The sequence below is a fragment of the Vigna angularis genome, chromosome 3 (genome assembly GCF_016808095.1).
Source record: "Vigna angularis cultivar LongXiaoDou No.4 chromosome 3, ASM1680809v1, whole genome shotgun sequence".
Classification (NCBI taxonomy): Eukaryota; Viridiplantae; Streptophyta; class Magnoliopsida; order Fabales; family Fabaceae; genus Vigna; species Vigna angularis.
The window spans coordinates 9,724,514-9,796,602 of NC_068972.1; the positions used below are offsets into that span (position 1 = coordinate 9,724,514).

At 29.7% G+C, this 72,089-nt stretch overlaps 5 protein-coding genes and 1 pseudogene across 7 annotated transcripts in view; 1 reads left to right on the forward strand and 5 right to left on the reverse strand.

Annotated features, from left to right (window-relative positions):
* The window catches only part of LOC108325999 (phosphoenolpyruvate carboxylase 4), an 8,101-nt gene extending 2,348 nt beyond the window's left edge, over positions 1 to 5,753 (reverse strand). The window contains exons 1-16 of the mRNA XM_017559195.2: positions 5,426 to 5,753; positions 4,838 to 5,001; positions 4,549 to 4,663; positions 4,152 to 4,229; positions 3,969 to 4,037; positions 3,742 to 3,820; positions 3,580 to 3,656; positions 3,408 to 3,503; positions 2,688 to 2,823; positions 2,119 to 2,223; positions 1,879 to 1,946; positions 1,557 to 1,802; positions 1,291 to 1,416; positions 1,118 to 1,219; positions 901 to 1,047; positions 1 to 97 (exon numbers count right to left, since the gene is read on the reverse strand). The exon at positions 1 to 97 is cut by the window's left edge and continues 2 nt beyond it. Of these exons, the coding sequence (XP_017414684.1) occupies positions 1 to 97; positions 901 to 1,047; positions 1,118 to 1,219; positions 1,291 to 1,416; positions 1,557 to 1,802; positions 1,879 to 1,946; positions 2,119 to 2,223; positions 2,688 to 2,823; positions 3,408 to 3,503; positions 3,580 to 3,656; positions 3,742 to 3,820; positions 3,969 to 4,037; positions 4,152 to 4,229; positions 4,549 to 4,663; positions 4,838 to 5,001; positions 5,426 to 5,581 (1,861 nt within the window). The 5' untranslated portion in view covers positions 5,582 to 5,753. The remainder of the gene's footprint in view (positions 98 to 900; positions 1,048 to 1,117; positions 1,220 to 1,290; positions 1,417 to 1,556; positions 1,803 to 1,878; positions 1,947 to 2,118; positions 2,224 to 2,687; positions 2,824 to 3,407; positions 3,504 to 3,579; positions 3,657 to 3,741; positions 3,821 to 3,968; positions 4,038 to 4,151; positions 4,230 to 4,548; positions 4,664 to 4,837; positions 5,002 to 5,425) is intronic.
* A 7,866-nt stretch (positions 5,754 to 13,619) lies between these two features.
* On the reverse strand, positions 13,620 to 14,345 carry LOC128195929 (protein IDA). Its single transcript, XM_052874984.1, has one exon. The coding sequence runs from the start codon at positions 14,160 to 14,162 to the stop codon at positions 13,881 to 13,883; it is 282 nt and encodes a 93-aa protein (XP_052730944.1). The 5' UTR covers positions 14,163 to 14,345; the 3' UTR covers positions 13,620 to 13,880.
* A 6,442-nt stretch (positions 14,346 to 20,787) lies between these two features.
* On the reverse strand, positions 20,788 to 21,429 carry LOC108324713 (uncharacterized). The gene has a single exon (XM_052874159.1). The coding sequence runs from the start codon at positions 21,358 to 21,360 to the stop codon at positions 20,788 to 20,790; it is 573 nt and encodes a 190-aa protein (XP_052730119.1). The 5' UTR covers positions 21,361 to 21,429.
* Positions 21,430 to 27,760: 6,331 nt separating this feature from the next.
* Positions 27,761 to 30,448, reverse strand: LOC108325023 (piriformospora indica-insensitive protein 2). The gene is made up of 2 exons (XM_017557999.2): positions 29,708 to 30,448; positions 27,761 to 29,134 (listed from the first exon to the last, which is right to left on the reverse strand). Exons 1-2 carry the CDS (start codon positions 29,915 to 29,917, stop codon positions 27,911 to 27,913), a joined length of 1,434 nt encoding a protein of 477 aa, XP_017413488.1. The 5' UTR covers positions 29,918 to 30,448; the 3' UTR covers positions 27,761 to 27,910.
* A 12,866-nt stretch (positions 30,449 to 43,314) lies between these two features.
* Positions 43,315 to 51,193, forward strand: LOC108326382 (protein CHUP1, chloroplastic). Of its 3 annotated transcripts, none has more exons than XM_017559864.2 (9): positions 43,315 to 43,949; positions 44,087 to 44,178; positions 44,325 to 45,053; positions 45,544 to 46,902; positions 47,003 to 47,134; positions 47,325 to 47,506; positions 47,828 to 47,939; positions 48,807 to 48,950; positions 50,983 to 51,193. In XM_017559864.2, exons 1-9 carry the CDS (start codon positions 43,865 to 43,867, stop codon positions 51,085 to 51,087), a joined length of 2,940 nt encoding a protein of 979 aa, XP_017415353.1. In that variant the 5' UTR covers positions 43,315 to 43,864; the 3' UTR covers positions 51,088 to 51,193. The 3 variants fall into 3 exon arrangements, with proteins under 3 accessions (XP_017415353.1, XP_017415356.1, XP_017415354.1); XM_017559867.2 differs by having other exon boundaries at positions 50,990 to 51,193; XM_017559865.2 differs by having other exon boundaries at positions 44,087 to 44,175.
* Positions 51,194 to 69,770: 18,577 nt separating this feature from the next.
* The window catches only part of LOC108324712 (uncharacterized), a 4,415-nt pseudogene continuing 2,096 nt past the window's right edge, over positions 69,771 to 72,089 (reverse strand).

A 72,089-nucleotide genomic window follows, 5' to 3' on the forward strand; every position in this document is an offset into this window, starting at 1 on the left:
TTGAGGCCATAGAGATCACATAAGCTCCTAGTGAATCACTTCCTAGTTCAGCAGCAATTCGGAATGTATCCAAGACTTCTTTAACATCAGAAGGAACCTAAAAGAAGAAATCAAGATACCAATCAGAAATAACTATGAACATGGAACAGTAAGGACTAAATTATTAATGCAGTTCAATTCTTTGTCACTTTAGATGAATAAGAATAGTTAACTTTAAATTATATTTGGAACTGCTTCGTGCTCAAATATTCTTTTGTATCTTGGTTGCATTTTCAGAAATAACATTATGTTTTGTTTTTGAATTATAAATGTGACACGGAACTTACATGTTATGCTATATAATTAGAATATGGTAAATGCGACCTGAGGGGATTAGCATGTAGCAGATCAAGGTATTTTATTTTCTATTCTGAGTGAAAATTTTAGTCCTCCAAAGATACAGTGTCTTCAGTTTGGTTCTTCGATAGTAAACATTCAAATGGCCTTCCAATATCCCATCCAATAGGTTTGATGTCAAAATTCGACATTGGTGAACTATTTTTATGTGTTTATCATTGAAGGACAAAATTGAAGACACTTATATTTCACTTCTTTTTTTCAACTGTCATAAGAAATTCAATAATGAACTTCTCTGTGTCAGTAACTATAGTTGGTTCAAGAAACTAAGGCTATTATTCCAATTTTCAGCTACGAAAGATCACAAAGAGGGTTTTGGAACTAATCGACATTCAGTTAATCATAAAGAAAAGTGAGGAGAGAATAGCTTCAATTTTTTCACCCTTCAACAATGAAATTAACTTTCTTTTCTTTTCTAAAGTACAAAACGAAGCTTTCCTGTCCCACAAGAGAGCTTGCCAAATAGGTGCTTAGTATACTGAAAACTCTAACCATCTCACTCACCTCTATACTAAGAGGAACTAGAGGCCTCTTCCCTTTCAGTTCTTTTGTTAAAAAGTCCAACTTCTTTTCTTCATCCCATTCACTGTAAGTACCCATATCTAAATACTCTGTTATTGCATCAAGTGCTTCTGCGTGCCTCCCAGATTCCTGTCATAATTAAATTCTCGAGTCATAACTGACTATCTAAGCAATATTAAAATTACAATTTAAGTCAGACCTGACGCAAGTCAAGCTTCATCAACACCATTCCAAAGGTAGCAACTCTACGAATCAAATCAGCAAGTCGACCATCAGCTAGCACCCCAGATCCACATGATTGCTGAAGAAATGGAGAGTTACATACTAATTGTGGACAACCCTTCAGGAAAAAGAAAGAAAGAGAAAGAGTACCAGAGACTCGTAACAGAGAAGCAGAGGTTCCAAAAGCTGATCAGATGTTTCATAGTACTCCGAAGGTTCATAGTCACAAGCAACATCCTCAAGAAGTAGTTCTAATCGTCTACGACTTCTCTCAAGCTGAACAAGAAATTGCAAAGATGTTTGCGTTCATTAAATGACAACTTAAAATTACTTAAAAAAATCACTGGAATTCCAACTTCTGGCATTGATAAAGTCATCTTTCAAGTACCAATACTGGAATAGAATTGAAGTCATACCTTATCCTTAACATTCCCCAGGACAATTCTATACGGAGCAATTCCAGGAAGTTGAGGCAGCATTGGCTCTAAAAGCTTCTGAAAAGTGGACTTTCCTGTCTGGGGTTCTGCATACAATTTCTTTTGAACAAAAGAAGATGAAGTTGTAGCTGAAGAAGCACTGGAATTTGCTGAACTTGTTCCTTGAGATTGAATATTGGAATTGGCATTTTTCGATGTAGTTGAACTTAAGGCAGCTCCACCATCCTACCGATTAGAAAATATATATTATCTAATATGCTATGGCAGCATCAGAAATATCAGAAACACAAAATTGAATTACCTTGTGATTAGATTGCATGTGATCAGGTCCTGGAATGTCTAGTCTAGGATGCCGAGATTCACCATTTTCTACACAAAAGAATATGTTCCAACAGGATATGAATTAGAATGTCAAATATGCCCCATTTCTCATGTATGACAGAATTGGAGTCCAAGGAAACAAAAATGTGGACATCAGTGATATATAACATATGATATGCTCAAAGAACCAGCTAGAAAATATTAATTCCATTATGTGTACCAGCAATGGAAGGTAAATGAGCTCTAGCTGGAAGTTGTGTTGGGAGTGCGGGACTTCTATTCACGGATTGGTTCCAATTCTCACGGGGATTATCACGTTTAGCTTCTGCAGAGGAAGAGGTGACCATGAACTCTTGGATACAGATTACAATAGTATCAAACTAGCAGTTAATTTGATGCTAATCTTATTATATTATTAAAGCTAAGAAGCAGAAAAATCAGAAAACACTTCCAGGAAATCACACACAAAGCTCTCAAGCATCACCATTCACCACACACCCAATCAGTTAGAGTCAATTTTAAATACATGAGACTTAACTATGGATTTTATGCAAACATGACCCTTCCAATCTTAAGTCCAAAGTTGTGTTAATATATTAGAAGACATGAGTTAAAAAGTTAGGCTTAATAAAAAGGGGGAAAAAAATTGAATTGGAATGATTTTAAAGCACTCAAATCTGATGTGCGTAAGTTATTTATGTTACTTTCGACAATCAGTGCTTAGTGGTCTTATATTCCATTGGCATTTTGAGGATGTCGCCCAAACACAAAACTCAACAGGCAAATCACCTAGAATGTCGTGTGCCAGTCTTGACAGCCTATCACTGCACTGGTTCATGGATAGCTCAAATCTGAGGCTGTCCACTTCCCTTATATAGAGATCAATTGCCATCCATCTAGATAGAAGTGAAACATCTTTTGTGACCTGAGTAACAAAAAGAAAAACACTTAGAGAGAAGCTATTAAATCTGTCAAGATTTACAGGGTTCAAGCAAAATTGGTAAGACAAATGTTCTCTGCACTGAAAATCCAACCCAAGATTGAACAATACATTCTGGTGAGTTGATGATATTGTGTATATTACACACAGAAGATGTCAATCATTGAACCAGTAAAGAACATCCAGCCACCACTCCAGGAAAATTATAAAAAGAAATACTTCAGGAAGTATTTAACATAATAATAGGTAGCTAACTTTTCTTACCCTCGACAGATCTCCACGTTCAACAAGCATTAAAATTTTCCTCAACAAAAGTACAATGACATCTTTAAACTTTAAAATAATAAAATTTTGTCACAAATGTTCAGAAAGCATTCAAATTTTCCTTTACATAAGCACACAAGAAATGTTTAAATTCTAAATTAATGAAATTTATCACAAAAATATGATTATTGCATTACTGGAAAAGTTCACACTCGTTGAAAAGACTCTTCCACTTGTTCAAAAAAGTGAAATCACTTTGTAAAGTATAGGCAGCATGAACTTTAATGGATGTTAAAAATGTTCACCTTTGCTGTCACATTTGGGTTCCCATCTCTATCACCTCCCATCCAAGATCCAAACTTTATGGGAGTGCAGGTCAAGGGAAGTGGCTTTCCTGTATGCTGCGAGGGAGAATAGATTGTATTGAAAATCTTGAAGAGAATTTAAAGCCAAGACCATGAAGTAAAGATGATAAACCTTCTTTAGAGCATTGCTAACACGTCGTAAGTAATGAGGGACAGCTTTCCATAGTGACTGGTCCACAATGTTGAAACCTGGAGGAATTTATTGAACAACAAACAGTGCTTATGTGAACCAAATCATGCAAGTGCTGACATATAAAATAATGAAGCAGCTTACCAGCTCTAGCTTCGTCTACTGGTGTGGGCTTTTGGCGCCTCAGTTCATCTGTCTGCCATATTGAAGTTATCTCTCTCACCTACCAAACCATTTGTGATCTATGAGAATAGTAAAAGTATTTCCAGAAACAAAAAGTTCTCACCCATTTCATAAGTAAAGGAGACTATCTTCCATTTAAACACAGTCAAACAGCTTTCTAGAGTGAAAATATAGTTCAGAAAAATTACCAGATCTTCAATCACCATTTCTCGATCTTCAGTGCTAAGATCGGGTCGATCATTATAATCCAAAAGATGCTACATGGAAGAGGGGAAAGTAGTTAAAGACTGATGCTTATGTGACAATATAGATTGAAATTTTCAAGCTTGTGGAAATATTTTCTATGGCCCAACAAGGCCAAAGAAACTCACAGCGATTCTAACGTGCTTGAATTGTAAGGTCCGACGGTTAATCTGTGTGGGATGAGCCGTGAGAACAATTTCCACTTCCTGTAGCAACAGAAATCAAATTGAATTTTTAGAAGGAGGAGAAGCTGGAACTAGTTTACTGATTTAAAGACCATCAACGTAAAGATTGCATTCCAAATTGAAAGAAAATAAAGAAAGATTCAAAATTACTAATCTTGGTCTGCATGGTGCATTCAATAATTTCCAGAAAAATTCAAGGAAGCATAGCAGAAATTTGGATGAAAAAGTCTCAGAGAAGTTAGGCTAAAAGTTTTATACTTCTCACGGAAGGCCGCTCAATTTCAGTTTCATCTTTGCTTATCAATCTATGCACATGACATGTAAAGAACAAAACAATAACCTGCTTGCAGACTGTGTCATAAAGTTCTTCTGGGGAAACTCCACCCTGCACCAGCTGGTTAAATATATCATCGCAAGATTTTGCAATTTGTGCCACATTCCCTCCTTTACGAACCCTGCAAAAGCACAAATTCTGTAAAGGACTACCCTGTCCAGCAGTACTCTCTAAGTATTGAAATAAAACATAATTGTTCAGATTTTAAAATGATATGGTATTATCTATAAAAGCAAGAACAGACTAATCATCAAGTAATGAGAGTATACAAACCAATAAGCTATGACCGAAGTACCTGTGATGGGTCTCAGCTATGCCCATCAAAGTAAGATAATGGCTGAAGGCACGAGCAAGGGTGAAAGCTTCTTCCAGTGTCATCTTCGACAACTCCGAAGCCAACTGCTTCTCAAGCAGCTCTGCCATGTTCAAAATACCCGCCTGCCTCATATTACAACCACTCTGCCAAAAAGAGAAATTGAACTCAGTGCCAACCAATTTCCACGTCCAAGATTCTCATCACACGAACTCACCACATGCACCATCACAATCCATAACAAACAAAAGCTAGCAAATCATGAACCCCCATGCATCATGGTTCATGAAACACCAATGCATATACAAGAATATGCCAGAAACAGTAAAAAAGGTAAAAGAGTATAAATCTTATTCTATCACAAACCACCATGCATGTTAAATTTATTAATTTTTAAGAAAGATAGGAACTTCAATTTTAATTTCTGTCAGCCAGAGACTGCCAAAGTGACAGAACATAACAATTAAACACAAAAATATAAACAGGTAACAACAACACCCCCTGAGGAAGCAAAAGAAGGAGAGCCCCGTGAGTGAAGGAAAAGGAAAAAGGGTGAAAGGTTGGTTTGACCTGAGCAAGGACTCGAATCCTTTCGATCTTGTCAACTAAGTTGGTGCCAACCTCGCGCTGGAGAATGTCGTTGAGGAGATTCCCGAGCAACCTGCAGTCATCGTCGAAGCTCTGGAAGGAGATTTCCTCAGCCACATCATCAGTGATGTCAGTCATTGGAAGGAAAGAAGGAAGATAGGAAATGGAGGAAGGAGAAGGAGTGAGGAGTGTTATTAATTGAGAGAGTAGAGTAGAGAAGAGAAAGTGGGGTCAGTGTAAAAGTTGAAGGAAACAAAGAACATGTGGCAAGCAGACACAGCAGGAACCAAGCGGTTGTTATTGAAGTGTGAATGGAATGGAACACACTCCAACTATTGTAACCTTGTACACTTGTATGGCATCAATGTGTGTAACTGTCTCTCCTTTCATTTCATCTCATTTCATGTGATCCTACCCTCTAATCACTCTTCACTTTATTGCTCTTATTTTATCTTTTCTCTCTAAACCATCCATTTAATTTAATCACCACCCTTCTATCATCATCATTGTATATTCAAAATCACTTTTTTTTTTTTATCTGCAATGGGACAAATTTTGCAAGTTTAGCATATTCGAAAGCATTGTTTCCCACTCCCACGCCACGCCAGCTACTTCACCACAACTTTTAACTATTAATAATTTTGGCTGAGGCTACTGTTGGATTAATAATAGCAGATCAAAATGCTAGTGTACTGTTTGAATGTTTTGTAATATACCAGATATGAATATGATCTGTACCATTATGCAGTTTTCATATTTTATATTAAATCAAACAATAAATTCATTTTTCCTTCTATTTCTATCCTCTCATTTGATCCTCTACAATGTAAATCCTTGTATTCAGTTAACCTTTCTTAAAATAAAAAATAAAATGCCAAAAGACTTTTAAGTCATTACATTTTTCAAAATTGTTGTTAATGATATAGATAATTTCATTTAAGATAACTTAAACACTACTCCACTTATTAACAAATCAACTCGGATTATTACTATTATTAATTTTCATATAATTTAATTTTTAGATTGACTTTTATTACCATTTATTACTGATGTGATGTATATTTAACTTCATTATTTCAAATTAGCTATTATCTATTAATTTGGTATAAGTGATGTTGTTAAACAATTATACTTTAAAATGTTATAATTAACAGTATTTATAGAAAGTGAGAATATATTTAATTTTCCCCCTGTGTGTTCGGTAAACGAGAAATAGAAAAAATGGATGTAAATAAATTAAATATTCAGAAGAGAAAAAAAAAAAGTAAAGTAAAAACTCATTTTTAAGTAATAGAATTCCCTTGATTATTTCTGATTTATATTTTATTATCACTTTATATCCCTTTTCAGTTTATTGTCTTTAATGTGTAGTTTAACTTATATTTTATTTATTTTAGTCTATTTTCGTTCTATTATTAAGTTTTCATCTCACTTCTAGCTTTTGGAGGCTTTCTGAGTTGAGAAAGTGATGTTGTATAATATGAAAGAGATAGTTTTCCATAACAGTTACGTCTCTGCCTTGAAATCTTGCTTTATAAAAGCTTCACACTTTCTTTCACTGAGACAGTCACAGGTATCTTTTGATGACGTGCCTTTTTACATGCCAAGTGCCAATGTTTTCTGATTCATCCCTACAACCTCAAAATTTCAACCACCAAAAAAAAAAAACCAATTATTTCTCTCACCTCCACCTACCTCTTCATGGATTGGTTCTGTTCTCTTCCACCATCTTATGATGTCTCTTTTCATATCATATTTCAAATAAAACATTCAACTCTACCTTAACTTATATTAATAATTAACACTTTCATTATCATTCCTTATGTGAATTTATTTCATAATCGATAAAATACAATTTTATAAATATACAAAGTACTCCATCAATTTTATCAATATTTAATTTTTGTTATCAATAACCAAAGTTATTTGTTTTTTAAATTATAAATACGTTTCCTGACTTAATATTCAAATGTTTGAAAAACTTTCAAATTTCAGTCATGAAATAGAATATAAATATATTAGTTGGGTAACATAATATCTATATCTGCAAAAGTTTTGTAAGGAAAATGCCCAAACCATAACCTAATTGATTGATAAAAACTATACTCAGTCAAGATAATTTTTATGGATAATCATTGAATGAATTGCACACACTCTTGTTCACGTATTTATCATTACAAGATTAATGAAAGAAACAATTTCTTGTTTGCTTAATTGTGGGAAACTAAACTAGTCTAGGCCCATATCTGAGTCCAAGTCCAAACTAACATTCAGAGCACACTTTTGGAAGCCCATTAACTAAACGTTGCAGTATTTAGCATTTGAAAGAAAGATGCTTAGAATATTCTTATCTAAGGCTAGGACAATCATTCTTTTTTAAGTTTGCTTTTAAGCGTGGTTTATTTCTATTATAATATCATAGTTTATCCAATCTTAATATTAGGATACCCACAGAGTTAGTCATTCGAGTAGGTCAGATTCATTTCTAATAGTAAATCTCACGTAATTACAACACTCATAATGATCATCGTAAATATAAAAATGGAAAAATTTTAAATGACCATCATAAAGTTTTTTTTTACCTATAAATAAAACACTTAATAAAAAATAATATTTTTACTTTTATAGTTGATTCTTTTTAAATAGTTTTATATTTTAAAATAAAAAAATGATATGATTGATATTGGATGAGTGTTAATTAAAATATAAGGTGTTTATCTAACACCACCTATAAAAATATACTCATACTAATAATAACAAGTATTTATTTTTGTATATTTAAAATTATATTAATTTCAGAGGTTCATTTATACAACATTTTATTAAATATATTTTGTGGTAGAATATCGCTCTATTAAAATATTTTAGGTTTTTTTTTTTATTATTCATATGTTGGTATAATAATTTATGTAGGAGTGTAACACATATTTACAATAGAGTGAGAGATTCCAGGTAGCAAATGAAAAAAAAAAAAGCTGTGGAAAATAGATTAAATTAGTGCAGGTAATAAATTTTAGAATAAAAACGCAGCACAAAATTTAAAGGCGGTTTATTTCGGACTATAGTGAAATGCACTAGGAATCGCAAATGGCCATATGCATGAGTACCATTTCAATTGGGCATTGATTTGGAAAATTTTTGTATAACATTGATTGAATATAGATAAATTTGTAGTTAATTTTTTTTAAAAATTTTATCGATAAATTTGTCAATTGAATTTTTGAAAATCTATCCGTTTATTTTTTTTATAAATTTATTATTAATTTTATTGGTAAATTTATCAATAAAATATCATTAAAGTTTCCATAAATTTTGTTATAAATTAAATGAAAATAAATAAGAAAACAAATCAAAAAAGGAGGAAAACAAATAAGAGACAACAGTATCAATAATGGTGATGATAACTATAATAATATCAAAAGTGACAATGATGAAATAGAGGAGGACGAGTCAAAGAGAATAAACTTAGTGAAGACAACGACAATAAACAACACCAATGATGACATATGAAAAAAAAAAGAGGAGAAGGATAAAAAAAGAAAAAAAAGAAAAAAAAGAAAAAGATGAAGAGAAAATGAAAAAGCTCAGATTATAATATTTATTGATGAAATTTTTTTATTAATAATTATTGACAACTATTTATCAATGGACTATTATCATATTATCAATATTTATCGACAACTTTTTTATTATCGAGAAAATTTTAAATCTAGCAATAAAATTTATCAGTTTATCAGTGAACATTGATGATTTTTTATAATAAACTATCAATAATTTTAATTTATTAATAAATTTTTACACTTACCATGTTTGTCAATAAATCTAATTTTTCTTGTTTATCCTAATATACATCTTTCTTTTAAATTTTTAAAATATATTTAATGTAATTTAAAATTTCTACTATAATTTTTTTATTCTTTAATTTCATAATTTACATTTAAAATACAGGTTTGATCTTTTAATTTTATTTCAAGAACGTTATTTAGTGAAGATTTGTAATAGTAAAAAGAACATGTGCAAATATATGTATTCTTCAATTAAAAATGAACAAAATTTTTATATTCATAAAATATAAATAAATATAAACATAAATTTTTATTTCAAAATTAGAAATGAAATACTTCAACCTACATCCATCCCATTCAACCAAGTTGTCATCCGTTGTGATTCCTAATGCAGACTACTGTTTGCTAACATCAAATATTAAAATTCACCAAATTCTTATAATATTACACAGAAATCAAATTTTAATCTATTTCTGGCCTCGTTTTCTTCCAATCGAGATACCCTAATCTACTACTCAAGTTCAATAATTGAGATCGCAAGATTTCAACTTACTACTGTGGTGAAGCTGTTAAGATTTACGTCAACTCTTACAATTATAAAAAATAAAAACTTGAAACATAGTTGTTGGTGTATAAAATAATAAGAATTATAATAGGAAGTTGAATCAATGAAGAGAATATTAGTTGAGACTTGTGAAGTGTTATATATTTTTTAATTGACATGATTATTCGATTAATTATGTTAAGAGAATATATTAAAGATTGAGCTAATGCAAAATAAAAACTGGTCCGATTTGAAAATGGTAAAAAGAAGTAATAAAATCATTGTAAGAAAAAGTAGCAGGGGATATAGAGTGCCAAATTTTATTCGAAAGAAAACGGACGTGCACTATTTGTAAAATTAAAAATTAGATGATAATTATTAATATCTCTCTCTCTCTCTCTCTCTCTCTCTCTCTCTCTCTCTCTCTCTCTCTCTGTATATATATATATATATATATATATATATATATATATATATATATATATATATATATATATATATATATATATATATATATATATATATATATATATAAAGTTGGCTTATTCAAGTTTTGTTTTATGATCTTGTCCTATTATTAAATAATTTATTTTGGTTACTTTATTATAATAGTATTTCGAAATTTGAAATAATGAATTTTTTTATTTTAAATTTCATTTTTATTTCATATATTAATATTTATTGTAGTTGAAATTTTAATTTCCATTAAATTTATCATATTATTAATTATACTATAAATTTATTTTTAATAAGGAGTTACTGCCATTGAGTCATTAATCCACTATCAACTACATCAATAATCGAATGGAATTTCACAACTAAAAACTCTAGTCAAAGAATTATTATTATTTTTTTAATGTTATAAATAGTTAGGCAAGAAAGTCTAATCTCTCATGTTAGATTGTACTTAAGAAAAGTCTAATCTCTCATGTTAGATTGTACTTAAGAAAAGTCTTCACAAAATAATGACTCTAAGAATTAGAATGCTAAAAGTTGTAATTAGTACAACATTTACGAATGAGTTTAAGTTTGATCAGTTACATTTTTTTATTAATTTGTTTGTTTGGTTGAATGGATAAACTTAAGTTTGAAATTAAGTTCGATTATTTAAATAAATAAAGTTTAACTTTTATAAACTTGACATTGATAACTTACAACTTGTTATCTAAATTGATGATAAGATTTTAATTATTTGTTACTTTTTGTATATTTATTGTAGAAATTATAGAATTGTGTATGGTTGGTAATATTAAAATTAATTTAATAATTTTGTTCTTTTGTAATAGTCGAGAATATAATTTTTTTACAAATTTATGAAAATTGAATTTTATAGAATTTTGAATCTCACATACTGCATTCGAACCACATATGTGTATGTTAATTATCATTTTGAACTAAATATTGACCAAACACTAAATTGGTAATTTAAAAAAAATTATAAAAGAGTTAAATAAAATAAACTCAAACTTTATTTTTTTAATTTAAATAATTGAGACAATCTTTAACGAGACAGATTATCTTGATTCAGAAATTGTCCTATTGATGGGAAGGTTGGGTTTTATTTTCTTGAATAAAAAATTTCATTCATATACCTTAGCTTCACTTAAATAGCTGTATATTTTGACTGGACATATAACTGAAAGGAAAATAAATGTTTTTTTAACTGAATTCCGTACTAATTTAAAGTGAGAGTCTGATTGAAAGTTATAGTTTCGTGTATCTCTCAACTAAGAGTAGTAAATAGTATTATTAAAATACACAATAGCATTGATGCATGTTGAATCTATATGTATAATTGAATAGAATTAGTGTCGTCTCAAACCCAGCTAAAATGTTTTTTTCTAACATAAAAGTATTGAATTTTCATGGATTCCCCAAGTGAAGATGGAGTGAAACAAATTGAGGTCACGTCTCTCGCTATATAATATGCTATCCGTAAACATCAAACTCTAATTAGGTATTTTGCATGTTCTATGTCCTTTATTATTATATGCATCCAAGCGATTCATTGGCCAGTAGTCATCACTGAACCACAACCACCAATAACCCTTCAGCCTTTCAAACATTATTAAGATTAATTGTTTCAGATTAACAAACATAAGGAACTCCAATTATATATGTTCAAGTAAACTGATTTCTAGATACACCATTTTCCTAACTTGATAAAAAGTAGTGACAGAAAGTCCTACTCCTCAAAAGTGTCACAAACTATTGTAACCCAGTAATAAAGTCATGACTTTGCCTTGTTGAAACGAAAAAAACAAAATTGACCTTTTGCCTATTAATTTGATATTTTAGCATGGTGGCAGAGCATTTTTGTTTTTCAACCAAATGAAGATTTGAATCAGTATTTGATTAGGAGATGATCTAGGCCTGAAAGTCGCCAAAAATTGCTGAAAGGGAACCTATATCCGGAATTCTAGGTATATGGCACGAAGGCCCCAAGATGAACGTACAAATGGTGTTGAGAGTATCCTGTGTTGAAAACGTGTAACCCTTATTATATTCTCATCTATTGACTTGTGCTACCTCTTTTTGCACTCTGCATGCTGCATATGCACTTAAAGTCAGCGTAAACTTTGCAAACATATCTTCTAACTAAAGATTTGCTAACCATTCTGCTATATCTAATTAAATCAGGACATGGTGTCATGATAACAGACATATGTGTGCCCTTTTACTTTTTAATTCATCAGTTCTTCGTTTTATGAACCTCCACTATATCTTGGTTCCATCAGTTTTTCATGTAAAACACTCATAAAATCTTGTAATATTGATGGAAGAACAATACTTAACATACTACTTTGAAGTTCTGACTCTATTGACAAGTTTCAGAAGCAGAATTTCACAGACTACTTAATCCCCATTACAAATACTTATAATTTCAACTAATCTTCATACAACATATTTAATTTTTCAGCCTATAAGAAAATAATACCTAATTAATTACATGTCATATTTACATTTTTTCCGTCATTTTTTCTTTCTTTCTCCAGCTGTCAACTTGTATAGTGATGTCCATATATACATCATTTTCCTAATTGAATTTATTCTTGTTTAATGAATATGTAGGTAGGGGTCGGAAATTCCCATTAGCATATGGTCAAGGTGACAAACATCACATTAACTGACAAAATTGAAACTCAATTGGTTTGAAGGAGAAAAACGGTTGCACTCATTAATTTATTTCTGGCATTTGTACAGCCGTCGAATTATGAACTTTATTCTAATAATTCCCTTTCCTTGAGGGATTTGAAGTCATTGAAATTCGCACACAATTCCAAGCTACAATGAAAGAATACACAAGATGCAGCCCTTGAAGAAAGTGAACTTCATACCTAATATGGACCCAACATCAAGATCTCAGCCATAGCCATAGCTTGTCCCATTGGACTAATTCAATGGGTGCCAAGCCAATGGGTACTACGTGCCAAATTTCTTCAATAACACAGCACAAAGGCGTAGCTCATTTAAGGCAAGGAACAGAGTTTGGAAGAAACAAAGTTTTCATTGAGTGGAAGTTTCGCAAGTGAGTGGGCCAACTCACTCCTTAGGCCTTAGTTTTCCCAAGGCCAACTTGGAAGACTTTCAGCCTTCTATTATTGCCTTTTTCCCAACAGTTCTGGGAATGGATCCAAAACCTGGCTTTTTTATTTATCATCATTTACTTCATGTCAATGTTACACGTAGACGCACAACAAGTGGGTGGGGGCATGTACTATGTACTACTTTAATGACATTCAACTCTTCTCATGTTTCTGAATTCTGATTTGCTTCAATTCAAGAGAACCCATTTGGTTTCATTTCTCATCATCATCAGAGTTAGAATCAACAGATGGACAAAATGAATATATAAAAAGATAACAATATCATCTCGTACTGAACAATGAGTAAATACATTATTACTATCTGCATATCTCTTATGTACAGTAAAATTTAGAATCACATAGCCAAAAATAAAAATCAGACCCTCTAAGGATCTGATATCATTGTGCCTGATATATATCAGATGTAAACGTTGCATCTATTCTATCAATTCAAAACCCAAAATTTAAAGAAGAAAACAAAAAATGGAGAAACTTGTGCAAAAAGGACATCCTTATTGAACTCAATTCTGAGGTGTGGAATCCAAAACTGAGTTATGCCTCTTTGAAGGGCCTGAAGGTGGTATTGGCACCCCTTTGGGGAAGAAGTTGAAAACAAGGCCTCTGTATTCAAAACGCGGTCGTTGCTTTGGCCGGAGAAGTTCTGAGCTTTTGTTGAGCCTCATAGTTGCCCCAGTCCTTATTGCAGTACAGGAACCAACAAGAAGCAAGTAAACAAGGAGGGAAGCCAGAAAAAAGGCTTTGCATGGAAGATGGAAGGTTTTAGAATGATGAGAAGTGGCCATGGAAATGGAAGGATTGGAATAAGGGAGTTTTGCTTGGGCAGGATTTTAGGTAGTTATGGAGGAAGAGGTTTAAGGAATGTGTGGAATTTATTGCAGAGAATTTTTGACTGTGGAGAAACTAAGGAAGAGGTTTTATATATGGTGGCTTGCATGGGGAGCAATGAAAAATGGGGGTTTGTGATGAAGGGTAGGAAATATGAACAAGTAAAGTGAGATGCACGCAACAGAGACTATTGAATTTTGAGGTCAACGTTTGTTAAAAAATATTGAATATTTTGGTACAAGTATTTGGCGCCGGCTATGCTTGGACTTGGGGCACCAAGTTTATTACTTTAAAGTGTATGATAATGTCTTATTTCTAGGTCAATAACAACGATCGATTTCCCAGGAAAACATACCAAAACGTGTGAATGTGAAAAATTGAAAACATGAGCACATGTTTGAAACCCCAACAATTAAAAAACGATTAATTGTCACCGTCAATTTTCCCCTCATTTTATGAAGTTTGGGCAAATTAATCGTACAAAATCAGAATTAGAATTACAATTCTGATATGGCATGTAATGCACACAGAAAATCCCAGATCTTGAATTCTTCCACCTTTCTAATTTCTTAAGGAATCTTAAATCGTGTTTCACGCGCAGCAAGTTTTGGATTCAAACACGTATGGCAAACGTGGCATTGTAGAAATGTAATAGTTTAAACTTTTGTAATGTCTTTGAATAAATAAACGATGTTCTCACATAAATTACGACAATAAGTTATGAATGAAGTGAATATAAATATAATTATCAACAAAAAGATAAATATTTTAATTAAAAGTATATATACAATGCTTATAAACTGATGTTAGTAATATTTTATTTTGGGCATTGGCATGCAGGATTGATTTATAGAGAAACAAAAATAGCGGGAGCGCGTGGAGCTGAACATTATGTTTGGCAAACATTACATTTTTGGCAACAAAGAAAGAGAGACTCTCTTTGGTGAAAACTGAATAGCATTAATTATTGGCATCTTGGTTGAGAAGCCATTTAATAATTCTTACTAAGTGCTAGCTGTCCATGAGATGCTAAATTTTTTAGTGCTTATGACATCATTAATTGGGGCTGTTTATTTGGAAAATAAAAACATGCCTGGGGTTTCTTCCTCCCACTCAAAAACAAATCTTTTGCGTGCAATTTTTGTTAGAAAACAGCCATTTTTTGGGTCCACTTATCCATCTAATACCTTCAACTTATCGACACTAATACCAAAGTAAATTAACCTTTCTCTTTTTTTATTTTTTACTTTTGGAAGCTAGCAAGATGTTAATTCAAGCCTTATCTAAATTGTTCAATGGTTACTAATAGCAAGCAACCTCAATCTCTAACAATACTTTAAACTTCTCTAATTGTTTATACTGCCACAACAATAATACGTGCATAGTGTTTTCGCTGAAAAGTAATTACATATTCACGACTCGTTTATTGAATTATCATTATCCATAGCCTATAACAAACAATGTGATCGATTTGAAACTCGATTAAACGTATTAAAATGAAACATGAAAATAAGGACAATAGACAAAAGTGACAGTGTGTATAGATAATGCATTGCAAAATACGTGTGGCAGCAGCTTAATGGCATGTGCAATTTGTAGAGAAAAATTGTATTGCTGAACGTGCACGTTTACAGATTAAAGTATGAAAATAGTGTATATAAATGAGATATAATTATAATAGAATAAAAAAGAAGATAAAGATAGAATTGTGTGGGTTGAGAAGTGAAGGTGGAATGATGATGATGACGTGAAATTGTGAAATGAAAGATGGATTGAAAGTGGGAAAGGGTTAAACAGAGGAAGTAACGGAAAGGCAAAAATATTTGAAGAAAGTGTGACCGACAAAGAGCGATGGGCAAAAGAAAAGAAAAAGCGGATATTATGGAAAGGTGTTTGGTTGAATATTGGATTGTTGTCTGTGAGAGAGAAGTCTTTGTTAGAAATCTGCTCAGACTTTACGGCTTCAAGAAAATGTGTTCGTGTCATAACGTCACAGATTCCATTTTACGATAACTATACATAACACCAAAAACACATGTACGTACGCCTGTATTTTTATTATATTAAAATAATATCATTTTTAAAAAAATAAATAATTGAAAATAGTTTCAAAATAAAGTATATGGTGATTATTTTTAAGCTGAGAAGTTTTGTAAATAACAAATGGAAAATGATACTTTCACGGCAATATTTCACAATATTTTGACATGGAACACGTGTTAAAATGTGAATGGTGTACGTGAAAAATGAATTTTTAATGATTTTTGTGTACGAAGAGTGACATTCCGACGACACTGGGTGATTGGGTGAAGGAAAGACGATACCGTCTACGTTTTGTCTATGAACGTCGACAGTACGACGGTACTCCGACAACAGTGATGGTTGGGTGGAGGAAAGATGAGTCTCTCTCTCTAGTTTTCGCGCTCAGAGGTTCTCTCTCAAATGTTCCTCATATTACAAATCTAAAAATGAGAAAATGAAGACAAAATTTAAAATTTGCCTCCAATTCTCATTGTCACGACATTCTCATATTAAAAATTCATTTTCTACGTGCACCATCATATTTTGACATGTGTCCTGTATCAAAATATTGTCAAATATAAAGTATCATTTTCCATAACAAATTGGTGGGAAAGTTACTCAACTACCCCTGTTTAAATTTTTAACACCTGTCCATTTATTTGTTTTTCAGTTATTTACCACTTCTAAAATACTAGAAATGACTCTGGAGTTATACACATGTACGTTTTGAAGGCTACGTGGACTTTTCCTATTACTCATACTGACGTGTCTCTACTTTTGAAAGTATTTTGAAATTGAAATCTCTTCGAATGCCTTGAAGACGTCTTCCTCTGTTTTAGGTTTCCCTCATTCTCTCCCCATTCGTATTTTTGGTTTTACCGTGAAGTTCTTTTGTTATTTTTTTGTGATTTTTTGGTTTTGAATTTGCTAACTTTTTGTGTTTTTGGTTTAGTTTTCTGGAGTGGTGTGTGTGGAAATTATTTTTAAGGTAAATATTCTAAGAGATAATACTTATCATATATAACAACATTTTTATTAGTTTTAGATTGTTACCGCATATACGATTGGCTGGCTAAGCTCCAGTCCTTATTGTTTGGCTTAGCCCCAAAAGCATGTTACAAAAAATCGTAGACATACACTACAAATCACCTTCCATTATTCCTCCACTCAAAATCCATTGCCAACTTGAAACATTCGGCTGAAACTAATTTAGAATTCCAAAACCGATAAACTGTTCGGTACCTCATCATGTCAACGAATGGTAAGCGGCTAAGAATGTTAAATAAAACGTCATCAGGAAGAACTTGTTCGCCAACGGGTTTCTTTAATATCGTCCTTCTTCTTAAGTTCATCGTTTTTGCACTTGTCGTCGTTAACCTGGATTTCTTTAATATGACACTTTTCTCTACATTTATCACACTTGCCCTTGCCGTCTTCAACCAGCGTTTCTTTAATATAACGCTTTTCCTTAAGTTCACTTTTCTTGCGCTTAGCACCTAATAAGATCATTGTAAGGTATAACTCAGTAAAAATATTTAATAACACAAAGTTGGCACTCACCTAAGTGTTCATGGCTCTTGCTGTCAACCTGCTGACGATCATCTTCTCCGCACATCTTGATAACAATCTTTGTCTATGCGAAAAACTCCATCATCCATGATGATTACTAATACACAACAACGTAGCAAAGTTTAATATATAACAAAAATGACCGCGAGGTAAATTTATTAATATTATTATTATTATTATTATTATTATTATTATTATTATTTAATATGGCGCTCCTGACGATGATCATCTCTCCGCACATCTTGATAACAATCTTTGCCTACGCCAGAAACTCCACGGTTGATGAGTTGTTTCCTTGCATTATGCATTTCTTTTCATTTGGTTCAAATAGTTATGAACAAATTTGACTTTGTCTAACGCTACTGCAGTTAACTCAGTACCTACAAGATTATTTCGAGGGCAAGAAGCGCATATCCTCGGTATGTATGTACAGCTTTCAAACTTCATTTTCTCCAAGCTGATCAAAGTTATACTAACCCACATGGGGGTTTTCCTTTATGAGAATCCTTTGTATTTCTGGTATAAATTTGATTTTTTTTCAAAATCTTCAATTTCACTAATTCCTTTTGTTAACTTTTACTTCTTGTGTTCATCGATTTTAACAGCAAAACCTGGAGAAGAGGATTATTTTGATACTTCTTACCTATTGAGACAAGCTTCTCCTTACATGCAGATGAATTGAAATTCTTCATTTTCATTGCATGATCTTACTTGGATTTTATATTTGCCTCAGATTGAAATGAGCCTCAGTTTTTCTTTGAATTTTGATCATGGTAAAAATTTGTCGGTAATTAAATTTTTTTTAACTTTATTATAAATTCATCAATATAAAAAAGAAGAATAACAAAAACATAAAGAATATGAACAATATAGGAAGAAGAATCAAATCTTGATATTTACTTACAAATTTTATCTAATAGTTAAAATTCATCAACAACATTTATAAATGAATAATTATTGAGAGATTATTTTTATTTTTCAACAAAATTTATTGACAAATATTTTACATATGAATTTTTGGTCATCAATAATTTATCCATAGATATTTTATATTTGTTAATAAAATTTATTGACAAATATTTTATAAACAAATTCTTTATTGGTAATAATTTTTATTTTTGACATTTTTGTGAGTAAATTGATTTTGTTTGTAGTGTAATATCTTCTAAGAAAATGACATGATAAAATGAATAAAATTCATAAAACACAAATAATATGCTTCAATTTGTTTATACTCTTACACAAGTTATGATAGTCTTAGTTCTTTTATATATATAGTATAGATTACTTCGATGAATGATAATTTTTTATTATTTTAATGTGTCTTAATAAAGGAGTGGAAGTGTATATATAAAATGCCCTTGGACATTTAAATTAGTTTAAGAGGGATATGAGTGACGAATGCTACTAAATTGAATTGAATACTTATGAAATGTCAAATTAATTCAAAAACAATGTCAAAAGTAACATCTCAACTATATTTGAAGGTTATTTAAAGCCATGAAGTGTAGAAAGTGAGAAACAAAATGTAACCCGGGTTCAAGTTGTAAGTTCTAAATTTTAAATTAAACTTTGAGACATTTTAAATCTAGCTTGTAGTGTAATCTAGCTAATACCGAAATTAAATGCTTAATGCACTTCAAATTCTTAGCTAGTTGATTAGGTGTTCAAACGATGTCATGTTTATTCATGAGTGATTATGATTGAATGGGACCAAAGAATACTTAAATCAATTTGTTTTTGCAAAATTTTCCTTCATCAATTACATATTAATATTAAAGCAATCTAAAAATATAAGAGTTAAGAAAGATTTATACAAATGAAGCACAAATGAAGTTTTTCATAAACTCTTCTAAGTGAGATTAGCTTCTCTTGTACTTTTCTTTTTAGGTGCTTCTCATGCACTACTCAACACATGTTTCCTTGCCTATCCTCCATGCTTCTCTTGGTCATGAATTAATGGGCTTCAATTTGGCCCAATTACAATATAAATCCACTAAGAGATGATCCATGTAAATAGGATGTTATACCTTTTATTTTCATTAAAAAATCTATTCTTCATGAACCCACTTAATCATAGCTCTTGTGATTGGTATCTATATATAACTCACTATTACTACTTAATATATTCAAAAGATAATACCCGTTTACAACTTAACTTATTAGAAATGGGTTGTTCTTATGTTATGTTATGTGGACCAAAAAGAGACGTTCTTCTATTAACATCACTAAGTTAAAGGCATAAATATGTTTACTAACTCTAGCTTGAATAGATTAAAACCAAACAATCTAGGTGAGACAGTTTTGATGAAGAAATTAGCAAGTTGACGAAAAGAAGAAACATGAAGTAATTGCATCAAATCGACTTGATAGTTTTCTTAAACAAAAATGACAATCAACCTCTAAGTTATTTGTGTATTTATGAAAAATTAGTTTGACAACTATACGTGAGACATTGTAATTATTATAATAAGAAAAAAAAATTCAAAGAATTTACTTTTGAGAACAGTTGAGAAATAAGTAACTATTACAATTCATAAATGAATTATAATCATAAGATTAATAACGAAGAAATGTTTTAATTAACATATTGCTTGATAAGTGTCAATACTTAGTAGATTTTCTTGTAAAATATTGAAACTTATACTTTTGATTGTGTTTATAAATGTTTTAATTAACATATTGCTTGATAAGTGTCAATACTTAGTAGATTTTCTTGTAAAATATTGAAACTTATACTTTTGATTGTGTTTATAAGATAGGAGTTGGTTGAATACATGACATTAATGATGGAACACAGGTTATGACTAGGGGTGGGCAAAGTATACTGCACTGCACTATACTATAAAAATTTGCAATTAACTATAAAACAGTTCTCCTAAACTAAACTGAACTAAAAGTAGTTCAGGTAAACTGAACTGCACTAGTTTTTAGTCCACTCATAGTACAGTGCAGTTCAGTAAACTAATTTATATTACACTTTGTGCTCATTTACTGAAGTGTACTGGTTTTTATATTCTCCGTCTTGTTTGCAGAAAATAATCTATGGCGAAGAACCCCACAAAACTTCAGCAGCAATGGTGGCACTTCGGCATCAAAAAGAGAAGCTTCTCTGACTCTCACCAAAATCTCCGGTTTAACTGCCCTCTTCTCTCTCTGTCGCAGCCCTTCCCCAACCTCCAACTGCACCGCAAACTTTGCTACGCAGCTCGCAAAAGGGCGTCTTTCCAAAACCCCACAAACTCTTTCTTTCCCAATCTCAATCAAATCGCCACCGTTCTCCGACCTCTGCAACTCTACCAGCTTCTCCACCAACCCCTCCTTCACCATAGCCTCCACCGCTTCCTTGCGTCCGAAGTACCCAATCTCCAACACACACTCCAACGCCAGCACCTGCAGCTGCAAATCGCGGGAATTCAACAGCACTATCACCCTCGGAATCTCGCCGTTCGATTCGATCTCGTCCACGAGAGGAGACCTAATAGACCTGATCAGCGAGCACAACACCTCTACCGAGTGAACATAGCCCATCGACACCAAAGCCCGCACGGTTGGGCCCATCATAACCTGACCCACGAACACGTCTTTATTGAATCGGATCAGCGCCGCGACGGCAAGACCGGCCTGCTCGCGAACCCGGTCCAGACAATAATAAAAAAAAACAGAGAGAGAGGACAAGGAAGAATAGTGCTTGATAAGAACAAAATGAAGTCTACAAAACAGTACAGGGCTTCAAGAACAAAACTGCGCCTCAGTGATTTTTTTCATTGGAAAAGCCAGCCAGCACCTTGAAGAAGACCTTCACGGTCCAGCAGCAGAGAAGATTGGCATGGTGATTGGAGAGTTGGAAGAAGATCCCACACAGAGAAAAACACGGCTGCCACATGAAGAAACACACAGCAGCCCTAATCCTTTCGAACCCTAGCTTCAAGGGTTTTCAATTTGGGGGTAAAATTCTCAGTTAGGAAGAAACTGTGGTTCACAGTTAACTGCACTTAAATTATATAGAGTTCAGTTTGTTTTAACTGAATTGTAAAATGGTTTAATTAGTTTTAGTTAAAATAAGTTTAGTTTTTTTAAGTATAATATAATTCAGTTAATTGTAGTTTCAGTACAGTTTGGTGAATTATGTCCAGAGACAGAAAGAAAAGATGACGACTGGGTTGGCATATGACGGCATGCGATTACTAGAACTAGCGGACAACATGCAAGCAGGAAGGGAGGGGTGGTTAACGACTACTGAAAAAGGAAAGACAATGCGCGAGTTAAAGACAAAAATGAGTGAGGATGTGAAAGCAAGTTGTTGATGGAGGAAAGGCGTGATAGTGATTAGGAACGACAACAACATAAGAGAGAGCCTTGAAGCGTGAGGCGATGCGAAAAAAAGAAAAAAAGACACTACAGACATAAAAAAATGATATATAAATGAGAGAAAGAGACTCGTGATAATGTGTAAAAAAATATTTAAATATACATCGTATTTTGTATTGAAAATAAATAAATAAATTTTAATATATATATATATATAATCTAAATTTAAAATATAATTATAAACAATATAATTACATTAATTTAATTAGTTTAATTACAATATATTTCAAAATATAATTTGAATTCTATGAAACTCCAATAATCCAATAACGTTTGTTTCTTCTAGAATATGTTGGTGGTGTTGTACCAAATCAAAGAAGAAGGAGAAATTTCTTTTGAAACTGATTGGAGGTGAAGTTGGTGTTTGAACTAATTAAAATGACATGGAATAGTTTGACAGGGATCACATAGAGTTGTGTTTGGTGTGTTAAAGAGAAGAACAAGAAAGGCTGTTGATTACAAAGTGACTTAGAAGAACGGTGGCAATCAATTAATGTGGCAGCGCCATGGCATGGGTGTGTTGTGTCGTGGCATGGCGAACATGGTGACTATTCAAGTGAGAGCATGACTTAACCTATGAACTCTGCACACGCCCTTTCATATACCTATTTACTTAACATTGCTCAAAACAGGAGAAGGATTTCCAAGATGAATTACATTTATAAATAATACTGCAAAAGTCAATCTGCAACCACTGTTCCATTGATAAAAGCTCATCATTATTTTTTTTTTAATTTCTTTTTCTCAAAGTACAACTTTGTACTGTGTGATTGGTGTGGGGAATACAAGATTTAGTTATTCTCAAAAGAAGAAAAAAGTTAACAAAAATGTATTTTAATCTTTAGGATGTTTTTGGTTAATTGGAGAAATTTTATGGGTAATTATTTTTATAGAAATTTTGCAATCTTTTATGAAAAAGATATTAGTTAAACAAATAATTTTAAAAGAATTTAAAAATTAATTGGAAGCCCTATATTTAATATAAATTAATAAATAAACAGAATATTAAGAAACTTGTAAATTCACTATTGTAAAATTTTAAATTGAAGATGTGTGTTGTTGATGCGTCTTTTAACTCAAAGAGTTTATAATTTAATGTTTTACTAGTGAATGTGAATAAAATACATAGGGATCAACTTTTATTGTTGGTATTAAAGTAAGTTAATATGACTACATAAATTTGGCTCATATGTTTACCTAAAAATGAATCAATTTCAATTCAATTTACTTTTGTTATTAGTAGTGTGGTTAGATAAATTGATTTGGTAACTGAGTCAATTCTACCCAGTTCATTTATTAGTGAATCGAAAAAATTTGAACATGATTCGGTCCATTACGGGTTGGTGGATTAAACGGGTTGATTTATTGATTAACTTAATTACATTTTCTTAAAATAAAAAAAATTATAATTTTTTGTAATTCAAATTTAAATAAATTTCACTCTAAAATGATTTTAAACTCTAAAGATAATTAAAAAAAATACTATACAATCCAAATGTAATTCAAAAGCAGTCACAAAAAGCGAATAAATAAGTTTCTAAAATTGATCATTTTTGTATCACTTATCCATTTATAATATTAGAGTCTTGAATGAATAAATCCATAATATTTTTCTCTCTTAAACATAATTTTTTTTATCTTCATTTGTAACACAATAAAAAAAGTGTTAACTAATAATATTGAAACATAAAATAATAAATAATTAAATTAAATTAGGTGGGTTTGTGAGTCAAACGGGTTCACCACGGGTTCAACTCGGCTGAATCGGGTTTTAAATGAGTCGGGTTGAAAATTGACCCATATGAAAAAATGACATTTTTTTTAAATCCAACTTGACCCGAACTTATGATGAGTCAGCTTAGCTCCGCGTGTTCTAATCCACTTTGACAGTACTAGTTAAGAATTAACGTCTATAATCTCATTTGATCTGTGAAGGGTTGTTATATTGACTTATACTTAATTATGTTTTGTTTTTATATTTTATTTTGTATTTTCTTTTGCAGTTATATTTATTTTCATATAGCATTACAATCAAAATGTTTATCCATTTTTTCAAACTTTATTATAAAAATAGTAGTTAAAAAATAAAAGTATTAACATATATAATTCAACAAATAAATAAATTATAAATTCAAACTATTCAATTATTATTAAAAAATATTCTAATATTTAGAAAGATCAAATTATAAACCTACATTCAGTGTTATAATAAAAAATTTATGAAAAAATAATAAAGAATTGTTATTAATGAATTATACATGAAATCATCTTCAAACTCCAACTTGTTTAACCCCTAAATAAATTAAGTAAAAATATTGATAGTTAATAATAAACACATGGTTTTTTCATAAAAATCATTTTGATATTTTGAACTTCGTATAAACAAAATTTTCAGCATATTAAGAAATTGATCATTAGTTTCATATTTCTTTGTTTTTTGAACTAATTCATTATCTGTTTAATTTAAAAATTTTATTTTTATGAAACATATTAGTCCATTTAATAGTTAATTCCAATTTGTTTTATAAAATAAGTTTCTTTAGACATAAATAAAATTAGAAACCACCTCATAACTACAATGAATTAAATTGCTTTAAACACTGTAAAATATTAAAAGTGAAATTAACATCTTCTAAAAAAAGATATATTGATTAAAAAATCAAACTCACACTACCAATAATAACATATAAATTTCACTTAACCAATCTCACTTTCATATACATTGTGAAAAATGAAATGCTTGTTTGATTTGCAAAACTATTTATATCAACCTTCTTCATGTCTCATTGTCATTTGAATAGGCTGATATTTGTACGAAAACATTATTTCCATCCGTTTTGCAAAGTTTTTGTAGCAAGCTGGAATAAAAATATTTCCCACTTTGAAGGGACTCAACTAATATTGTGCTTTGCTTTTACTATTAGATTAGTTTTCATTATTAAATTGATACTATCATAATCTTTTATTTACTGTAACATTAAATTGTCTGGGTGACTGACAGATACACATGGTGTAATGCCCTTAGAACAAATTGCAAAAGAAGTTTGAAGAAGAGGAATGGATGGAAGGCTATGGCAGCATAGCATAAGCAAACTTCTTTTTTCTTTTGTATATAGACAACAGAGGGGTCCATTAAAAGCACTGTACGATCATTGCATACATTGTTTGTTACACACACATCCCTACACACTACAACCTAGTACGGCCCTATTAACCTAACTGCTGCCTAAATCTCTCATCCTTTCACACCTCATTTTCAATAGAAAAATGTTGTTTTTTTTTGACAATTTTTTTACGATTTTAGTCATTTGTTATTAGTATGTTTTAAATATACATATCAATAAAACAAATCGTAATAATTTATTATTAGTATGTTTCAAACGTACGAACCAATGATACAAAATTTATTATTAAAAAATTATTAAAAAAAATATTCACATATCGGAGTCCTTTTCAATACTATTCAACTCATAACTACAAATACCAATAGCCTCTCTTCACTATTCAAATTCTGCTGCTTCTTTTTTCCTCTCTTTCTAAACATTACCAAAACTCTAGTTTCTTAGGAGAAAAGAAATTCATTAAATATACTTTTATTTTTTAAACTTGTAAATTGAAATTTGTTAATGTCTTTTAATATATTTTGATACTAAAATTTTAAAAATTAATAAATATAAATTTTTAAATTTAATATTTTTGAGTTTATTAAATGATGTTTTAGATATTTAAGTTAAAACTTGTCAAATCGAAATAAATAATTCAAACGGTATTTAAAAATTGTTTCACGCAAATTTGATCTGTTGATTTTTAATTACATGTAACTTTGTTTAATGTTCATTTTAACTATCTATAATTTTGGACATGATATAATGAAATTGAGAAAACTAGATGATATTTTGACTCTTTTTTTAATAGGAGGTCAGACCACAACTATTGCAATATTAAATACAGTGCTTTTTTAAAATTGAATAAATTTGCAGAAAATAAAAAATTAAGGGGTCGGGAACAAAATTTTAACACTAGAATGGTAGATATTTAAAAATTAAGAGAGAAAAATAGTTAAATTATAAAATATAACGACCCAAATTTCAATAAAAAGTGGATAATGTATATATAACATTGCAAAAGTATATTTGTTGTGAAAAAAACTATTCTTTATTATTTAACCGTTAATTAAAAAAAAATGTAACTAGCCACAACCAAATACACTTTTAAATGAAAGATAAATGCTATTTTTTACATCTTAATTTTAATTTCCTAAAATATGAATATCGTGTATGTGTATAGGACATGGTAATATTTAATTTTATATAGTTTAATTGATAATAAAGTATTTTTTTATATATAAATTATTTTATAATTAAACTCATAATGAATATTCTATTTGTTTCAAAATAATAGTTGTCTATGATTTTAATATACTGATTGAGAAATATTAAATTAATACATATTTACTACAAATATTCTCAAATTTTCTACTAGTTTTATTTCTTTTTAGTATAAGTGTCACTATGGTTTTAACTAAAAATACTTTTTTTAAAAAAAAGAAGCTGAAAAAACTATTTTTTAGAATAGAAAAAAAACATTTTTAGATTAATTATTACACAAAAATAAAAATTATAAAATTTTCTTTTTAATTATATGGAAAATATATTTTAAAAAGACCTATTCAAATTTAATTTAGAAATAAAATTTAAAAAACGGTAGATTCAATGAGATAAGAAATAAAAATAAAATAAAGTACATAATAAAAATAAAAATGTAGAATTTTGAAATGATCAAGGAAAAAGTTTTCGGATAATAGAAATATTTAAAATACATGTTAAAGAGAGATAAATTAAGACTGTTAATTGAAAAAAATAAGGATATTACTTCTTTTATTGTAATTTACAACACAAGAGTAGATATATTGAAATATTTTATTAATGAAACGATTCTTTAATATTTTTACATCGGTTTAATTTCTTGAAAGAATTTAATTTAATTTGAATTTTACGTTTAGGTAAAATAATATTATTTTACGTCAACAATATTGTCTAAATAACAATCTTAATCCACCTTTATAATATTATAAATTATAGTGGAAGAAATATTCCTGAAATTTGAAGTGAAAAAATTAAACTAGTGTCCAAGAAAAGGCTTTAAAAGTGTAGAGGACAGAAAATAAGTAACATTGCAAAGGATTCTTGTTGTCTAGGTGAAGTTGGAAGCTAAAGTTCTCCATTTGGTACTAGAGATGACGACAAGCCTCAGCTGAAAGCTACACCATTTTTGGATCACAATGAATTTCCTATGCAGCTAAAATCAATGACTACGCAACAAAACACTCTACAGTTAAATTATTGCCTAGTACTTAATTGTTCCACTTAGTGAACTCCATATTGTGTCTAAAAGGTTTCCATTGGTACAGTTGTACAGAATTCTCGGTGAAAAGTTGTGTAAACATGGAAAAACCAACTAGTATTTCCCTCCTAAAAATTCAGAAAGAGAATTCTTGGTACCTCGAACCATTAAAGAAAAAATCCTTTGCAGCCGGTGCTGCTGCAAGGACAAAAGGAAACTAGCAAGTGCATGTAACAAGTAAGCTGAGGTATCATGTTTCAATAACTAACTTGTTGGGCAAAATATAATAAGTTGACAAGACTATCAGGCCATGTTAGAAGAAAATATAAAAAACATACAAGCTGTTGTAACACCTAAAAGGTTAAATAAAGCCCAAGGTGAATTCTTCTAGACTAAAGAGCTATATAAGAATTATTAGAACTAAACCCATCATCAGTATTTCTTCCATCAATGTCCACCAGAGTCCATTTGTAGCAGAGCTAGAAAATCCCTTAGAGACTATGAAATGGAAAGTCTCGTTCCTATCCCCATTGATCAGTTCAGTTTTTGAATTAGATTCTAACAAATTGACCTCTCTCTGGCATGGCTTTACCCCATATGGAACATGGTTTGTTGAAATTACTCCAACTTGGTAGCAAAGGTTGGGGTTTCTCCACGCCCCAAAACGCCTTCCCATTTTTTCCAAAAACTCTTTCGAGAAGTTAATCTCTCCTGTGATATTGTTTCCACTTAGGTAAAGTGCATTGAGACAAGGAAGAGTTTCCAGCTTTGGTGACAGATTGCCAGTGAGCTTGTTGTTACTAAGTCCCAAAAATCTGAGCCTCTTCAATTCTGAGATAGACTCAGGAATTTCCCCTGTCAACCCCATGTTAGAGAGTTCCAAAATTTCCAAGTTCTTCATGTTTTCCCACTCTAATGCCCTCATGTCTCCACCTAATGGATTGTTGGACATAACCAATTCCTCTAATGACTGCATCTCTTGCAAAGACAAGGTCAATCCACCACTCAATTTGTTATTCCTAAGGTCCATAAGGGTCAGATTCTTAAGATTAGCAAACTCCTTTAGAAGAGTCCCTTCAAGGTCATTGTGGCTCACATCAAGCTTCAATGCTGAAGTTAAGCTTCCGAGTGTTGAAGGCAAAGACCCCGATAACGAATTACTGCTCAAATCAAAGATTAATAACTCGTTCATCCCATCAAAAACATCTGGGATCCTCCCATTAAGGTAGTTTTCAGCAAGAACAAGCTTCTTCAACTTCACGAGATTGCCAATGCTTGATGGTATTTCACCTGTTACACCGTTTTCTAGTAATACTAGTGATCGGAGGTTCTTGAGGACACCAAAACCTGAGGGAATGTTTCCAATGAGACCTGGATTTGATCTAAACTCTAGTGTCTCTAAGCTGCTGGCAAGTTTTTCCCAGTTTCTAGCGGGAATGGTAGCTGGAAAGCTATTTTTTGATTGAAAGCAATTGAAGAAGGATAGAGATTTTAGGTGCTTGAGCGAGAATAACTCTGGCCTAAACTCCAAATCTTGAGCACAACTCAGAGAATTGTCATGGACGGGTCCGATGTTCAAGACAGTAACATACCAAAACCCATTAAACAGATCACAAGAGACACCCTGCAGAAGAAAACAACACAGACATCACAATTAAGCAACTAATCAATCACCATGTTCTGGTTAATTTATAATTCCGGTTTGAAATGCAAATACATAATGGGCAATTGAACTTTTTCTGAAAAAAAAAAAAAAGAGAGGGAAGAGAACTTCTGAAAGACGATCGATACACTAGGGATCAAACGGTAAAACTAAACCAATGGATTGTACTTTTACCTTTGGCATCCACCAGAAATTAAAAAGCTTCAGCTTTCATTAATGAAATTGAGTGCAAAGCCTTATTTATATGGACTTAAAAATTTAGCAAAAATCTTCAAGAGTGAGAAAAGTAAGGGTGTTTGTGTTCAGAGTTTAACTCTTGATTATGAAAAAGTCTGTGCAAGTCATTAACCAAACAGGAACCATATCGTTGTAGCTATACTATTCCTTCTGACACTCATCAAGAAACGGTGGCCTAACAAAAACAAATTTTCACTACCCAAAACTTATCTCGAGCACAGTATAAAGTAGTTGCTTAGACAACTTGTATTGTAGTACTACCGATGATGGCACAGCTAGGTGTCTGGTTAAAGGTACCTGAATTGGAGTCCAACCACAAGGATCCGGATAGAGATCTGAGCCATTCCAGGAATTACCAACAAAGCCTTGAATGGTGGAGTACAGAGCTTCTTGCTCTGCTTTCTCCATTGGAGCAATATCAAGGTCTTCTTGTCCACAGCATCTTGCACTCAGGCAGAGGATGAAAATGACAAATATGGCATGGCCAACGGTCTTGATACTCTTCATGATTTTGAGTCAAAATAGGATTACCAAGCGCGAAAGAAATTCAAGATGGGTGAAGCAAAATTGATAAAAAAGAAAGAAGCATCTTATGGTTGATGGGTTACATGTGCATTTATCATTTTAGAGATGGAGAAAGAAAAAGAGGAAGAAGATGTTCAACTGAGTGACAACAGATACAAAGAAGGGTGAAAGTTAAAATGGGTGGCCGAATACCTCAAGAATGAAGTGGGTACCCGAACAGGGGACCTTACAGAAAACTACTGTTGTTTTGGAAGAACACGGGTTGTAGTATGAAGAAAGAAAGAACAAGATCCTGAATTTATGCTCAGACTTAGTAGGATAGTGGGAATGGAGGAAACACAAAAGCTGAGCAAGAAGCCTGACCTCTTCCTTCTTATGGTGTTTATAGAAAAAACTAAGGAAGTATATATATATAAAAATAATTTTTAAGAGAGAACACGATATCTTATCACAGTTCTCGAAGCTCAAAGTCATAATAACGATGGCATTAATATGATCAGAGCAGAAGCAACTGAGAAGCCTATAAAATGGAAGCAAAAAAAAGTTAAAAAACAGTGTTTCCTTTTTATGCAGCTATGCTATGGAAATTGCACACCCTATATGATTGTCTTATTCATTACCATTATTAGACGAGAAATAAGTATGATGGAAATTATGTGTGTTAGTAGTCACAAGTTTGATAGTGTTTTAAAAGTGTAATTGGTAGTTGAAGGCAATAAAGGAATAGGGTTGAGGGATTAGTTGAAGACTAGAAAGAGCGTTGCGTAGCAGGGGACCATGTTCATGCAAAAGGAAGAGGTGCATGTAAAAACATGCAATACAAATAAGGTTTTCATCCGCTGTTGCCTCGTTGTCTAGTGTTTTTGGCTGGTGTATTTTTGACAGCTCCATTGAAACTAAAAGGACAATAGAGACCTCACTAGCTACCTTTTCATATTTCAATACACCACTTAATCACATTGCTACATATAACAGTTGGACCATACTTGTACCTTCAATGTTTCTTTTTTCCTCAAAATTTGTACCTACCTAACCTCTATAACTTTTTTTTCAATGTAAATAACTAGCCAAACTTAACCTTTTTCCCTCATACATTTCAAACTGGGCTAAAGAAAACTATTAGTGGACGCACTTTTAAATGCTTGCTAATTTAATTAAACCCAAAGGAAATCTCTTTTTCTGAACTTTTTCAATGAATGGATTCATTGCTTACACTCTAACAAAATAAAGTTTATCTAGATTGCCTTCGTGTCTATTAATATTACTGCGGAATTTATGGTTTGCACAGTAATTATCATCAACTATCGGAAGATGCCCTACCGGTGCTAATAATTTTTTCTTCCTTCTTCTCAATTTAGAGTTAACTTTGTCAAAAATTTATGTCACTATTTCTCCCAATTTTCAATTCCTAATTTTTGATAAAAGTTCATATAAAATAGACAATGTGGCCCACTTTTTTGCAATTTCTGAATGGAATAAATATATAATAATAATTAGTCGTATAAGTGTGATGAAAAACAGTTGGAGGCAACAATTACTTACAAGTAATTGAATTTGCTACCAAATTAGCCGGTTTATTTGCTAAAGGTATATTTTTTAATATATTTATTAGTGTGGCAAGAGTTTTATTATGATAGGAGCATTTAGAAAAGGAAAAAGTTTACTTGACATAATGTGAGTATCATATGACAACTTTTACAGGAGTAAAATAGCTTTAACAAAAATTAGCATTTATATTTAAAAATAAAGAGTAAATAATAATGTGAAATGGTAGTAAAAAGAATTATAATATCAAAATATCAGTGTCCAATTACTGTTTACGTATTTTGAGGATATTTATATAATTTTTAAAATAATAGAATTGTGAATCTTCTTTTTATTTATTGTTTATTTTTTTATTTAATACGAAACTCAAACTTTTATTTTAATAACTCCGTGTAAAGAAATTCAGCACAGAAATTTGTTTACAGTACTAATAATAATTGGAAATTTACAGTCCATTAAATATTAATAAAATATGTCATGATATGATGGGCAAATAAATTTGGTTATTATTTATAAATATAAAATTTGAATATTTCTCGTACATAAGTTACTCTGTTTTATAAGAAAGTTACATTTTCGTTAATTTTTAAATCATATATATACCTTGTGTAACTAAAAGACAAGCTTGTCATACATCGGAACTTAAATTTCCTGTTTTGCTTCTGGTTTCGCCATGGAGAAGAAAATAAACTCAAATTGTCTCTCTCCTACCCTATGTAAGCTAGCAATGACCGATGACGATTTTGAGAGTACAAATATCCAAAGTTAAATTATCATAGTCTTTTTTACTGTTACCAACATTTTAATTTGGTGTTTATCTTTTGTGTTATATTTTCTTAAAGATAAGGAATACAAATTTAAGTTTAAGTTTTATAGTCAGAAAAGAAAAAGTTAAGTAAAGTAGTACAAACAAAATTATAAATTTATTAATTAAAATTGAGTGTTTGTCATTGAGAAATGAAATTTGATGAGAATGGGAAGAAGATGAAGGGACAGAGCCACGTGTAAGAAAACAGTTATTGAGAAAAGAGAAGAAGAAGAGAAGATGGAAAGAAAAGAGAAAATGGTGGGACTTTAGAAGAAGGACCACCTGGGATGACGAAATGATAAAAAGGTTAAGCATATGTAGCCAAAGGCAGCACAAGTTTGTTACCTTTCTTTGAGAAACTAATGTAGCATCACAAGTCGCTTTCTTCCCCCACAATTCATGTCACTGTCCTTCTATATTAAGACCCTCTCTTCCCAAGAAATTGCTATAAAATTATCTTCACATACAATAACACCTCAACTTTATAAATACCACTTCTATTTAATCTTTAATTTTTGTTTTGCCTATTATTAAATATTTCAATTTTATAAACACGGTTTAATTACTACCCTATTTTTAATTTTAATGAGTTAATTTTAAATTTTTTATGCAGTACAACTTTTTAAAAAATAATATTATAAATTGAAGTAACAAACGTTTCATTATATGATCTTATTAGTATTGTAACGTTAATAATTATAAAAAATAAATACTTACATTAAAGTAGAATTTCTAATAAATAAATAAATATTTAATTTGATCAATGCTCATTAGATTGACTTGTTTAAATAAAATAGATTAATTATTTAAAAAATAATAATTTATAACTACAAAACAAAATACTTTTGTTTAGAAACATAAAGTTTATTTATATGATAAATCTTATATAATTATATTTTTTATAGTATAACAAAAATTTCTAATCTCAATTTGGATTTCTTGTTGAGAATTTGGTAGTATTTGTATGTTTGTGTTTTAAAATATACTTATGAGTATTGATTTTGATATTTTAAAATATATTAAAAATTATTTTGATGTATCAATATCAATATATTTTGAAAATTAATATGACCAACACTGAACCATTAGCACAACAAAATTATAGTTTATTTGCTATGTGTAAATCTTGAATTAGACATCCATAACACATCCCAAAAGTGGAGAAAATATTTAAAATGAAAAATATTATATACATATTTATCTTTTTCCAGTATAAACAAATCTTTAAGTTATATATATCATTATTTGGTAAGAAGTAGACTTTAAATCTAACTCAACTCCACAACTCTTCTAAGATTGCGTCCCACAACTCTTCTAAGATATGTGTTTTGTGCCTTAATTGAAGAATCTTAAATTTTTATGATTTCTCTCTTTCTTATGTTTGTCAAAGGATTCTTACACTACTGTCTCTTCTGACATCTTTTATGTCACCAATACATCTGACCATTTCATATATACTTTTTCTCTATTGTCATGTTAGCTTATTTATAACTATGGTGATTTTTCAACAATTATCTCTTTATCAACTAGATATCAACAATACGTTCATCAACAACGATTTGTAAAAAGAGATTTATACGGAGCAACCTATGGGATTTGTTGCTTAGGGGAGGTCTTTTGGGTTGGTATGTCATCTCCACAAATCATTAAACAATTTTGTATCACTTTGATGTAGAAGCAAATATTTTCACTAAATCTTTACCAACACTGAGAATTAATAATATTTTGTAACAAGCTTGATGCATTTGTATGTACTAGCTTGAGGGAAGTGTTATATATATTAGATTATTAGATATTTTAGATAAATATCTTATCTTTATTTTTTATTTTTAGTTAGTTTGTTATTATTCCTTATCTGTATTTTGGACTTAACCCGGTTTTCTTGTATTATAAATATAGTACCTTATGTGTATATTCAACACAACGAAAGATTAATTTCATACATAGTTTTTATTATAATGAACATGAAAGTCTAGTTTTGTGGGGCTAAATTAGGCTTAAAGTTTGCTTCTTAACATAATATAAGAGATATGAGTTATAGCCTATCCTAGCAAGATTTGTGTTTGTTGGACATATCATTCCACCACTATCGGATCATTAATTAATATCTAGTCCTAAGCACGAGACACGTGTACCTTGACATGAAGGAGGTGCTGAAAGTCCTACATTGACTGGAGATAATATCAATCTAGAGTGTATATGAGTGTAAACCTCACCTTAAAAATTAGTTTTATGGGAATGAGTTAAGCTTAAAGTCCACTTCTTAACATCACTAGAAAGTCTCACATGCATTATCTCATGCTCTTGTGTAAATACATGATCATAAACACAACCACAAACCTGGTAAGCTATTATGTTTACAATATTGAAGAACTCATAAACACTTCAAAGTATTATATACATCAAATTCCAATCAATTCATAAATTGTTCACAATTAACTAGTCCAAGTATAATTTTTTCTACTTTAGGCATATTTGTACTTTGAATTGGACTCATATTCTACGCTTGTCAAATAAATCCTGAATTTTAATATTTGGGCTCTACTCAACCCCATAATAGAACCTATGTCCATTTCATATGGCAAGGTTAGCTCATTATGACTTACCAAAATTATTCTCTTTCAAACTAATTTTCGCCATGAAACATCCAACTACCCTTATTACCTAAATATCTTCCTTTATATGAGTTAGAATATTTAGTAGAGTTTGGATAATCTCTTAATTCAATCCCTAATATATCCTAAGTTTAAATGAGCAAGTACACCCAAACTCCCCAACTTTAGATACTCATATTCACATAAGAAACAATATTTGATCCCATCCTAACAATTTCAATTGAACAGAGATTCATGTATAGCTCTTAGATAAAACATGTAAGCCCTAGACATCACTCATGTAGCAAATTTATCAAAAGACTCTAAAAAGAGTAAAATATAAACTTATTCTATCAACAAATTGATCAAATAGAAAGGTAAACATTGTCTCTCTAGTTCTACAACATATTTCAATCTTCAAACAAATAGACATATCTATGTAAAAATATTTTAAAGAGAGGAGAAGATTCGCATTATAAAGAAATAATAGTTTTTATAAATATTTATAAAAATATATATTATAATAAATATATACTATAATGTACACACATTTATATAATAATTTTATTAAAATGTTAGTTTCATATTTTATCATGAGAGTATTATTATTTATTTATGCATTATTAAGATTGTTAAAAGAAGTTAAAATTTATGGGTCCATCTAACCTACCATATTTTCAGTCAGGACCATCTGGACCAAACAACAAATGAATTTGATAATAAGTCAATATCCGAGGCATCACTCAAGTTGAACTCATATGAACCTTTCTACTAAAATTACACTATAAACCTTGTAGTGTATAGGGTCCAAGACCAAACTGCTAAGCGCACTCCACCAATAACCCTAACATAGGAAGAAATGACCTTCTTTAGCCTAAGTTAGCCCCCACCTACAAAAGTTGCATATTAATAGAGTAATTATTACCATAAACGTGCTTCAATAGAGAAGGGCTTTTATTGAAGCCACTCTGCGAAAGCAACGGGAATCGTTTTAGTAGGCAAGTTTCTTGGTCCAAATCTGCTATAATCATTAAAATTATACTACATTGCCACACGCTCCTTTTTTTCCAACTCAAAAACTGTACCTTTCTTATGAACTAACTATTATGATATGTCTTTCTAGACAGCATTTAAATTTCTTTACTTTTATAAGAAATTCCTAAACTTATTGACAGAAATATTATCATAACATTAAATGCGTTTTGAAAAAAAAAAGTTGAGTGTGTTCACATACTTTTAAACTTTTTCCACATTAATAACGTGTTTCATTCTATGTCTCTGTCGCAAGCGGAAAATGCGTGAATACAGCCAATTTTACTGGAAAACGGTATATGCTTAAGAAATTAATAGTTATTAAAGATGTTTTAAAGTTACACTTGAAGTATATTCATAATACTATTATTAAATAACATATTTTTCAGGTTTCCTTGGAGAGGGAAATGAATCATATTTGGTTAATTATATCTTTTTCTTTTTTTCTCTTGAATATTAAGTCTGAATAATTTTAAAGAAATACGAAAGAACTTCAAACACACAATTGAGTAGTCGGATAACGGATTTGAATAAATAAAATAAATAATTATATAATTAGAACTTTATAGATATTTGATCCAAAAATAATTTATGTTTTGATATTTATACATTTATTAATGCATTTTTGTTTTATTTTTAGTATGATATTTTTTTATTAAACTTTATTAATAACTTATACAAAATCGTAACTTATTATAATAGTTATTATTAAATTACACATGTTATTTATTTTTGTTAATAATTTATTATATTTATATTCATTTATTTAAAACAAAAATATTTAAAAACCTAATTTAATGTAAATTTATAATCCAAATAATTCGATCAAATTAATCTTAATCTAAATAACTTGTATCCAATTAATCTAGTAAATTAAATAGTCATATATCGGCCTCTGCATGTAATAGAATCTAAATCCCATGCTTTATTAGATATACGAATGTATTTTAAATAAAATAGATTGATTATCTTTCAAAAATAAAACTACAATAAAAATATAAAACTATAAAAACTTGTACGTAGATGTATTATTTTTCTATCTCTTTATATAAAGTACAGTACATGTATGTTGTTTTGTCGTATAGTAAATGTGATTTAACATTTTGAAATATGTGTATTATTTTGGTTGTTGAATATAAGAAGTTAAATAAAGGTGATTGGACCTTTACCAACTCCATTTCCACCCAGCATATGCTTTTGTTAACCAACCAAGGAGCTTGTGAATATTCCCTAGTGCTGAGTAGAAAACCAAATATATATAATTTTTAGTTTTTCAATTCATACACACCCGGCTCACCTAGTCATCGTATTAGTTAGAGTGAGTTTGAATTTAAGTTGAAATATTTAAATCATTTTTTTTTCATTTTTTAATTAAATATTTTACATGAAATAACATTGTTATAAGTAATTATTACATATTAATTTTAACATTTATTACTATCTTACATGGATTTTTTACTCAAACACAATCTCCGACTACCCTAACAAGTGAAAAGATACATATCTGGCATGCGTTCATTTAAGTTTGTATTTTAATATAAAGAGTTTGGTACAGACTAGAATGCAAACTTATAAAATATTAGGAATCATATAATTATGAAAAAGATCATATAATTAATATTTTATATTATGATCATATAAATTGTGGAGTTGTGGTGATATGTTACTTTTAGAGTATATGAGCATTGTTTTAGTATGATTGGAATATGTAAATGGTTGTTAATGATAAGAGAGTCTTTGAAAATGTTGCGTTGAAGTTGTTTGGTTTTTTCATGTGAATAAAGATGATGAAGAGTTTGTTGAGGAAAGAGAAAACGATTAATAAATAATTCAAACAAGAAGCATGGCTAAAAAGAATAAAAAAAAAGAAGAAATTAAAGAAAAATATGAAGGGAGGCTAGCAAGAAGGAAACTCAAATCATTAAAAGAAGAAATTAAAAGAAATGTGAATAAATAAATGGTAACTTGAAAGAGAAATAGAAGTTGAGGGAAGAAACTTGAAAGGAAGGATGAATATAAAAACTAGAAGGATTCGAAATTTATAGAGGCATTCACCTATCTTAGGTTACCTCCAATGGATCTAGTCACTTTCTCCTTTCCTTGGGCTCCTTTTCTTTGTAGCTAGACTTTTGTCCACCGACCACTCCCATCTAACAAACTCAAACACTTTTCCTAGATTTTAGGAACTAGTACATGTATTTCTCTAATTTCAAGAGATTAGTTTAGATAAACATGATTAAACTTGTATAAGTTAACTGCTAATTGAATTGAAATGTCCTTTTTATTTTATTTTTTTTCTTTCTCTTTTACACTCTATTGTCACTTTTATTTTATCTATATAAAAATAAAAATTTATGTATAATAAAAAATTGTATAATTTACATTTAAATTTTTTTAAATATAATTTTAAAATTTAAAATATCTTTTAAATTATATAATCGAAAACTAAAAGTAATTTATGTATTATAGTATTTTGTGATCAAATCATTTTTTTTCTCTTACTTTCAACTTTAATCAATTAATTCACTAATTCTTTTAGATTTGCACTCCTCCAACCAAATCACAAACAACAGTGAATTATTTCTGTTTTTAAATTATATAATTTAAAATTTATTCTCTTATAAATTTTTGATCTTGTGATCTATTTTTTATTTTTAAATTACATAAATGAAAAAATATTAATTTTTATATTTATATAAATGTAGACTCCATGACTATAATAACAATGGATATTTAGTAAATAAATTAAGGAAGTAGTTGAAAATGAAAAGACGCAGTCCCACGTTTTAATTTGTTTACTCAATTAACTATATCAATAAAATAAAACATTTATAACTTTTAAGTCACATTTTAATTTGTTTACTCAATTAACTATATCAATAAAATAAAACATTTATAACTTTTAAGTGACCTGACTGAGATGTGTTAGTCATTACCATGTTTACCGTAGTATCAAAGTGTGTATTCACTACAAAAGCAAGGATGATTAGTCATTATTATAATTGTTTAACTTGTTTACACATAAGATTGATTGAAAGAAACATCTTTCTTTATACTTTTTTATGAAGATCCTAAAGAATTTAATAAATGTGAGCAAACGTGAGTTTATATGAAAAATTCATATATTTTTTAGTTTATAATTTAAGTTTTCAAAAATTATGAAATGTTTTATTTTATTTTTGTAGAGATAACCTCTTAGGATGAAGTGAGACCTTCAAGTGCTACTAATTTGGATGATTGAAAATGTGTTGATAAGTTGTATTTTGTAATGCAACTTATATTTGAAGATGAATTAAATTTTTGAATTTTGTTGTTTATGAGAAAACATATGTTCTTGAGTAGAGACAAATCTTTTCTATCTACCTAGTGTTATGTCCTTTTTTTTATAAGGAGCCTATATTATGAAGCAAGTGAGTAATACTACGTTTTTTAGTTTTTTAATTAAAAAATATTATAATTCATTTCAAAATTAGTGTAGTTGGGTTCAAAATTAGTACCGTTTGGAAACATATTAAGGTATATAACAATTCAGTTCAATTCATACTACAGTTCAGTGCAATCTAATGCAGTTCAATGCAGTGTAGTTTGATAGAACAAAACATAGACTAATTTTTAGTTTAGTTCAACTCAAATGAATTAATTTTTGATCACTACAAGTTTTAATTGTTTAGTACAATTCAGTTAATTTTTTCCACTCCTACGCGTTTTAAATATTAGTCAATGTGTTACACATGTCTTTGATGCTCAAACACTAGTTTAACATTCAATCATCCTATGATAATGGATGAGTTTATATAATTTGTTGGGTTTTTTTTTTCAATAAGTTCATGTTGTCGAAACATTGACTATAAGGCTTAAACGATTGACATTTAAGTGACAAAGTAGTTGCTGAAGTAATAAGTAATTATGTGAATATAGGTTACTTTATGAAGGTTGATCAGGTTACTCAAACAATAATAACTCACACAAGTGATAACATGTTCCAAGGTGATGATGTTATGATATGCTTAATGTTGTTTATTGGTGTGATACAAGTTTATAAAGATGATATAACGTATAAAAGATGAAATCGATTATATATATATATATATATATATATATATATATATATATATATATATATATATATATATATATATATATATATATATATATATATATATATATATATATATATATATATAAACATATAATTGATGTTGAGATGAGTGATATAATGTATGTATGACATATGTCACTTTTGGTGGTCTTTCATAGATGAAGAATTGTATTCAATCAATTAAATATATGGATTTGATATAACTATATACAAAGTTTAACCGTGGATAAGTGACCTTGGTTGATTAGTTTCATAGACAATGTAGAATTACTAATGATGATATTAAGTCTTTGATGATCCTAATAAATTCAAAACTCAAGACTATTTCAACTTCACTCTTTTCTATTCATGCAAACATGAATTCAAAATAAGGAGAAACTAATTCTTAGTTCTAACTTGGAAACGTGTGTATATTTAACTTGACAACAAATGCTTTGTGCTATTTTGACACTATAGACATAAGCCACCTAAGATAAGGTGGATTCATGATATATCAAATGTTAGCTTATGATGAAAAATATTTATCATAATTTTTATAAGTTTTCTTAAAGTTTGATAAGATGACGTGAATTACAATAAATAATAAATGAAATAAATATTTAAATTATTTGATCAAGGAAAAGGAAAGATAAATAAAAATAAAGAAGTAAATATAATAAATAAAAATATTATAAACTGATTAGACATTTTTTTAATTGGTTTTTCACGTTTATTATTTAGATTTAAATAAATTAAGTGAAAATTTGTTTATAAATATCTGTTCCGAACAAAAAATTGTTTAATCAATGGTGAATGTATCAATAGTTTTGGTTATTTTTATATTGTGATTTTTAACTGACAAGGAAGCAACTGTCCCTTATCTAGCTAAAAATATTCAAGAATTTTAAGGAAAGAAAGAGGATAAATCCCACAGGCTACTTCTTTTTAGCCTTGACTATTACAAAAATTTAAAAATAGCCTAATCTGATTAATTCCTGCTTTTGTTAAAGTAGTGTTTGTTTTGGGCTAAAGTTCTATGTTCCTTTTTCTCTTTTTGGTGTTGCTTTTTCTATCACTACACCTTCTTTTTTTTCATTTTTTCTTTACTATTTTGTCCCTCAATAAAATTTTATTTTTAGAGTTATTATTTTTTAATTTTACCCATTCACAACCTATTTCACTAATAACCTATTCTAATCCCCTACATGAGTAAAATACTTTTCTTTGATTTTAACATTATATTTCTTCCTCTCTTTCTTTCAATTGTTGTGAGATACTACAAGTTGCAAAGGTTGGTAGTGATGGAAAGAATTATCAAGCAGTCTCCCTCTCGTGGTGCAGTGTCGCTCTCGTGGTGCAGTGCGCGTCGTGCTTCCTCCAGGTGTGTATTCGAATAAATCTTGAAATAAAACCCTAAAATAAAAAACAAACAGAGGTGACATCCTTCAACGGATGTCAACATCTGTTTAAGGAAAAACGGATGTCGACATCCATTTTACCTTAAACAGATGTTGACATCCACCTCTGTTTAAAGGTTACGTTTTTTATTTTAGGGTTTGTTTTATTAGGGGACATCCGTTGAAGGATGTCACCTTCGTTGATGTATACTTCCTCACGCTGGTTCATGCTCTGGACGCTCCTCGATGTTCCTCCACACAACGGCGACGACGCTCCTTTACACCATGGCGACAATGGAAGCTTTCAAACTAAAAAAAACTGGAAAGAAAAAGGATTGGAAGTGCGAAAGGTGGGGAGGTGAAACGGAAATAAGGAAAGGGGAAGAGAGTTTCGTGGATGAGTGCTGGGAAAGTAAAATTAGGGTTTCAAATTATTTAAAATAAAATAAAAGTAAAAATCTTTTTAACTTAAGGATATAATTATATTTAAAATAGTGTGGAAAGGTGGAAGAAATATAGGGTGGTGGTGGAGGGAGCAACACCCTTCTCTTTTTGTCTTTGTTTTATTTTCCTACGGTTCCAAAACAAAGAATCAATTTGGGTATTATTACATTTTTGTGCCAATCCTTATACAGGTCGCCCTAGAATAGACCCACCTTGCCACAAACAGACAAAGTGAAAGTCCTTAATCTATATATACCGTGGGTCCTCTCAACAAATATAAAATGTTTCTGTTTTTAGACAATTCTGTCAAACCCTCCCTGAGCCTAATAATGCACTTAGAAAAAGGTTCCATGTTTAAATTACTTACAATTATTGATGACTATATCTAGGTTTGATTACGACAAAATTGGTGCTTTAGAGTCTCCAGTATAGTTAATTTAAATTACTGAAAAATCTATTTATTTATGTCTCGTCTTTTAAATCTATTCTTTTAACTTTTCATTTACGAATAATAATATATATATATATTTTTTCATAATTTTTTCCGTAAGATAATGGAAAAATTTAATGGTATAATTTTTTAATACTTTATATTGTGTAATGTATATTTCAATTGAAGGATATAATATAAATGTGCTTACATAGTCTGAGATATTATCTTATAAAAAATAGTTACGTAATCAAATATTGATGTACTGAATTATTATATGCAATAATAATTAGTAATATAATTTTTTTATCATAACTAAATTTGTTATATATTTTTTATTTATAAATTTAAAAAGTCTAAAATACACTATATAATTCCAAAGAGAATTCACTCCATTTATTTTCATCACTCAAATATTATTAGAAAGATAAATTCTTAAGTGTTGGAAAAGATTTTGCAAGTGAATATAAAAGAAGAATATTTAAACTAAAACACATAATTTATTAATATCCAATTTAAAATAAAATCAATTTATATATAAGAAAGATTTTAATCTTGTTCAGTGAATAAGTAACATTAATCACCTAAAGTCAGCTTAGACGGTTAAGTATAATTAAGATTTTAGAATCTGATGTTGTTTTAAGTTTATAATGAGAAAGTCTGTGGTAAGACTCGTAGTTCAGTGTCCTGCTATGTTGTATTCTTGTTGGTGGTTGAACAATGTCAAATGAAATCAGATGCGCCATTGAATATTACAACATTATATTTAAGTCATACACACATGACTTTTATAACACGAGGAGGTGAGGGAATTAGTTTTTATAATATAATATAATTTTATTTAGTTCAAGTTTTTAAAACTATTTTAATTGATTTCATTTTTTAAATTATTATCACCTACTTTGTAAAATACAATACTCATCTAATCACATGCAGATATATTTTACTTAAATGTTAGAAACGGAATAAAGCTTAAAAGGAAAAAAAGAAAAAAGAACGATTCTTTGAAAACAAGAAGTTAAAAAGGAACAAAACTGGTAGAGGCAAATGTGAAAAATTTAGAAGGGGGGAACTGGAACGAGCAACAACGGGCGAAAACGGCTACATCAAATGAAAGTGAAGGGGGGCAATAGTCAAACCAATTTCTCGTATTTTCCTTCTCATCTCATTCATAAATAAATTACCATAACCATATAAAACCTTCGGAGAAGTTTGTCCATGTTGTAGTTTTACTCTGACAAGTTATTTTCATTAAATCTTGTTCCTCTGCTTGCGTTTAAGTGTAACTTCATAACATTCTTCTGACCGGATCTTGGTGACGTATTAGACCCACCCATTGTGTGCCCGGATTGCCCACCAGCTCTTGTTCCTTGCGTGTCTATTGGTAAGCTTGTGCCAACGTGAAAGATTGGAAATTGCGTTTCTAAATCTGGGTTTTGCTTAGCTCTTGTTTCGGGATTTCTCTTTGCTATCTTTTGTTCTGCCGCAGTTGTGGATTCTGAGTCATTGGTTTTCACTTTCAAAGCTCCAATGATTTGAACTTTGTTATTAAAATTAGGGGAAATGGGTATAGTTAGGACATTGATGCCGCCTCTAGATTCATGATAGTCAGGTTAGGGGTGATAGTTGCTGCTTCCATTGCAGCCCTCACAGTTAAGCAGCTGAATGTGAATAACTCAAGATCAGGTACTTGTGTTTATTCACCACTTATTCTTTTTATTATTGTTTTCATTGATTTTGATCAATTCACTTCATGTTGATGACTGTTCTTATAAATAACGCTGGCCCTTTAGTTTGAACTTAGTTCTCTCATTGTAATTCAGAACATGGTGAAGCGAAGTTTAGAAAAAGTCAAGACGAGGGTACAGAACAGGAGCAGGTCACTTATTCTACTGATGGTCTCACCACGAAGGTTGTGAGTATATTCGGCTGAAGTTGTTGAATTCAATTTTGTTTATGGTGGTCGCGGGGATTTCTTTTGTGTGCTTTATTGTCTTCATATGAATGGAAAAGAGTTGGAATGCTTAATTACTTTCGTGACATTATTTGACGTTGTTGCAGAGGCAAGAAGAGGAGCAAAAGGAGGTTATGTTAATTAACAGCGTAACCAATCGAACCGATGACTTTGAAGATGATATTCCTCCTGAACTTGAAAGCCTTCTATCTGGAGAGATTGATTTTCCATCACTTACTGATAGGACTGATGAGGAGAAGAAAGACAAAGTTTATGAAACTGATATGACTAACAAGGCCAGTGAATTAGAACGGTTGAGGAATCTAGTGAAGGAATTGGAGGAGAGGGAAGTGAAACTTGAAGGTGAATTGCTTGAGTACTATGGTTTGAAGGATCAGGAAGCAGACTTTGTGGAGTTGCAAAGGCAGTTGAATATTAAGACTGTAGAAATAGATATGCTTAAAATGACCATTAATTCCTTGCATGAAGAGAGGAAGAAGCTTCAAGAAGAGCTCACACATGGAGCTTCTGCCAAAAGAGAACTTGAGGCAGCAAGAAGCAAAATCAAGGAACTGCGAAGGCAGATACAACTTGAGGCTAACCAGGCAAAAACCCAGCTGTTGTTGCTTAAACAAAAAGTTTCTAGTCTAGTGATGAAGGAAGAAGAGGCTGTCAAGAAAGATGCTGAAATTGGAAAAAAATTGAAAGCTCTGAATGACTTGGAGGTTGAAATTGTGGAGCTTAAGAGAGAAAATAAAGAACTTCAACTTGAGAAGCGAGAATTAACAGTTAAACTCGATGCTGCTGATTCTAGAATTACAGAACTCTCCAATGAGGTCAGAATCATACAGTAAACTTTGTCCTTTTAAGAGTTAAACAGATGCATGAAACCAATATTTAAGAATTGCTCATAGTTGAACAAGTGTATGATAAGTTTTCAGCTACCTAAAATTATTCTTTTTAATCAATGATTTAACATCAATGACTCCTCGCTGTTTACCTTGTCAGCCAACTGAACACTTGCCACACAAGTAAGAAATGATGATTGAAAGTTAACCTCAATGGTTGAGAGTAATCAAGCATTAACTAAATGAGGTTTGTATAAATATAAAAGAAACCTCTTTTTAAGATGTAACATTTAGAAGCAATTTCTTTTTAAGATGTATATCGATATCGATTATTTTATTATTTGGAAATTATTTGAGAAAAAATGTTGAAAGTGGTTGTGTAGTTCTTTCATGATAGTGATAAATTAGTTATTAGATTTATATATTTTACTCGTAATGAGTATAATTTCATTTTGAGATGTTTTTCCCTGAACTGCAGAATGAAATGGTTTCCAAGGCAAAAGAGGAGGTAAGTAGCCTGAGGCATATGAATAAAGACTTGCTAAAGCAAGTAGAAGGACTCCAGATTAATAGGTTCAGTGAAGTTGAAGAGCTTGTATATCTTCGTTGGGTAAATGCATGCTTAAGGTATGAGCTGAAGAATTACCAGGCACCTCCTGGAAAATTATCAACCCGTGATCTAAACACAAGTCTCAGCCCAAAATCACAAGAGAAGGCTAAGCAGATAATGTTAGAATATGCGGGATCAGAGCATGGACAAGGAGATACAGATCTTGATAGCTACTTCTCTCATACCTCTTCACCAGGCAGTGAAGATTTTGACAATACTTCTTCCATTGATAGTTTTATGAGTAAACATAGTAGTGTTAGCAAGAAAACTAGTTTAATCCAAAAGTTGAAGAAATGGGGCAAAAGCAAAGATGACTCAAGTGCTCTTTCATCGCCAGCTAGATATCTTTCAGGTGGCTCTCCTAGCAGGATGAATATGAGTAGTAGACCTAGGGATTCCCTGGAATCGTTGATGCAAAGGAATGCTAGTGATTCTGTAGCCATCACTACCTTTGGACCGAATGATCAGGAACCTTCTAATTCTCCTGAAACACTAGCTCTTCCTAGCATAAGAAGAGTTTCATCCTGTGAATCCTTAAACTCTGTTGCATCTTCATTCCAATTGATGTCTAAGACAGTGGTTGGGCATCTGGATGGAAAATATCCTGCATATAAAGACCGCCATAAATTGGCCTCAGAAAGGGAAAAACAAATTAAGGAAAAGGCTGAGAAAGCAAGAGTGCAAAAGTTTGGTGACAATTCAAATTTGAATATGTCCAAGGCTGAAAGAGAGAGGACAGTGTCTTTGCCATCAAAACTCACTCAATTAAAGGAGAAGACACATGTCTGTGGTAGTTCAAATGATCATCCTGACTATGCTAAGAATGGTGATAGTCAAACCATTAGCAAGATGAACCTTGTCCACATTGAGAAAAGGGCACCTAGGGTGCCTCAGACACCTCCTAAACCATTTGGTGGTGCTCCCGTTTGTACAAATTCAAATTCTTCAAATGTAGTATCATGCCCTCCATCTGTGCCTCTTCCTCCTCCACCCCCACCAGCACCACCAGGTGGACCACTTCCCACTCCACTAGGAAACCTATCACGAGGAGCATTAGCTTCTGATAAAGTTCACCGTTTTCCTGAGCTAGTTGAATTTTATCAGACACTGATGAAACGAGAAGAAAAGAGTGAAACTTCATCATTATTTTCGTCTACAACTAATGCATCTGATGCTAGGAGCAACATGATCGGGGAGATTGAGAACAGATCATCATTCCTCTTAGCTGTATGTACATTACAAATTTACCCTGGTTTTGTTATTTTTTTATATTGCCATTTCTATCATTACAAATTTTAGAACCTTATTTTAATGTATATGGTCCTAGGTGAAAGCCGATGTGGAAACACAGGGCGACTTTGTCTTGTCCTTGGCAAATGAAGTTCGAGCAGCCTCCTTCCATAAGATTGAAGATCTGGTGGCTTTTGTGAATTGGTTAGATGGGGAGCTTTCCTTCTTGGTAAGTGCTTGTGTCATTGCTCCACTATCATTAACAAGCTTCTAGAAACGAATTCATATAAATTGCAGATCTTGTGAGATAGTATGGAAGTTGATCATTTGTGCTGTTCTTCCACATAAATTGCATTCATCCTTTACAATTTTACATCCAATGTGCATTTTATTCATCTCAATTTATTCCTTTTTTCAAGGTCGATGAACGAACTGTTCTCAAGCATTTTGATTGGCCCGAAGGGAAAACTGATGTGCTGAGGGAGGCAGCTTTTGAATATCTGGATCTGATGAAATTGGAAAAGCAAGTCTCCACCTTCACCGATGACCCCAAACACTCATGCGATGTTGCTTTGCAGAAAATGTACTCATTGCTTGAAAAGTAAGCGTCATTGTTCATGTTATAGTTTGATGTACCATAAATACTAGATTAAGAGGTCAATCGTTGGTGGATATTTTCTTGAAAACACAATCTAGAATGACTCTTATCCGAATAGAATGCAAACTATTTCTTATGTCTACTTAAATGCTGGCTATTCAGACATTTCAAGTCACAAACATAAAATGTGATAAACTTGTGTGCTATAATGTTTCTTGGTGTACATGTTCCTTGCTATTCTCTACAGATATAGAGTGAAGCTTATTTATTCTCTATAATGTTTCTTGGTGTACATGTTCCATCTTTCTCTATTTTTGCTTCTAGAGTGGAGCAAAGCGTATATGCAATCTTACGGACAAGAGATATGGCTATTTCGCGGTACAAAGAGTTTGGAATACCAGTGACTTGGCTATTAGATACGGGAGTTATGGGAAAGGTATACTTCTAAATTACAGAATCAGTTTGTGTTCCTGTTAAACATAAAGAACTTGTTCCCGAAGGTGGTTTCTTTCTATAGCCATATTTGACTGAGTTTCTCCCTTAACATTTCTTGAAAAGAAAAATAAGACTTGTGTATAAGGTAATAATTTTAGTTTATGAATTAATTCATTTGATTTTTTTTTCTTATTTTTCTTTCTTATGTGTTTATAAGTTGAAGTTGCAAGTTTTTATTTGGTTAGTGTTACGAGTGAAATAATCCAATTAATTGTGCCAGTTGATTCTCTAGCTCCCTTTCCCAGAATCATTTATATATTTTCATTAAAAGTGTAAGATCTTTCTTTATGAAATTTTATAAATGTATCTGTTTTTTTCCCCTTGTACTCTACTTTTTCTCTCGCACTAAATTTCTGTTATTTTCCTTAGAACGCGTAGGAAACACCTTGGAAATGCAATTCTATCATATCTTAAATAGTATCCCGTTTGCCAATTTAACAGAATTGTTCACGTATTGTAATAGACATGAATACTCTGAAAGAATAGGGAGAAAAAAATGTATTTAACTGATAGGACTCTGAATAGTTTTTTGTTTTGATGATGTAGAACAACCATTGAATACTTCTAGTGATACCCATATTCCAAGTTTATTTCATTAAGTACAAGTAGGACCCACCGAGGCTTCCCTTCAATCTAAAATGATCTAATTACTAGTAGTAAAAATATCTCAAGTGACCAAAATAGAGATAACTAAAAACTTAAAAATATAATAACAAGTGCATGCCTTTGTTTGCTGTTGATGCCTGCTTCTGTTTGAAGCTATCAAATGGTCACTCAGTAGTTGCTACTGGTAATTCTCTCATTGCAGATCAAGCTTTCCTCTGTGCAACTGGCAAACAAGTATATGAAACGTGTTGCATCCGAACTTGATATATTATCTGGACCCGACAAGGAACCAAACAGAGAGTTTTTTATTCTGCAAGGAGTACGTTTTGCGTTTCGTGTTCATCAGGTAATTTTAAGGCTCTTGGTTTTGTTTTCACTTCTACATCCCTCATGAAAATAACAGAGTTTACTTACCTGGTTCCAACTCCATTATTTTGGCTGCAAGAGCTTTTCCTTTAAAACCTGAGAATGCTTGATCCGCTGGCATAAAAAAAAAAGTATATATATATATATATATAGAGAGAGAGGCTTAATAGCCTCTTTTGTCCACAGTTATACTCGGTTTTGTCAATTTGGTCATTGGTTTTAAAAAAGTGTCTACTTGGTCCCGACTAAGTAAATTTTGTGTTAATGTTATCCTTTCCGTTAAAAAACACTAACGGTGTTAATGAATTGATGATATGGCAGTATAAATTGGTTACGTGTCAATGAGTGGTTGAGGTGGATTTTACAGTATAAATTTGGCTGCCACGTCATCACCATCTTCAGAAATCCTAACTTCCATTAAGCACCAAACCTTAGCTACCGAACCATCCACAATCGCCGCCGTCAACAGCTACGACGCTGCTAACATCATGCGCTGCCGCCACCATGAAACATCTTCATTAGACCACCACCAGCGCTACAAAGCCGCTGCAAGGCACCATCCATCACGAGCTCACGCGCTACCGCAACCACCATCTCACACCTCCATCAAACCCGCTAGCTCTGCCACCAATTTTCACCATCACCAAACCTGCATACCAGAAATCACCACACCAAGCAAAACCCTAAATCGCCATGCCGCCGCTGCCACAGAGCAAACCTCTCCATGCAGGATCGCGAAGCCAAGTGCGACCTCACCATCGCCACTGCCTCATGCCATCATACCTCGCTGCAAAGCCCACTTCAGGCCGTCGCTGCCGTAAGAATCGTGCCACTCAACGCGAGAACCTACAACCACCACACCTCCATCACCTTCTCCAAGCCCAAACCTGCAAACCAAAAAATCAGAAAAAAAGCCTCATCCTACGAGATCTGAGTTCGCATCTTCGCACCTCCATCCACTTGAATTCACCACCTGCAAAAAGGAAAAGACCTCCAATTCGCCAAACATCATCTCGTTACTAGTAGCCACCGCAGATGGGAAGGCCGAAACCCAATTCTCGCGAGTTAAGGCGCAGAAGCACTCTTCCCCAATCTGAAACCCTAATTTTTGGGTGGGGAAGGGCTACCACATGGTAAGCCTTCATTTCTGTTATGCGCGAATTGGGAGTTCGAAAATTGGAAATTTTTCTGGGTTTTTCTGGGTCTTAATCGTGAGGAAGAAGATGATGTTGTTGTTGGTGATTTGGGTTGCGCGAGATTGATGATGGAGGGTAGGTTCGAACCTGGTTGTGCGATTTCCGGCATAGTGGTGACGACGCGGTATGGTGGTGACAACGCGACATGATTCATGGTGGTGGATGGGTTTCACGATGTGGGTGGTTGTGGCATTGATGGTGAAAGACGATGTGGCAGTTGCAGGTTCTTTGCGGCATTGACGGTGTGGGTGGCGGCGACACAGTTGGATAGGGTTTGAACTTCACTGTTGCGGTGTGGCAAGGTGGTGGTGGCGGATAGGGTTTGGCTGACGGTGGAGGAATTAGGGTTTCCGCTGTTTGGGGAAGGCAAAACTGATGTGGCAGGAGGAGGGAATAGGTGGCCCAAAGATTAAAAAAAAATTGAAAAGAAACTGCCATATCATTAGACTATTAACTCCGTTTGTTTCTTTTTAACGTGGGACAAAGTTGATACAAAATTTCTCAAGTCAGGACCAAGTAGACACTTTTTTAAAACCAAGAACCAAATTGACAAAACTGAACACAACTGAAGACAAAAGAGCCTATTAAGCCTCTCTCTCTCTCTCTCTCTCTCTCTATATATATATATATATATATATATATATATATATATATATATATATATATATATATGAAGTTATCCTTGAGTAATAATGAAATAGGGAACTGTCAACATTTGTCATGGGACAAGTTGGGCCGCTAAACTGTTGGCCCGAGAAATAGGCTATGCATTTTCTTGGTGCAACCTCACAAATAAATAAGTGCAACTCTTTTTAGTTTGCAGGAGGTTTTGATACCGAGAGCATGAAGGCTTTTGAAGAACTAAGAAGCCGCATCCATACTCCAACAGTTGAAGATAGTAGTAGCCAGAAACATAGATAGATGATCAACAGAAGTTTTTTTTTTTTTCCACAAATGTTATTGGTTCTGTAATGTGTGTTACCTCGTCAGCTGTATATGTCATTCTTCTGCTTCGATTTTCATTCAATGTGCTAAATGCTAATTTGACTCGGAAAAAAGCTAACTAAATAAAATGGTAAATATTTGTGTAACAATTTTAATATAAATAAACAAAATTCAATTTATAAGTATAAATAAAATACATGTGATTAAATTGATGTATTTAAACATGCTCAACAGTAACATAATATTTGTATCTAAATCTGGTCGGCTAGATTATTTTGTCAGTTTGGGACGAGTTCGGATTAGCACTTATGATTTAAAATAATTTATTCTCCTTAAACAAGGAAATGAAAAAAAAATACAGTGCTTTGCGGGAATGTACTTCATGTTCCATTATTAAATTTGATTCAAGGTTTTGTCTATTGTCTTTATTTGTAAAAGTTGCTCAAGATCAAAGTACACTGTTTAGTAACCTTTATTATTAAAACGAAAGGTATCTAAGTTATAAAAAAGTTTATTTAGTCAAAATTTGAGTTAATTGTATCATTTATTATCAGATTTTTCTTGATTATATACATAGTTAGACATGTTTTTGTCTTTAAATTTGAACATTAAATTAAAATTTGTTTTTATTTTTAATTTTAATGTATTTTGACTTCAATCTTAAACAACGAATGAATATAATCGTTTGTGTTAAATAATGTTTTATTACTGATATTTAAATTATATATATATATATATATATATATATATATATATATATATATATATATATATATATCATTTGATATATTAAGTTCAACTATCAAAGATTCTTTAATATATAAAAAAGAAAAAAAATATAATTAAATTAAAAAAGTTATATTTTTTTTTAAAAAATTAAAAATTAAAATGTGTTAAATTTTAGGATTATATAATTAAATATATAGTATTTTATGAGTTTTATGTTTTTTATAAATATTCATTTTCTTTTGTTTTATATGAACTGTTTGGTTGGAGAGTGCTATTAATACATGTCAACGTCCAATTTATATTATACAGTTAGATATTTGGAGGTCTTATTAAATCATTGTGATTGAATATAATGTTACAAGTTTGATTGTTTAGATAACAAGATCCAATTTATATTTATATTGTGTAGTTCGATATTTGGAGGAAAGTTGATTGTTTGGATACAAATTACATATTATGTGTAGGTCTGATTATTTGTTTGTGTAATAAATAAATAATACAAATTGTATTTGACTTTGTCACCCATGTATTTACAAACAAATTTAACTATGGATAAATCCTTCAATAATTAATTATAAACAAATTCTTCGATAATTATAAGCGAAACTTTTTTCTGTTATCAAATGGATAAATCTTTTAATAATCACCGATGAATAAATCTTTCTATAATTATCGATGGAAAAATATTTTAATAATTATCGATGAACAAATATTTTGACAATTTCTTTATAATAAATATTTTTTTTTGTGTGAAAACGCTAGTTTTATCTCATTATATTTATATTAAATATTAATAATTTAACTATTATTGGATAACATTTTATTAACAAAGATTAATTTAATGCTAGATCGTGAGTAAATCCTATAATACTTTTTTTTTGTAAGATGTGATTACATGAGTAAATCCTATAATACTTTTTTTTGTAAGATGTGATTACATGATGTTGCTTCATATCATAATCTACTGGATGGTTCCACCTTAACCAAGTGCTTGATTAATTGTTAACGTTGAAGATTAATTAGATGGTAATTAATTAATTACGAAAAGTTGAACTTACAATATATTCTTCTACACGAAAGAAAAAAGACCGTGAAAGCTAGTTAATCAGAGTGTTGATCACAATAATTAATAAGCAGACATTAACAGTGAAGATTTCGTGACCTATGATATTTGTAGAAGCAAATTTTAATTAATAGATTTCTCTCCACTCCCTTGTGATCATAAAGTGAGTTACAAAGTAAGCATAGAATCTGTTTGTAATCATTAACAAATTAAATCGATCTGATTGATGGTTTGTGATAATACATGTATCTTTATTCATAACAATTTCACTCAAATCCAGCCGTATAAAATAGAATCATTATAAATGGTAATTTTTTTTTCTCCAACACAATTACATATTAAAAGAATTACTAATTAATTATACCGATTAACACAATTTAAATGAAAAAACAATATATATATATATATTAATTTAAATTTATTTATAATTATTTTGATGTTTTTAACATACTCACTCGTAATGAGAAAAATATATGTCAAACATAAAATTAAATAGGTGGGTGTAAATGTTCTAAGACTAGCTCGTATTATATCATAGAGTTAATAATTTGAAATATAAATTAATATATCATAAAATCAACTATGAAACTTACAATTATTTATACATTTTAATTTAACATTAATTATAACATTATTAAAAATAATTGAGATTATTCACTATAAAAAAATTTAGTATTATTGACTGTTAAAATTTATTAATAGTCACACAAAAATGTTAATAAAGTAAATTTATTAATGATTTTTTTGTTAGCTAAATTTCATCCATAAAATATTTGTCAATAGATTTAGCTAACTTTCTAACAATAAAATAACCGTGTATAATTATATATAAGTAATTATAAATAATCTACATTCATAGATAATTATTAATGAATTTCTTTTGTAATGTTAAAATTTATTGATAAATATCATGATTTTGTTTTCAAACTCATCCTCCTCTTCTTTCTTTTATTGGTAAATATCATAATAGTAAAAATTGGATGGTCCGATAACGGCCTAATAACGGATGAAATAAAAGAATAGAATGTTCACTTAGAACTCGTTAGAATAGGCTCTAACCATGGCTCTGATACTATATTAGAAAGTGAATTTTTAAGTCTAACTCATCCCCACAAAACCAACTTGGAGAGTAAGGTTTGCACCTCACTTATATATTATAATTTGGCTTTATCTTTAGTCGATGTGACACTTCCAACATTCTTCTCCTTATTCTCCTCCTTTTCTTACCCTTCTTACTCTTTCTTTTTCTCATTTTTTCCCCTTTTTATTGACAGATATTTTTATTAGTATTTAAAATCCAAAAATTAACTAATAAATTATATTTTAAGGATATTTTTTATTGATAAAATATATCGAAAAATATATTTTTAACAAATTATTTTATTTATCATTAATAATATAATATTTTCTTGCAGCGATTAAAGTATTTATTTGTTTGTGATAAAATTGATTCCATATAAAAGTCGTAGCAGAGAATTAATTTGACAATATATGAGGATCCCAGGAATGGGGCAGAGTGGAACTTAGAAGTTGAAGGTTTTTTCTTAGGTAAGGTTCCACATTCACTTTGTTCGTCTGGGTAGTTATTGTGTACGAATTGCAATGATAGTAGTCATTGTCTTTGCCTCCATCAATTGCAACAATGTATATCTTTCAGTGACAATGCCACAGGATCCATTACTTTACATTACAAGTGCTAATTAATATCTAAACTTGAAGATGCAGTATGACAACGACATAGCTGGTTGAATAAGTGCATCAACCCATTATTCTCTACGCCAACCCGGACAGTCGGCAAACCCTTTTTAATTTTACATTTTAAATACATCATCAAAAACACAACACTACTTTTTCTTCAACCCATTCCAAACTATTAACTATTTTTAGCTTTTTAGTTTAATGGTTTAATAAAATTTAATATATAGAGCTATTTAAAATCATTTTTACCAAATTTATCTTTATAATAATTTTATATGTATAACTATATATATTGGGGATAAACTTAGTAAAAAGACTTTCGATAGGTGAGTACGAGAAATAAACATGTACAATTAGATCTTTCGGTGTCTGGTAAAATTTAGAACGTGTGTCAGGTTAGATATTAATTATGTTCATCATTATTTCTTTTTAAATGTAATGGTCGTGACAAATAGGTTTTCTTAACTTTTAGGTTTCAAGAAAATAGTAATATGTTGAGAAATAACTTTTTTTTTCAGTGTTATTTGGAATAATTTGAACTCCTAGCGTAGTTGTGGAGTTTACATTTACTCTTTTCATTCGACAAATAGAATAATATTTTAAAAATAAACTTTGAATTTAACTCAATTCTATAAAATTAATTATAAAATAAAATTTTCATTTATATATATATATATATATATATATATATATAATATTATCAATGTTAATATTATTTGTTTTCCTGTCTCCGAGCAAGCATTTCAGAATTGGTAACATGAATAGTATCTTGCCATGATTTAACACGTGAAAACCAGCATGAGGGTCACTCTTTTCTACTATAACACGATGGACACCATATATGTAAACATATAAAAGAGTTTATTTAATTTGTGATAAGAATTGGATTTTTGAATTTAATGAACATAATTGTTGACTTTATTTTTAAAAAATAAATGAAAATAATATTATAAAAAGACAAAACTCATTTGGGTAATTAATAAGTTTAGGTAAATTTAAATAAGGACGTAAATTTCAACCTCAGGTAAGTAAAAAATGAAAAACATTTTTTATACATAATTTGAAATATTTATAATAAACTGTATTGAATTGGATAAAAAATAAAATGATTAAGCTTTTAAAAACATTAATTAATAAGAGAAAGTCAATATAACCATCCTATTTGATACTTTTTTATCCAATAGAACTAAGTAAGTTTTAGAATATTTTTATAAGCGAAAGTCAATATACAATCACTCAATTTCATGTCTAAGATCAAGTATTCATGTGTACATTTATACAACAGATAAATAAATTTACATGTGACCTTGTATGCATGTGTACTTGTATACAACAAACTTATTTAAGACAATGGTTACCTTGAACTAAAAACACTAAATCCATTATTTACAAAAACAGAGCTTACCTAAGTACAAATTCACGATTTATCACTTCTCTCTTTTTCATTTCTTTCCCTGAGTCGACATCATTTATTTATTTATTTATTTATTTATTCCTCATCTTTTACTTCTCTCTTTCCTTTTATTTGTATTTTTATCCTTTTCCATTTCTCACACATGCCACCCGCACCCCGCGGTTCCGCTTCTTCTTCTCATCAAGTAAATAAAGGAGCAATACCATGTCATCTTTCACTTTAAAACATTGAATATTTTACACTATGCTAAGGTGTTGGAATAGTGTAGCGCAAAATGGTGTACGTGAACCATTTTCTTTTAGCATTCTTCATATTTTTGTCGTCATTAATGCTATTGAACAAGTATTGACATAAGCTTTGATTATAATATGATTCATAATTGATCATTACATTGTTTAATAATGTCTCCATGGTACACTATATATGGGGCATTAGGGAGAGCTGAGGGAAATATCTTAACTTTGATCATATATATATATATATATATATATATATATATATATATATATATATATATATATATATATATATATATATATATATATATATATATATATATATATATATATAATTCATATAATATGATAAAAAAAAACATGTTAATGAATTAACTAACTTTAGTTTGACCGATAAAAATAAATTTTTTATTTGATGTTACGCAAAGTATTTTATAAGAATAGATTACCCGTTTTCGTATTTTTCTATTTGGCTTGCATGGTTTGGTTTCATTATCTTTTGTGTTTTTTTACATTCACTTAAACATGTTTCAATGGAATTATGGGATATAAACTTATTTGAGATGTAAATCTGATTAAGATGTTATATTCCATAATGATATCTATCTTGTATTTTAAATAAACAAAAGTTAACATATGATAAAGCATCTATTTTAGTTTATTTTTAGGTTTTGTATTTAAAAAAATGATAAATGTCTAAAATTTTTGAACCGTATGTATATAATTTGTCAAAAGCTTGAGGCATACGTTTAGAATATGCTGGCATTATGCACATCAAGTATCAGTACCTTTTTCTTGTCCCTCATCATATCAATGAATTACGCACATCAACATCCGAAAGCACCACTTTAAAAAGATCATGACAAGGAAATCTTCTCATCCTGCTAAATCTAATTCTAATCATGCCTTACTATATGTAATACATTTTTTTTTACTGAAAATATATATCCATTATATTAATTAGGTAATGTATTCATAGAATTTGTCAAATACATAATGAAATGTAAGATTAATATATATAATTGGAACTTCTCACTCGAAACCTTGTCCCATTGCACCATGTGAATCTCCATGAACAGTTGAAACATGTAGGGGTAGAGAAGGTGCACAATTATGTGGAGTTTCTTCCTCGCATCAACAATTTGTGTGTCCTTTGTGATGATCGCTGGTGATAGAATGACATGTGTTATGGTAAGAGACAAGGCAGAGAATAAAGGAAGATGTGAAAGCATCATCCAAGGTAGTTAAAATTCACAGACATAATTAAAGAGAAAAAATAAATATGTAAAAGGTGTATAACAATATTTTTTTTTAATTTGTAAACAATGGTTCACGGTGTAACATTTATATATAAAGTGATTCGTGTCTTATTCATTTTTAACTATGTATATAATCGCATTTATTATTATTATTATTATTATGAGAAACTATATTATTGTGAAACGAAGTGATAATGAAGATATACTGATATGATTATCCCCTAATATGGAGGATAGGTTTTTGGCCCACAATATCTAGGTTCATTGACATCCACCCACCTCAATCTTAAGAAACCAAAGAGGTTACTTGTCTCATAGAGAAAAACACATATATAGTACTTTTAAATGTTAATTGAGGAACCATAACCCATCATTGCTTGTACATGCTCCTAGCTTTTCTATATCACAAATTTATAAATCCCCAAACTCATAATTAGCTCTGTACATTTCTTTACCTCTTAAAATCTGCTAAATAATAAAATTCTTTTCTTACTTCCATGTTTTAGAAAGTCTAATTTTTCATTTGTGCTGATGTAAACGTATCCCAAACGAACCTAAGTTAATTCCACGTTTATTCTGTGAATAATTTTTTTTTGTCATAAATATTCGCTCGCTCTAATTATTTTTGTATTTTTCAAAATACTATTATTTAATTTAATTGTCTGTCTATCCACGTTTTTCAACCATACAAGTTTATTTAAATGTGTTGCAAGAACATCGTTTTTATATATATTATGATCAGTAATTAATCTCTAAAAATTTATTATTATTTTTTTATTTTTAGTAAAGAAAATTGATTTTTTTTATTAATTATGAAAGAAAATATAACGAATAATTTTGTAAAGATATAACCACTCCTTTAAATTAGTACAAACATTCGTGATGATTCAATTTGAGATTTAAAAAAAATAATAATATAAGAAGTAGCCAATCGTAATTTAGATTTAGGTAAATTTGAATAGAGTATTAAATATTATTTGACAAAATAGGAAAAATGAGAAGAATAAAAAAAAGAAAAAAATCTAATAAAAAAATTACAAGACAAACATATGTAAATATTCTTTTCTCTATAACTATAAACTTCCTAATAATAAAACCAGTGAATAAATTAATTGGATTGTTTATACAGAGAGAGAAAATATGAAGAAAAATGCGCCTGATGAGAAATCTGAATCCAATGTTGGATTTATAAATCCTTTCACATTGTCGACCACAACCACTTACGATGACTTGCAATGAGAAAGTGTGTTTATTAATCTTCACTCCCCAGAGAGAAAATCATGCTTTGACGCTAACCAAACGCATCATATTATTATATATATCATTATTCTGCTCCAACTAAAAATTTCCAGAATGTGTTGTGCCGTTTCAGCTACTCATGTTTCAACACTAGTTTCCCTTTTTTATAACTTTCATGAATCTTTACGTTCAAGAAATCAGCAAATCATGGTAATCACAGAAAAAAAAATCAAATGCACTCAAAACTCCAAAATCAATAGTATTCACTTTCAGTAACTCAAACAAATGAACTTCATATACAAGTACAATCTCATGGTGCCAGTGTGATGGTGATGATGATAGATATATTAATATACACAATAGGTAGGTCAATTTTGATCAAATTCTGGTTCCAATATATAGACCGTGAAAGGCAAAAGGGAAGAAAAGAAAGTTAATGAAGAAAACAAAAAATATTTAGTGGTAATGAGGTGATATCATTATCAAGCTTCCACTACTAACCACTTTTTTTTTCTTTTGCAAAACATGTCCGGTTGAGCCATGATCAATGGTGTAATGGGTTTGGACCGGTTGGGACGCGACGCTTCTCGACCCCATAACGTGGATCAATCACTGTGTCCGAAGGATGATGGCGTACTGCAACACCCGGTTGGTGTTTATGATGGTGGTTGAAGAAAGGAGAGAAGTCAAATTTTGTAGCAAGAAATTTTCTGCCTGTTAAAAGGTGATGAGATGGTGTTGGTTGTGCGGTGTGGTTGTTGCTGATGTTGGACTTGAGATTGTAAAACTCATGAAAAACTAGCAATAGAAGGGACAGCAACAAAAGAATGTGAAGTGGTTGAGAGATTTTTAAGGCCATGATGGAAGAGAAGGAGGTGGCAAAGGGTGAGAAGAGGACGCATGGAAAGATATGGAGGAATTTAGCAGATGGAGTTTTGAGAAGGGTTTAAGATGAGAAATGTGTGTGAATTGGTGTTTTTAGTACCTTTTATTATGGTTCATTTTGAATGAGAGGAGGGAAGAATATGGGAGGTAGAAGGAGACACTTTCCCCAATGGAAGTTCCTTAGAAATAAAGGGAAAAAAATACTCAACTTTTAGAATCATAATGTCAATTGTCAAATCTACAATTATGCATGATTATATATTCTCTTGTATAACCTACAGATGCATTGGGAAAATGAGTATAATTAAGATTTACCTTTTATCTTTTGAAAAAAATAAGAAAAAAAAATGAAATAAAATAAGAGATGATTGGGTAGAAGGAAAGGTCCGTGCTGGTTTTGAGTGTATTGCAACTTAACAAAAGGGTGGGGAATATGCAATCCATATTTTCTATCGGCAAAGCAATCTGAGAACTATTTCACAAAGGTAGGGGACAATACAATTTTCACTGTTGCATAAAAGTGAAGGACAAAGTAATAGATGAAATTATCTGAAAAAGTTAATTTAGAGAGAGGCTCTATAATTATTATTATTTGCTTTTTTTTTTCTTTTGTTCTTGTTCTTATTGTTCAGTCTAATGTTCATTTTTTTTTCTACATTATGGATAATTAGGAGGTTTCCCTGCTATTGATTGAATTAAAGATAAGCATTTTAACTGTTGAGAATAGTTTGATGAACTTAAATATTTGAATTTACAGAAGTCGTCGGTGACATTTTTATAAATTTTTAATTCATTTTAATAAATTTCACAACCAAGCTTTATAAATAACTTTTTTATTTAATAGAACTCGTTAAATTATTAATTGGTTAAATTATTTAGCAAACTGTAATTAATTATATATAGCATAATAGTCAAACCAAAACAAAGATTATTCAATATATGGTTGCTATTGAAATTAAAAAGTGTGTGCCATATATATATATATATATATATATATATATATATATATATATATATATATATATATATATATATATATATATATACTAGGCAATATAAAAGTGGGGAAAAGCTAGAACAATTACTTGTTGATATTTATGTAATTTCCCAATTTTAACTATAAGGTTGGCATGTAGATATTTTGATAATTTAATCTCTGAAAAAACAAGTATCTCTTATTTATTTATTTCATCCTAGCCCAAATACCCAAATCAATATATCCGCATCCCCAATTCTTCACTGTTCAACCCATTCAAATAATATATAACTGTTTTCAACTTTCAACAGACTTTACAGTATACAGTAAATTAAAATATTTTTTTTTAATATTTTTTCAATCAATACTCATATTGCCTTTTTTTTACCATATTAACAGTCTTCCTTATCATAATTGTGATTGTGATATTTTTTAATTTTTTTTAAAATACATTATATAAAAATGATCATAATAATATAATACTTTTACAATAAATGAAATATTTATAACTTTTTTAACAATATTGAGTTATAAAGAGAACATCAACAAACTTGTTGTAATACTGAGTTAAAGATAATATCACAATCTATTATATAAATTTACTGATGACTTATTGTTGTGAAATCTTTCTAATACAGTTTCTTCTAAAAGATTCCAACGAGATTCATTCGTGTAATGAATACATATGAAAAATGATAATTATTTATTTTATTATAATTTAATGTTTGTTTGTAAATATTTATATTTTAATTCAAATTTATTTTTTTATTATTTTCATAATTTAGAAAAAAAAATTAATTTTATATAATGTTAGCATAAAGTTGAAGAGAACAAGTTTTGTTTACGTCTCAAAGTGAAATCTTAAGTGATATTGTTGCAAGAAAATCTTAATGAAGAGTTGTTTTATGTTAAAGTTTTTGTAATTTAGTAGGTTTATATATAGGATGTGGTTTATCTTTGATTCTATGTATTGTTTGTCTTAGGTTTAAACATTGATTATAACATGTTAATTAGCGGACAATGGATTAAATTATTATCTGTAGTGTGCAGTGATAAGTGTTCTAGGGTTTGTATAACCCTTGTCTTGTGGCTTTGAGAACTTTGCATGTTGGCATAGAGCGAGAACTTTCACTCGGAGTGTGATTGAGTGTTGTTGCTCTTGTTGAGTTGAAATTCTGTCATCCTTGTGAAGATTCGAAGTTGTTCATCCTTTGTGAAGATTCAAAGGAAGTTGTCATCCTTCGTGAAACATTCGGAGGAGGTGTTCATCCCTTATGTGTTTCAAGGAAAGTGAATTTCATCTCTTGGGGTAATAAGAAAGGTGTTCTAACCTTCAACTTGTTTATTATTTTCTTTGATTAATTCTCGATTCAGATAAATAACTGGATGTAGGATCTTTGTGATCCGAACCAAGATAAAAATTACCTATGTAATTTTCTCTCTTTCTTACTTGTATAATTTGTTTAAATTGTTTTAAGTATAAGACCCATGAAAAATATTTACCTTAATAGTAACAATTTTATTACTAGTAGTAATAAATTTCTTTATGAATGGAAAATATAATTAATAAGTTTATGTAAAAATAAAATGTGAAAAGCTAAATAAGAAATTTTGGTAGCTTAAATGGTAGAAAATTGTGATGATTTCAAGATCATGGGTTCAAACGGGATCAGATATGTCAAGTGGTCATTAAAATATTAATATAATAAAATAATATTAAAAAATTATTAAATAGTAAAAAATTTGGACTATAAATAGCCATGAGAGGGGAGGTTATTCTGCACAAAGAGAGGAAGAATCAAGTGAGAAATCTTGAGAAATAGAGAAGAAAGAGTTAGGAAGAAATTTTTAGTTGTAAGAAGAGTAGAAGTTCTGGAGGGTTTTCGGAGAAACAAATTCAGAGCAAGAGATTAAGTCTGTAATAGAGGTAGGGGGAGCTAACCTTTCTAAGCTTTTATATTATGATTTAGTATTGTTTTATTACTATTCATGTCTTGAAATTCTGTGTGAATAATGTTAATGAAAAACATAGGTGCTTGTTATGTATCTATCTATATTGAATTTCTGTGTTAATATTATATGTTGTTGTTTTGAATCTGTAAATAAGAAATTTGTTAAAACAAGTTGAGGAACACTTTGGCTAAGGAAAGACTTGGTACTTAAGTTGTCCATTGTGACGCACCTCTCTTTCCTGGAAGTCTACTCGACAAGTTTTTAACTTAAATCTTGTTGAACAGATTATGTACTATTAAAATATTGTGCAATATATCTTGTTGGAATGAAAATTTCTGATGAATTCATGTTATTGTGGTAGATATGGAATTATGAATTATAATTGTGATGGTAGGATAGAAGAATCTTAAAAACCGGAGTTGGTACATACTTGATCATAGAGCAGCCCTCGTCACATCCAATAAGTTGTGACTAGTCATATGTACTGCCGTTTATGGTGAGTTTGATTCGTCAAACATTTGATTCTTCTCTGGTGACCATTTATGGTGATATTTTAGTATTGTTAATTTATTTTGTGATATATTCATTTTGTATGATTTCTGTGATGATTGTATTTTATTATATTGGATTTGAATTTATGCATCTGAACATGATATGAGTATTATGGGGAGATTTTGTAATGGTATAATATGAGTTGAGGAATATGAGCATGGTATGAGTCTCGTGGAGAGATTCTGTAATGATATGGTATTTGTGTATATGTTGATGTTGAGGGTCCTGTTGTTGGAGGTTATCCTGATAATCTAATAATCATCCAGTCTCAAGTAAAGAAGGATGAATTATCTGGTGAGAGGGGCAGGAAGTCCTGGTCTATGTGCCGGTTTTGGACATAGTGTTGAGGACTAACCTTGTGGATGATATGAAGTATTTTGGAAGTGTATTTGTAAGCAGAAGTAGAAGTCATCACAAGTGCATAACCTCCCGTGACCGCTCATCAACGTATCATCCGAATGAGTGTCTATTGGGTATTGTGGAATGATTGTCTATTGAGTATTGTGGGATGAGTGTTTATTGAGTATTGTGGGATAAGTGTCTATTGGGTATTGTGAGATCAGTGTCTATTGGGTATTGTGGGATGAGTGTCTATTGAGTATTGTGGGATAAGTGTCTATTGGGTATTGTGGGATCAGTGTCTATTGGGTATTGTGGGATCAGTGTCTATTGGGTATTGTGGGATGAGTGTCTATTAGGAATTGTAGTATGATGGGATGAGTATCTATGGTGCGATTGTTGTATGATGGTATGAGGGTGTCTGACATAATTATTATATGAGGTTTGTTGAGTGTATCAAAGTAATTATGCATATTTTATAAATGATTTGTTGCATGTTAGCTCACCCTACTTATTTGTGTTTGTGTATGTGCGATGATCGTATAATTCGTTATACAGGAGCAGATGAAGGAATGTCGTCTGATTCAGTGCCAATGAAGAAAGAGATAGAAGAATAAATTAGAAGAATTCAAGTTATATTTATGAGTTTGTAATTGAAATCTGAGTTTAAAACATATATATATATATATATATATATATATATATATATATATATATATCAACTATGAATTATCAAGTGTGAGATTATGGGATGTTACCTTAAATGTAATGCTACAATATATAAATTATGAATTATAAGTGTGAGATTATAGATGTTACATTAAGAAATTTATATTTACTTGAGAAAATGATTAAAAGAACGATAAGAAACCAATTCATCCCTCTTAGTTTGTTGAATGCGTTAATCATTCCACTGTTGTAATTTTAATTAAATTATTATTTGAACATAATTTATTATTTTGTATATATCCATGCAATCATACATTATTATATCATATTCTTTTATTATATTATGTCTAATTAAGATAAAATTATAGAGTTGATAAACCAAAATAAATAATAACACAAAAAAGTCTTAGAAACATGTCATTAACTCTAATTCATTTCTAACACTACAAGTACATCAACTTCTTTATATAAAATAAATATTTATATATCATTGCTTTTTGGAATATTTATTTATTGATATTTAATATTTGTTCAAAACATGTCGATCTAAATAAAGTGTGACATTTGAAAGACAATCTTTATCTTGGAACAATCCAATAATTAACGAAATCAAGAGTGCTTAACTGAACACAACAAAACTACCATTACAGGGTTCAGTATGACATACGTTTTACCGATTACCAAACATTCATTGGCCATTGACGAAAATTTAGCTGTAGGAAATAATTATATCTTTACCAAGCAATATAAATTTACGTATATAGTCAATCACTTCATTATAATGCATGGAACCTTAATGCATTTTATCTTAACAAATACTTTATTATCATGCAAAATCAAACATCATTTAAAATTTTCTTTATCAGTAAATATTAGTTGTTAGTTTTTGTATTGGAAAAATTGAACCTACAATCTCTTCCACTGTTGTTTTTAAATCTTTCAAACCAACTTTATATTTTTTAAATATTTGTGAAAAAATTAAACCCACAACTTCTTTTATCATTTCTTTTAACTTTTAGTATTAGACCAACTTTATAACTCTAATCATTTACATCTTAAATAAATAATTAACCTTTTCAACTGGAGGTAGTAACAGTTGTTTAATTTCACTAAGGGAGAAGAAAGAGAGAATTCGAAAGAGGAAGGTAAATAAATAATAGTTAGAGAAAAGGTAAAATATGGTTATATTTTTTTTAATACAAGGAAAGAGTCTATTGATCTTAATTTATTTTTAAAGTTTACCACTCTACTTCTTTTCACGTAGTTTTTCCTATGTTAGATTTACCCTTTTATAATAAAATAATAATAAATTAAGAGTTTCTTATCCTTACATCTTTATGCCTACTTAATGTTGTTGGTATAATATAAGCATTATTATACAAAAACAAACCTATCATTAGCAAAGTCATAAATGCAGAAATACATATACGTATTTGCTAAATTAAATCCACAACTTCTAAAAGGGCTTCTTCTTTTCCTTTAAATAAAAAGTGAATTGGTATATATGAATATAGTTTTTTTATATATTTTATTTAAAAACTAAAATTGTAAATATATACAATTTCATTTATTTATTATCTACTGAGGAATCAGTGGTAATTTAATTTTGTTCGCAATCACTTAAATTCAAACTTTATCATTGCTTTGACTCGAGGTTTAAACATATATTTTTTACTTTACTCCATCTTAAATTTTTAAATATATGTTTTATGTTGTGTAAAGAAGAAAACAAAAAATAATTAATATTGCATAAAATTTATATGTATTTTTTAATGAGTAGTACTTAAATTTTTGTTTATCATATATTATAAAATAAATTATTGTACCATCACTCAAAATATATAAACTTAATATCTAGAAAATAAATTATAAACATATAATCATATTACAATTCTTTTTAATAATAATACTATATTGAGAGTAATCACTGATTAAAAAAAACAAAATGTTCCTATTAAATATGAAATACATTACGTTATAAAATTAGGTGATAAAAAGTCTACTTATATTAGTCTATCTGAATTCTATTAATTAATATTTTTTATTTTTATTATTAAACTAATCATAATTAAGAATAAAGACTGAAAACATAACTAGAAAATGTTAGGAATTTGAAACTAACAAATATTTTTGTAACACTGCGTCGATACAAAACGTTGTTTATCTTCTTTTTTTAATCTTCGAACTAGGCAGTTGGGTGATTTTCATAATGTTTTGATCTTCGAACTTCTACGTTATTTTTTTGTTTTGGATCGGGCTACTACATTACTGGGCTGTTTATCTTCTTTTTTTAAAGCCCAACTCTTGGTTCGTATCTTAAAACATAATTACCTTTTTAAAGCATTACCTCTAATCTTAATTATAAGAAAATTAATAATTTTCATGTTAATTAAGAATAGTAGTTAAGTTTATTTATTATTTTTTACTTTCATGAAAGTAATTTTCCCAAAATCACTCAATTATATTTATTCGTAATTATGTTTAAGTTTGAAAATAAAGTATTTTTGAAATAATAGTATTAATCAAAATTTCGAGAATTGAAATTTTATTATATTTAATTAAACTATAATTTTTTTTCTTTATTTTGATTAGAAATGATTTTCTCTAAAGTACTTTTTTCTTTTTTCCTTTTTTGAAGTACTTTTTAAAACTACGAAAAGTAAGTCTTTTCGAGAAAAAGATACAATGATTTTCTTTCTAAATAAATTCGATTCGAAACTATGATACGTCCAAAGTCCAATACAAAAAGAATTTCAAAAATTTTTCTTGATTTTCAAAAAACAATTTGAAATGCATCGACTTTTTTAAAATAAGTCCGAGTCAAATAGTAATAATTTGAAGCACTTTACACTATTTTGAAATCCAATAACTCAATCGTATGAATATGTAAAATATAGCAGGGAGAATAGATACTTAAGTAAACAAACTAAATATCATAAATCATATAGAATTTTGTAGAAAGACGAAGGTCGTATGTACGGAAATAAGAGTGTTTAGCAAAAATAGGAAAAAATAAGGATAATATATTTATTTTTAATTAAAAAAAGGGGGGACTGTGTAGGTAAAAGCGCGAACTGTAAATGGTAGAGTCAACACATTAACGTAACTGTCTACTCTAAGATATGGGTTTGAAAGAATATGGTTATTGCTTTCTGCACCATATCAAATTTATCTCCCAATCCTATCATTCCGAATTTCATTTCTTGAAACACGTTAAAATCAATTCAGAATTATTCTTTTTCTGGAAGACAATAATCTCATTCCTATTATTGAAATAATTTTCCAAATACTTTTAATGGGATGCAGTGAGAAATTTAATAGGATGCTGGAAGCAACATAAAAATATTTAGGTTTGTCGAAAGAATGACAGCCCAAAGCCCAAAATAAGTATAAATGCGTAGTGGGCCTTAACTGGGTTTTGTTATTCACATTCCTATTTTATCATAGAGTGTAGCATTCTACACCTCTAACATCTTATTCTACACCTCCAAACACTCCATTTTTAATCTTCTGACATCCTGACATCCTGACATCCTGCATCCCAACTTTTTCAAAAATTTCATTTTTAATTTTCTTCTCTTTCTTATTAAAGACATTTTAATAAATATCTTTTTATTTTCTTCTCTTTCTTATTAAAGACACTCTACACCACCTTAATAATAATTCTAATTTAATTTAAAATTTAAATATTATTTAATATAATTTTATATTTTAATAATTATTAAAATATAATTTATATTATAATAATAGCTATATTAAAAATAAAAATAAAATAATTAAAATAATAATATAAAATTTGACTTAATATATTCAAATATATTAAATTATATTAAAATAAATTAAACAATTATTAAATTGTAAATAAAAAGTAAAATTTTCAAAAATTTTTATCAAAAATCAGTTTTGTTTTTATTTAAAATTTAATCAATATTTAATTTAATTAAAAATTATAGCATTATTTATTATATTTTAATAATTATTAAAATATGATTTTTATTTTTATAATAGTTTTATTAAAAATTAAAAATAATAATAATTAAAATAAGAGTAAACATAATGAAAATAAAAATAATATTAAAAATCAATTTAATATATTTAAATATATTAAAATATTAAATTAATTTAAATAATTATTAAAATTTAAATAAAAATAAAAAATTTGGAAAAATTTATTTATCGGATATCCATATCCGATCACAAATTTATCGAATCTCTGTATCCGACTAACACATGTTTCTAAAATTTTATTTTTATTTAAATTTTTAATTATTTAATTTAATTTAATATTTTGATATAATTTAATATATTTAAATATATTAAATGTGATTTTTAATATTATTTTTATTTCATCTTACTCTTATTTTTATTTTTTAATAAAATTATCATAAAAATATAAATCATATTTTATAATTATTAAATAAAAAACATATAAAATAATATTATAATTTTCAATTAAATTAAATATTGATTAAATTTTAAATAAAAAACAAAACTGATTTTGAGATAAACAAATTTTTAAAAATTTTTGTTTTTATTTAAAATTTAATAATTATTTAACTTATTTTAATATAATTTAATATATTTGAATATATTAAATCAAATTTTATTCTATTTTTATTTTTATTATTTTTATTTTTATTTTTTTATTACTATTATTATAATATAAATCATATTTTAATAATTATTAAAATATAAAATTATATTAAATAATATTTAAATTTTAAATTAAATTAGAATTATTATTAAGGTGATGTAGAATGCCTTGTTAAAGAGAATAAAATAAAATGATATTTATTAAAGTATCTTTAACAAGAAAGAGATGAAAATAAAAAGATATTTATTAAAATTAAAAATGAGATTTTAAAAAAGTTGGAAGTGCAGGATGTCAGAAAGTTAAAAATGAGATTTTTGGAAGTGCATGATGAGATGTTGGAGGTGTAGGATGAAATACTCTTTATCTTAATTTTTTTTAGCTTTACTCCCTCCACCACCAAACACTGTTTCTTGCACCTCTCAATTCTTCTTTTACCCTTCTATATTTAATGTGGTGGTTAAAAATTTTAACTTTCTCCAACTTCCAACCACTTTATTAATGGTTCCCACCAATATATGAATGAACCCTCAGACTCCATCACTTCCACGCAAATCAAATTCTTCTTCTTTTCCTTTTCTCTGTCATTGTTCTTCTTTAAAAATAAAACAATTCAAAACAAAATCAATTAAATTTATAATAATTAATTCATTAAATAAAACAAAATTAATTTAATTATAAATACATAATTTACTTAAAATATAATTACTTAACTTTAAAAGTATCTAAAAATTAATTTACAAATCAATAAAATAATAAACTAAAAAGTAAAAAAATAAATAAAAGAATTTGTTAAGCTTTCCATGCTTTCTTTTATTTTCTTTTTTACAAACACTTCATTTATAAATAAATAATACTACAAAAAAATATTAAATTAAAATAAATGTACAAAAATTAACAACCTAAATAAAATTAATAACCTAAAAAAAATAAGAAAACGAAACCCTAAGGCCTCAACAGATATGGGAGATCCGTTGGACCTTCAACGTGAGATCCGTTGGACCTTCAACGGAGGAAAACACCCAAAACGTTGGAGGCTCAACGGATGTCCCATATCTATTGCAGCCTTTGGCGTTTCTCTTCTTCTTCGTTGAAGGCGCATGTAGAATCACTAACTTGGATCAGAGACAACAACAAAGAAGCACCAAACTCCACAACACCATGAACCTACCATGAATCAAGCAATAGCATAAACCTACCACCAACCAAACACCAGCACAAACCAAGTAAAGGAGAAGAGAACCTTGACAGAAATGGTAAATTGGGGAAAGAGGAAGATGGAAAATTGGGAAAAGAGAAAGAGGAGAATAAGAGAGGAAGAGAGAAAGTAAGAGTGTGGAGGTGGTGGGTGTGATGTGCGATTGAGTGAATAAGAGAGTAAAAATTAAGGTTTTAAGAAAAAGTTAAAAAAGTAATGGATAAAAGTAAATAAGGATATTTTTAGAATTAAAAAAAAAATTAGGGAGGTGTAGAGAATAGTGTGTGGTGGTGGAGGGAGTAACACTCATTTTTTTTTTCTCACTTCATTTCTTCCTATCCTTTATTTTCTTTTACAGGTGGTGAATGCTTTTTTTTTTACTGATAGTGTCAGCAATTGTAGTTGCTGCCAAAGTGAAACCATTGAAAAAAAAGAAATGATAAAAATATAAAAAAATATTAACAATAAAGTAAATAAAAATAAAAATAACAAAAGTAGGTAAAAATAATAATAAAAAAAATAAAAGGTAGACCTAATAAAAATGTAATATATATATATATATATATATATATATATATATATATATATATATATATATATATATATATATATATATATATATATATATAAATTAAAGAAGATTATATTTAAATATGAGAGGGAACAAAATTCTTTATACTCATTTTTAATCCTCTTTCACAAGCATTTATACTCAATACATACAATTATCTTCATAATAACAAAGCAATCATTTTACAACATTTATATATATTCATACTTTCTCATACTATTTGAACATTTCTCTCTCAATAAGACCAATACCATCCACCAATATTATATCCTTGTCCTAATCTATTTTAACACTCTTTTCCACCTAAAAGAACTTGATATAACTCATTCTTCTCTTTTGCTACACTTCCTCTTTTGACGTTAAATAGATTGTTGTTTGATAAAAAAAAATATTTACTTTTGTTCCAAATTCTCTCATCTTTTTAGTCTTCTAAATCTTCATAGTCCTTGTTTGTATTAAGGTTGAACATGAAAAAACTACATAGTTCCAAATAGCTTCAATGTATAAAATGGTGGCAATTTGAAAATTGTATTATACTATGTCAAGATTAATTAATAAATTACCTCAACTTCTTTTATTATACATATAATGTTAAATATTTTCCCTATACGAATATAGTATGTTGTCAAAATTGTATGTCTAGACAAACTTGTGTTTAGAATAATCCACCCATAATCCACCCAAGCCTTCCATTTGAGTGTATCCCTTAGCTACAAGACGAGCTTTGTAACGTTCAATGCTGCCATCTGCATGATACTTGATTTTATAAATCCATCGGCAACCGATGACATGTTTATTGGGTGGCAGAGTCGTGACAGTCCAAGTATTATTCAAGTTTAAAGCCTCCAATTCAGCTTGCATGGCCTTTTTCTAACAATCATATTTGACAGCTTCAGCATAGGAATGTGGTTCGATGGTTGTGGAAATAGAATAAATAAATGATTGAAAATTGTTAAAAAGGTAAGAATAAGAAAGATGATCTTGAATGGGATAACACATACCTGGATGAAGATTGGTAGAAGTTGATGCGAAAGAATGATGGTAATCTTGCAGATAAGAGGGAGGATGATGAGCACGACTGGATCGCCTTAGTGGATGTGTGAGGGAAGTAGTCTGAGCAGAAGTAGGAGAAGGAGCAAGATCAGGTGTAGTAGATGGATAAAGAATAAAGTCATGAGAGAGTGAAGTATTGTCAAATGGAGTTGGTGAGACAGTAGGAATATTAGAATCATTGGATGAGAGGTGCAGGAATGGAAAGTGATCCTCATAAAAGTATACATTGCGTGAGATAACAATGCTACGATTATGAAGATTATAGGCAAGGTATCCTTCTGTAGTATGTGGGATTCCAAGGAAAACACAAGGATGAGCTCGTGGTTCTAATTTCTTACGATGGGTAGTACATGTAAAAATGTAGCACAAACATCCAAACACTTTGAGTGAAGAGATATCACATGTATGACCATAAAGTTTTTGAAAAAGGAGTGTTATTATTGAGAAATGGTGTTGGGATGATATTTATCAAATAAGTGGCATGCAAAAGTGCATAATTCCAAAAACATGCAGGTAAATTTGAATGAAAGAGTAGAGCACGAGTAACATTAAG

Excerpts from the sequence above, each read along its gene's own strand:
- LOC128195929 (XM_052874984.1), bottom strand. The coding sequence starts at position 14,162 with ATGGCCACTTCTCATCATTCTAAAACCTTCCATCTTCCATGCAAAGCC.
- LOC108324713 (XM_052874159.1), bottom strand. The coding sequence starts at position 21,360 with ATGATGGGCCCAACCGTGCGGGCTTTGGTGTCGATGGGCTATGTTCAC.
- LOC108325023 (XM_017557999.2), bottom strand. The coding sequence starts at position 29,917 with ATGAAGAGTATCAAGACCGTTGGCCATGCCATATTTGTCATTTTCATC. Across the intron at positions 29,135-29,707 it reads GTGGTTGGACTCCAATTCAG|GGTGTCTCTTGTGATCTGTT; the intron begins GTACCTTTAACC and ends TTTCTTCTGCAG.
- LOC108326382 (XM_017559864.2), top strand. The coding sequence starts at position 43,865 with ATGATAGTCAGGTTAGGGGTGATAGTTGCTGCTTCCATTGCAGCCCTC. Across the intron at positions 45,054-45,543 it reads TTACAGAACTCTCCAATGAG|AATGAAATGGTTTCCAAGGC; the intron begins GTCAGAATCATA and ends CCTGAACTGCAG. Across the intron at positions 46,903-47,002 it reads GATCATCATTCCTCTTAGCT|GTGAAAGCCGATGTGGAAAC; the intron begins GTATGTACATTA and ends ATATGGTCCTAG.